A 72,089-nucleotide genomic window follows, 5' to 3' on the forward strand; every position below is an offset into this window, starting at 1 on the left:
ATGGATTACCTGCAAAAGCACGAAACTCTCTCAAAATTATTAGTTTATGTCTCATAAGTAAATAACTATATTATGTCAATCAATAGACCTATGTCAGTGCCACCAGAATGTAAAGTCCTTTTGTCATTGACAGGGACCATGTTGTCAGTATCAAAGACTGGTCAGTACATGGGTACTGAATCCCTGCTTCAGCCCTCAGCCCGATACAGTGGTCTTGAGAGTCCCAGAGTAAGCCCCCTTGTCCTGAGGAACCAATGCAGCAAGGCGGAACCTGCCTTTCCCAGGCCGAACAGAACCGTATGATGGAGAGACGTTGCCTCTACTGTGGAGGACCTGATAATTTCCGCTCCTCGTGTCCCGAGCTCGCGGGAAAAGCCCAGCCCCATCCAGGAGAGGGAGAGGGAGAACAATCCTTTGAATGGCCAGTGTCAGTATAAACCCCTCCTGTTCACTACAGAATGCAACTCCTATGTGTGCACGTGAATATTCATTACATATTTGTTACATAACATATCTCATCTGAATTCTGGTATTAATCAGTGCTCATTTTGGCGGTGAAATTATAACCAACAACAAACTGAAGCAGTTCAAAAAACAGAGATTCTCAAAGTTGATGGTCCAACTGGACTATTGATTGGGCTCATTCGAGTCTATAGCACTGGTATTTAATTTGATTTAAGTTTATGGTAGCCCTGAGAGCAATTAAGTGATGGGATACATTTCATACTTACACTCACACGCAAGAATGCACACACACACACACACACACACATAGTACAAGTACTATGCAAACTGCCACCATGTCTTCTACACCCAAGAAGCACCAGTCATGTTCTGAGCCGATGAAGGGTAAGCTGGTGACAGGAGATGGGCCCTGCCCACGGCAGCCAGCTGCAGTCTGATGGCTACCACAAGGCCTCCGCTGTTTTCGGGAAGTACCTGATGGTGAACGAGAACCGCAACAAGTTTCAGGGCTGGCTGCGAGACCAGGGCGGAGCCTATGCCAAACAGCAGGGTGACTGCTACCACGCGCTGAGGGAGTGGAGCAACAAAAACCTGCAACCCCATGCAGCCGATATTGCATACGTTACAACGGCCCCCTTCTGCTCAGGAGAATGTAATAATCCTGCAGGAATCCATGCAGGAAATAAATCATGGGTGCAGTTGAAAGTTTGTAACCGACAACTCATATGATATGGACCCAAAGCCTGCAAGTTCTCCTTGTTCAAAAAGAAAATGCTTTCTCAATTTAATTTGTAGTCAGGTACACTCAAAAAAGCTTGGTGCACACAGAAATGAATGTAAGCTACAGATTTACTCATAATTGACACATAACAATAAATGATTCAAAACAGGGAACAAGAAATTCAACAATCAGCAGAACCCAAACAAAACAAGAAATGAAAGTAAACTACAGATTTACTCATAATTAACACAAACAAAACAAGGAACAAGACTTTCACCAATCAGCAGGCTCTGAAAGTACCTTAACTGAAACTGCGGTGGCAGCCAATAAAAACATTCTCAACTCAAAACTGTCACGATCCTCTGTATGGAAAAACACGCCAGCTGTCAGTATGTCTCACTAGTATGTTTAGTATGTCTCACTTCCAAACCGTGACACTTGATTAATATGCAAACTCTGCAAATTATTTTGTTGCCGTTTTATGATATCCGCTCAGAAAAATGTGAACTTTATGTAAATAAAGTTTCAGGTGTTGCATAGCAACCCATTACTTGCTCACTTCAAGTTCCAATGACTTTCCGTTACGAAAAATGACCGGACTACTTGCGGAATGACATGAAAGATGTGAATTAGAAGTCAAGTCAAGTCAAATTTATTTATAAAGCACATTCAAAAACAGCTCACGCTGACCAAAGTGTTGTACAATTAAATCACAATAAAATAAAATATCAAAACAAATAGAAAAAAGAAACAAAAGAATTAGATCACAATTTTTTTTTATAAAAAACAAACAGAAAAACCGAAGCAACACACTGAACTAAGCCCCTATATACACATCAAAAGAACAGAAACACCTCTAACAGAAAGCAAATATACAAATTATCAACTAAAATCAGGGGGATCCAAATGCTCAGGAATAAAAGTAGGTTTTGAGCTTGGACTTGAAGGAGTCAATAGAGGGGGCTGATCTTATAGACAGGGAGATGCTGTTCCACAGTCTAGGGGCTGCAACAGCAAAAGCGCGGTCACCCCTGGATTTAAGTTGGGGGGACTGCCAGGAGCCCTAAGTTGGACGACCTGAGGGGCCTGATGGTAGAATAGGAGGTTAAGAGGTCTGTGATATAAGATGGAGCCTCCCCACTAAGGGCTTTAAAAACGAACAGGAGCACCTTAAAATCAACCCTGAACCACACTGGAAGCCAGTAGAGAGAGGCCAGGATAGGGCTAATATGGTCTCTTTTCCGGGTACCGGTCAGGAGACTTGCAGCAGCGTTTTGGACTAGTTGTAGGCGGGACAGGGACGAATGGCTAATTCCCGTATACAAGGAATTGCAGTAGTCTAGCCGGGAGGATATGAAGCCGTGGATGACCTTCTCAAGATCTTTGGGTGACAGGAAAGACTTGATTTTGGCAATGGTGCGGAGTTGGTAGAAGCTGGCTTTGACTACTGCATCGACCTGTTTGTCAAATTTACAAGCCAAATCGAATATTACACCAAGGTTTTTGACTTGAAGCACAAAACCCGTTGCCAGTCATGACGATCATAAATTTTTCGCAGCATTCAAATCAACAGAACTTTTTGGAACATCCGAGGAGCCTTATAACAAATATTTATATATTCTACAACTAGGTTATATCTTCAGGAAGGAAGAGAGAGTATATTACTCCTTTTTTAGCAGCACTACACTTGCTCCCCATATCTTTTAGAATTGATTTTATAGTCCTACTACTTGTATGTAAAGCTTTAAATGGTTTAGCATCGTTTTGTGTCGTCACGAGGCCTTAGGTCCTCTTCAGCAGGTTTTTTAAATGTTCCCGAAGTCCCCAAAAACAAAATGGGGAAAGCTGCTTTTATCCTCTATCGCCCAAGTCGCTCGTCTTTGTCACAATGGCTTGCCTCCCAACAGAAATGAATGGGATTTAGAATTTCACCTCCGTTGCGTTATTTTCTGGTTCCAACAGATGAGTTGCCCTAGGGCTTTCCCCTGACCTTTATGTCTCTTTCCCCTGATCTTCATGTCTCTTTCCCCTGACCTTCATGTCTCTTTCCCCCTAGTTTTAACAAACGGGGCACAAGGTTCCTGCCTTATCAGCTGCTATGTTGTAATTTTATTTTGCCTTCCTACACTTCTACATGCTAACTCTATTTCAGGACTGTCTGATGTTGACCCACTATTTTCTTGCCAGAGTTAAGACACGGATGACAGGAAGTTAATCTGGAGGCAACCCATCTTCAACTGTTTTGCTCTCTATCTCTAAAGGAGGTGGCCTATATCAAAAGACATGTTACAAGATATCAAGATTCAGCTTATGATAAATAATCTCCCTTACATAAGTGCAAAGCAGTCTCTTTTTATACATTATCTCCCATCTTTAACCTATCAAAATCAAACATAACTACCTGCAGATGCATAGCTATTTCCCCCACTGTGTAAAAGTCCGGAATAATTTAATTGTTTTAATCTTTAGGGGTTTCCCCTAAAATGGGCTGTCCTGCACCTCAACCTAAGTCTGGGGTGACAATTTTTTATTGTTTGACTTTCTTGTATATGTTCTGTCAATAGTCAATAACTTCCTCCCCATCCCTGCTCACCCACACAAGTATCATTATCACACTTCCCCACAGGAACCACCATCACCAAGGGCCAAATATGCCCATATTTGGGTCTGACATTTCCTGTCTATACGATCTTTTGACAGACTTTTCTAGAACTTGTCTTTATCTCATTGTTATGGTTCTATGTTCACAGGTCATTAACTTCATTGGGCGCATCTTCCTACGCTGGCTAGCATGGACCATGAGACTACCTGAAGTGAGACAATCTGACTGTGGAGGAAGTTGAAATAGGGTCACAATAACATGCCAAGTGTCTGATTAACTATTGCCCTTGTCTTCCCCTAGCTAATTCCATATAAAGTGCTGGCCCATTGCTTGTGCTGTACGGTATGTGCATGACCCTTACATTCCAGGCTTAATAGATCATTAAATGTAGATATTTGAGAACTAATACAGAAGTTAATTAAGAGCTGATATCTATACTCAACCCAATGTTTTTTTTTCATTCTTTCAGCTGCATAATCAGAGGGTGTTGATAACCTGAAAGCCAACCAGTCAAACACAGCAAAAAGCTTACTGAAAAGAGAAACACGGCAGGCTACACATTACATTCACACAGAATACATTTACAACAGACCACGAGATCCCGATGACAAGTGGCACCGCAGCTGAAGCGTCAGGCCTAGATGTCCTTCAGCCAGATCAGTTTAAAGGTGAAGTGTTTTATCAGGAGGATGTTAATCGCATTCAGGCAAGCTACTACAAGGGTGCCCCTCCTCAGTGGGTCAACTTCTACTTAGCAGAGAGGAGCGGAACGCCATTTGTAAAAAGAGACGGCTATGAAGAGTTGAAAAGACTTATTGACAAACACAAATGGAAAAGAAAGACCGTCACCAAGGTTAACCTGCTACACCAGCCTGGTAGTGGAGGGTCTACCTTGGCAATGCAAGTTCTGTGGGATCTGAGGAAAGATTTCCTGTGCGCAAAACTGAAAGACATAGTAGCTGACTTAAATGCCATTGCCAAAGATGTTATCAACCTGGCCATCATGCCAAATATCAATCAAAACAAAGAAAAGCCTGTTCTGCTATTACTTGATAATGCCGACAAGCTGAAAGAAAATGTTGTACAAACTCTACAGAAGAGGATTATTGATAAGATGAATGCAGTCAAAAGCCTGCCTGTCATTATTTTGAACTGTGTCCGAAAAGTTGAATTCACAAACCATAATGAAACCAGCACAAACCGTAATCAAGCCAACACAGTGCTCTTGAAAGCAAAGCTTCAAATGGGGGAAAGGGGGACATTTGATCAACATCACAGGAGTGTCACTAAGCAATTTGGAAATGAACACAATATGTTCCATGGTTTTAATATGATCCGTGGTGATTTCAGCTCAGAATACACAGCAGATGTATGCAATGTCATAGTGCCCCCCAAAACAAAACACAGGCCTCGCAGAGACCAGCTCTTTGCAATTCTCGCATTGGTCAATACGTACGCCCCTGGGTCAGACTTTCTCCTCGATCAGTGCGAGGAGTTTCTGCAAAACAGAAAACCTAGCACTCACAGACCACCAATGTTTGAGGGGCAGATGGGACGTTTCTCCGATCTCTTAGTTACGTACACCAACTTTGAGAACACCACGGACTATGTGCGTATAGCTCATCCAATGATTGCCACTAAATGTGTTCAGTTACTTAGAGACCATGGCCTAAGTATGGGTGAGGTGACTTTTCTGTTTCTGCAGAACTTCTGTGCAAATATAGCATCACCACGCCTGATGCAGACAACAAAGTCAATGCTCACCATGCGAGAAATGCAAGGTAAAAATGAGGAGAAAGAAAGATTTCCCAAACTGATCCAGCACATCTACGAAAGAGAGGGAAAACACATGTGCAGAAGACTGTTGATGGAGGCTTCCAAGGTCTTTCAAAAATGGCCGATCTTCCCACAAGCTCTAGCACGTTGCTATTACCTTATGGTTAATAAGTGGTTGCCAATATATGAGAAGGACTACATCAATGCTGAAAAATGGGCAAAAGAGGCCATCAAGAGACATCCTAATAATTCATTCATCATGGACACCCTGGGCCAAGTTCACAAACACCACTTGTTTCACTATGTGAAGAATGGAGAAAGAAAATGCCAATCTGAGGTATTGAGATTAGGACTTCTGGCTATCAACGCTTTTCAGGAGATAGAAATGGCTGTTGGAAAAGCTGAAGAAAGTAAGTTGGAGGAGGCTAAAGAAAGGAAGAATGGAGCCACTGCAAACATTTCTCCGATTTTCAACACAAGTGGAAAGTTGGGGTATCTGCAGGTTGCTGATATGCTTTTTGAGAGTCTTGTAAAGATCAACAGAGATTGGCGTGATGTCCTCACTTGTTCAAGAAAGATTCAAGAATCCTTGGCCTTTCAACTTCCGCCCGAATCCCGGAATCTCACTATCAATCTCAAAGCAGAGGTCAAGAAGAGGTTTGAGTTTTTTGAAAAATATCTCACCTACTCCAAACCTGATTCCATGAAGGATGACCCAATTTACATCAGAAAGTGCGCCAACGACTGTTATGCCAAATATGTGGAAACACCACCTAGAGTGACTGATTTACAAGAATTCTGGAGGAGAGCGGACACCTACCGCAACCCAGAGTTCTACCACCTTGCCTTGCTCCAGCCTGCTAAGGACCAAGACCTCATGGATGTGGTCATGAAGATGAGGGAGTCTTATGACAACATGTACGAGAAATACTTTCGCTCTCGTTACCTGGCGCCCCTCTACATGAGGTCTACAGAAGGCTGGCAAACCCTCAGTGAACTATCACTTCAACCCTGGGAGATCGAAAAGGGAACACGCAATGATGCAAAGAACACAGGAGATGAAGCAGGTCCTGATCAGAGGAACACAGAGGGAAGACTTCTCCATCTTGTGCGAGTCCAGGGCAGGATTATGAGACCTAATGTTTTGGCTTTTCTCGAAAAAACTGAGATTGAGGTAGAGCCTCACAACAAGGAGAATGTCCTGGAAGATGGTGATATATCCTTCTACTTAGGATTTAACATTAAAGGACCAGTGGCCTTCAACATTCAATATGAAGAAAACTATTCAACCAGTGCAGTTGTGGGAGTAAGTTTGAGTATTCTTTCTTTCTTTAACATGAATACATTTGACCAATTTGAACTGAATTTAAAGGAAAAACGATACACCAGAACTGAATGTTCAAATAAACATTTTACATCCACTCAATTCTGTTCTTATGATTTATCATAATCAGTTTTGCAGTTTGTAGCTATTTGGAAGAGTCATAAATTTGTGATTTAATGCAATTCAGGTCTCCCCATCTTGTGAATGTCTTGTGCCACTATTACGGGAAGAAGAAAATGGAGATTTGAAATACACGTAAGAAGACCTCATATTCTTTATTTATAAGTGCTGTTTGCAAATAAGTAAAATCAATCAACACAATTATAATGTCCACACTCATGACATATCCTGAAGACATGAGTAATAGTTTTCCCAGTATTCCAGTGATTGCTCTACTACACAGTAGGTTTTATTAATATATATTTCTATTCAGGGCCTCCACACTAAATGAGTCAATTAATATTTAATTAATTACTTCTGTTACACACCATTAAAATATTGGTGAATATTACATTTTTGTTACATCAGTATTGTGGCCTAAATTTGTAAATATATTTTTAACCAAACATTTCCAAATATCCTCACCATCAATACATTTTCATTACAGGTTGAGATGCCCCACTGCTGGTCTGTTCAAGTGCAAGTTCACTAGTCTGATGTTTAAGATGGAAACGGCAGGTGAGGTGGAGTATCACTCAGTACCATGGGAAAACAAGCTGGGAAATCTTGACTGTGGACCAGCAGGACCTCTTTATAACATTAGCTGCTTCCCTGGGACTCCTGTTCAGATACATTTACCACACTGTGAGGTTATTTCAGGTGAAGGACACAACATATCCTGCATATCTTGCTGATGAGGTCACTCTCCACCATAGGCATATCACAAAACAGCTAAAATGATTTCAGTGGTAACAGTCTTCTTGATGTATTCCTTTTACATTGTCTTACACAGATGGGAAGCTGGGTCAACTACGTGTTGCTCATATTACTGGTGATGGTCTGGAGGTCATTACTCCTAAAGAGATAACAAAGTCTCACGTGATTATCGACGTCACTGGCTTATCTCCGTTTGGACTTACTTTTCTTGACTACTTTTTGGGAAGGAACATCCGGGCCATGGTGCTACTTTTTCTTCAAACAAGCTCTAAGCCAGAACTTCAAGTCTTGCTGTTGCCAAGTAACACTGACACAGAGAAGGTTTGTCACAATTATGGAAATCAAAGTTCATTGATTGTCACTTTGTAGTCATAACAGTATTATTTGTATCTCTGTTAACATTGTTTTACCTGCTCTTGTATACACTTCACCAGGTTAAGAAACAGAGAGATAAAGAAATCCACATTGACAGAAATCCTAACTGTATAATCAACACATGCAGATATTACAGCCTTTTCACCAACCCACCTGGACTAACTGTGACACCTAATGTGAGTCAACAGAGAAGGCATTGAATCAAACTACTACAATTTCACCACTGAAATGGCCGTTTCTTGATAAAAAAGTCATCTGATATTGGTTCAATACCCGCCATTGTTTTAATAGGTGTTAGCTAATTCTGAATGGTTAGATTTCAAGATGTGCTGTTAAAAAGAGTGCAAGAGCTCTTTCTTTCATATTTTCTTGTCTGCAGACGGAGTTCTCTAAATGTGCATTCATTCATATTTGTTATGTCTTGTTATATATGGTCATTTATATGTTATATATGTCTTTGTAACAGAGGGCTCAGTATGTTGAGTGCAGTCCAAACTTCCTTCCAGCATTCACAGTCCTTTGCAGTACAGAGAAAGAACTGAAGCTAATCCTGAAGGATGAAAAGGATGAGACAAAGGATGTGTGGAATAGTCTGGTCAACATTGAAGGTTAGTGTTAAAATCAATCCACACTATGCAGAATAATAGATATATTTTGTATAATAAAATAAAAAATGTATCAAATTCTAACATTATGTAGATATTCCACTCATAATAATAGGCATATTTACTCCACATTAAGCCACAGAGAAAGATACCCCTGACGGGAGACAACACGTCTTAGAACCATGTGAGTTTTAATGACTTAATTATGTGACCCCTCTCTTGTGTTTGAGTCCCATTTTCAATGTCATTATTTTTTCAACCTGAATAGGCCTTTGATCATTTTTTGTGATTATTTAAAACACACAGACACAGACACAGACACAGACACAGACACAGACACAGACACAGACACAGACACAGACACAGACACAGACACAGACACAGACACAGACACAGACACAGACACAGACACAGACACAGACACAGACACAGACACAGACACAGACACAGACACAGACACAGACACAGCCTCCACATTTATATTATGTGGTGTTCGGCGCTGCTGGACCCAGAAGTGATTACAGTATGTAAGCTGGAGGTCAGGAAAAGATCATGATCACGATAAAAAATCATGATAAAAACATCATAAAACCATTATATTCAAGTACGAGAATCTGTTTTGCAGTTTCTGTCTAAAACTAGCTAACTAACTGACAGCAAGACCACAGCTGGCACTGATAAAGGCTAGGTAGCTAACTAGGTTAGGTAACTAACCGACACATTTCAGAGATGTACTCAGCAAATTCATGCTGTAAAAGCTCTTACATGTTCCCTGGGTTACCCAGTGAATAGCCTGTCAGCTTGACAAATGTGTTTATTGGCCCTTCATACAACCATCAACTTGAATTTGATGAAAAGCAAGCAAAGTTAAGCAGCAATTTACAAAAACGGCAAAAAGTTGTGTAATATCGTTTGTCAGTGTATTTGCCTAGATGTGTGCATGGTATGTGGACGTGATCGTGGTATACTATTTGTTCCTCAGCTGTCAGCAAAGACTTTTTTAAGAAACACAAGGGGGCTCTGGAAACACGACTACCAACTGTCCTGGGACCCATTCTGAACCAGCTGGAGCAGATGGAGGTTCTGAAATCCATCGAGAGGAAAGCTATTGAGAGCGAAACATCCGACTACAAAAGGAATGTGAGTCTCCTCGGGATTCTGGACAGAAGGGGGACTAAGGCTCAGGACATATTCCACCAGGTCCTCCAAACAGAAGACCCTTTATTGGTTGAAGATCTTGAGGAAAACAATTAAAAGTCTGACAAGAAAGAGAAATATGAAGTGCTACATGTATCTACAAAAAGCGATATTTAATATGACCTTCACTTTCTAAAAAGAGAGACTCAACTTCCTTACCAGGGCTGACAGAAAACCCAAAAACAAACAAGCACTGATAAAAGCTTGCTAACATGCTAACTAGTGTATATTGGCGATATAGCTGCACTGTCATGCTGTGAAAGCTTTTCTTACGTTTTTATGGGGTATTGTGGGCGTAACACTGAACTACATGAGCATATCCTGTATGGCTAGTGGGAATGACATGTGTTCATCTGTCCTTTACATGACCATATACAACATTAATTTGAGGATGATACCAAAACTAGTTTACTGGACTAACCCCTGCTTTTCTGGACTAAACACAGGGTGTACCCCAGCTTTTCTGGACTAAACACAGGGTGGTACCCCTACTTTTCTGGACTAAACACAGGGTGGTACCCCTACTTTTCTGGACTAAACACAGGGTGTTACCCCTGCTTTTCTGAACTAAATACAGGGTGGTACCCCTGCTTTTCTGGACTAAACACAGGGTGTACCCCTGCTTTTCTGGACTAAATTGAGAGGAGTTTACCACAATGGGCCCTAATTTCATTCATGGGCAAAGTCTGTCACACATGAAGTGAAGCTGTTGTGTGGGAGCATTGCGCTGACCCACCCATGTTCGTGCTTAGGATCTTGATCATGGTATTAAATTAGATAAATGATAAATGATTTTTCAAAGTTATTAAATTAGCTTTAGTACTTGTGTGGCGTACTTGGTAAAGGAATATGTAAATATATTAAGCACATACACCAAGCGAGTGCACATATGGCAATGTTCTCTGTTCTAAGTTCCTCCTCTCAGGTTGCCAGTCTGGTTAATGGTGACTTAACTAATATTTGGTTTTGGATAATGGAATTTGTATTACTTTTTATTTACATTGAAAATGGAAGATGAATATTTTGTGTAAATGCTTCCCTTGCGTCACATGTGGCCTTTTAAGCAGTACAGTAAAACAGCCTCCCACATGTAGAATACACATCATACGCCTGTAATTTGTGTCAGCACTGTTTTTGTAAGGGTAATTTTATTTAACCAACCGTAAATGCTGAATATGCAAAATAAATTGTATTTGTATTAAAAAGGTTTTGATATGTTTTTGAGATATTTGTGGAACTCAAACATGTGTAGCTGCGTCTATCGCTTGCGCTTTCTTAATCAGTCAAGAGCTGCATCTACGTATATTACTGATTTTACTCCAATATTTCACAATTAAATTGGTCAGTTGCAGCAGACTAATTTTTCTTCAAAATGAAGGCAAATCTAGGACATGTTTTATTTGCCCTTGAGGTGTGATGTGCCTCTAAAACAGCCATTGCCTCTAAATTGGGTGATTAAGAACACCTAAAATAACACATTATATGTGTGTGTTGCTGTGTGTGTGCTTGAATGCAAGTCTGTGTGTATCTGACTGCATGAGGTAAATGCTTCTCCTCTCTCACTAAGGCTTTTTATGCTGCTCTCTGTGTCCAACCATTTCTCCAGGACCATACATATAGTTCTACAGAATATCACTACACATGACCAGGTATACTGGCTCCAGGACCATACATATAGTTCTACAAAATATCACTACACATGACCAGGTATACTGGCGCTGGAGAATCCAGTTCAATCTGCTACATCCAGTAAAAACTCCAACCTACAGCTGTCATCAGTTTGCCACTTTGGGTTTGACAACTTGACATGTATGTAATATTTACTCTCCTTTACCAGTAGGGGGAGCTGTAGGAGTATGAATAAAGTTAATTTGGCACCATCTGAACTAAGGTCCAAAATGATGTATTCCCCAACAGAAAACTATGGCTTGTTGTTTAGAGTTCACTTCTAATGCTTCAGTATTCACAAGTATAGATCCCATTAGTCTTCATTAGTCTAGTAACACAGTATACTTGTCAAATACATGCAAGAATGCAAGTCTGTGTGTGTATCTGACTGCATGAGGTAAAAGCAGTCTCCTCTCTGACTAATGCTTTTCATGTTGCTCTTGTTAACCTCGTCTCCAGACCAACACAATACATATAATTCAACAGAATGTCAGTGACCAGGTAAACTGACGTACTGCTCCTTGGAGGTCTGCCACCTTGTGTTTGACATTGTAACATTTACTCTCCTTCACCATTAGGGGGAGCTGTAATAGTATGAATAAAGTCCACTTCATTTGGCAGGATTTGGCACCCTATGAAAATAAGCTGAAAATGAAAAACAACAAAACACAACAACTATGGATTGTGGTTTAGAGTTTAGTTAATGTTTCCATATAGGTGATATTTAAATCAGAAACAAAGATTCAGAAGTTGTGTTTTTGTGTATGGAAATGTGTCCACACACAGAGATCAACTGAAGAAGATCTGTCCAGGGTAATGAAAGGCATCCCTTTTAATCAGGTAATGAAACTCACAATTTTGTGTGTATTACTACCCGATTACTACCTGAATATTAAAACATCCCATTTAATCAGGTAATGAAACTCCCAATCTTGTGTGAATTGCTACCTGATTACTACCTGAATATTAAACAGCAGTCAGGTGTTTTGGTATGAAACTAGCTGGCTAGATGAAATAATTTTTCATAAAAACAAACCTATAAAAGTGGTAAATTCCTGCATACTATTGCTTTAAGTTATTCACATTAGGGGAATAAATGACTGGCCCTCACTGAAGGAGCCAACATAGCAAGACCTTGGGCTGCATAATTACGGCAAAAATCATTATCACAATTAGTTTGGTCATATATTGAAATCATGATTATTTAACACGATTACTTATTCAGTGTTTCCCTTAGGATTTTTTTCAGCGGTTGTGCACAGGGACATGAGTCAGCCATGCTGAACCCTCAGTGCTTTTATTTAATAGAATACTTTATTAGCAGCAGTATAATCATTATATATATATATATATATATTATATATATATATATATATATATATATTATATATATATATATATTATAGGCATATTATTATAATATTATATTATATTAACCTTTATTTTGTTCTTTTTATAAATAGTACATGAACTAATACATAGACAAGTGTTATATCAAAATCATCTTTAGTTCATTTGTGTACAGAGTTCTAGGCACTGAGAGTCTTTTTTTCCATATCCAGTTGAAAAGTACTGTATGATGACATAGCCATCCACTGATTAATGATGCTCTGCCACTTCTGCTGGTTAAGGTTATGGCGGGTAATGTTACTTATACTAGGCCTATAGGATTACCAACATTGACTTATTATGACAGCAAATTTGTTTTGCAATTTTGTTTTGTTATGGAAGATTATTTATTTTACAACCTACTTTTGGTACAAGTTGGTTAATTAGTGTTTCTATTGTATGTCTGTCTCACATTAACTACTGCTTACCCACCTGGTCTACTGCCAACTCCACTACCCTTAAACCAGTCATGTCTCTTTACAAACAGGCTCTCAAAATACTTGACAAAAAACCTAAATCACACCATCACTGTTCAGTCCTCCATAAGTACAGACTTTTAAGTTGGGACAACCTGATCACATTTAAGAACTGCTGTTTAATGTTCAAAATCCGGTTTAACCTGGCCCCCCCACCACTATGCAGCCTAGTCACGTTAAGAACAGCAGCAACCAGTGCTACTCGAGGGGCAGCAATATTCCTTTAAAAAAAAGTGTATTTGGACAGTCGGTTTTCTCAGTTAGGTCAGCCCGGGAATGGAACCATCTCCCTCAGAACATTAGAGAATCAACCTCATTTAACTGTTTTAAAAGTAATCTCAAAACATGGTTGATAAATAACCAAAAATGTGATCACTAGTGGGTAAGCAGTAGAACTTGTATAGCAGTAGAACTTGTATATTAGGATTGTATTTTATTTTATTGTATCTTATTTTATTTTATTTTTTTGATTTATTGTCAATGTTATGTTTGATATACGTTAATGCCTTTTTTAGGTTGTATAGCCTTTTTTACTCTGGCAGGGGGACTGCCAATGGAAACTAGCCTTTTGGCTATAATTGGGTGCATTTACATTTTAATGTTCATGAATGTACACTGTCCCTCTTGATCAAATAAACAAATTGATTGATTGATTGATTGATTGATTGATTTCCATTTCATTTATATACATCTTGGGTTAGTTTGTGTTTTGTCTGGCATGTATTACAGTATGCATTCAGGGGTAACTATAGGGAATTTAATGGCTTGTGGTAGCTTGGTTAGTGAGGCTGAAGCATTTTAAACCATCTTACACTTTGAGTTGGAAACTGAGGTCCACTTTATTTGACTGTTGTCTTTGAGCTGCGTGAGAGACCAGACATACTCTCTCAACTCACTGGCGCCTGAGAGTCTTTAAACAAGGATGTCATTGGTAAATCCCATATTTGCCTAAGGTTGCCATTCAACTTATTTGCAAGGAAAACATCACAAACTTCCTGTTGTGCCTCTTCTTCAAGTCTTTGACACATCGGTCTGGACTGAATCCACACAGCATTAAATCAAGTAGGATTTGCTTTTTATTAATTATTCAGAGGGTTTTTTTCAGCAGTGGTGCGGTTGTGCACAGGGACATGAGTCAGCCATGCTGAACCCTCAGTACTTTTATTTAATAGAATACTTTATTAGCAGCAGTATTATTATCAATGTAAATAATGTTTATATTATTATAGGCCTAGTATTATAATATTATATTATATTAACCTTTATTTTGTTACAAGTTACAACCTACTTTTGGTAGAAGTTGGTTAATTAGTGTTTCGGTTGTAGGTCTGTCCCATGTCATTTAAATACATCTTGGGTTAGTTTGTGTTTTGTCTGGCATATATTACAGCATGCATTCAGGGGTAACTATAGGGGATTCGGATGGGTTGGGGTAGCTTGCTTAGTGAGGCTGAAGCATTTTAAAACCATCTTACACTTTGAGTTGGAAACTGAGGTCCACTTTATTTGCCTGCTGTCTGAGCTGTGTGAGAGACCAGACATACTCTCTCAACTCACGGGCGCCTGATAGTCTTTAAACAAGGATGTCATTGGTAAATCCCATATTTGCCTAAGGCTTCCTGTTCTGCCTCTTCTTCAGCTCTTTGACACATCGAACTAGACTGAATCAACACAGGATTAAATCAGGTAAGATTCTCTTTGATTCATTATTCAGAGGGGAGATATCTGTCTTCAAAAGCAACTTTTAGTGATTTTCATGTGTTCATTTCAAAATGTTAAAAGAAGGTCAAGGTCATATATCAAGAAAATGACAACAGTGCAAGAACAGCTTTGACGGTAAGGACCTTAACCTATGTGTTGTTTTGCTGATGCCTGTGTTGAACACTGGATGCTAGCCTGGTGGTTAATAAGGAACCACAGCCCTGTAAGGTTGCAGGCTGCACTTGGTGCTCTCTATTTGTGTCCTGCATATGGGTTCCACCCATGGAGAAATGTATCACTGCCAGTTCACTCATCGTGATGCCTTTCTGCACCCAAAAAATATTTTAGTGAGTTTAGTGTTTAGAAATTAACCGGTTTTATTAGTCTTGTTTCAATAATAATAAAGAAGCATGTTATGTGTGTTGCTTTGGCACTCCAAGACATCCACGAATGTATCTGAGAATAATGGAACTAATTTGCAAAAGTAGGGTGCAGTCTAAAGAGGATCCTTTTCAGTCGATGCAGAACACTGTATGTAGACAGGATCAATTAGTTATTTCATTTCATTATCATTTTGAACCGAAACTGCAATTGTCTCTTTCAGAATATTTGCTACAGTAGATCAACACTGCCATTAAAAGCTAAGGCATTGGCAGTTCAAGATCCAAGAGTGTCACACACCATAGCTGCAACCTTGCCATTAATAGTGAGTGTTTATTTCCTTTGTGAATCTATACCTACAAGAAAGTTGACTTTTGAACTAAGTAATCTGTAAACCTCTCTATTGCACTCTCTCTCTATCTCTCTCTATCTCTGTGCACATGGAAATTTTCTGTATGCAAAACCTGTGAGTGTGTGTGCCTGTGAGTGTGTGTGCCTGTGAGTGTGTGTGCCTGTGAGAGTGTGTGCCTGTGAGTGTGTTTGTCTGTGTGTGTGTGTCTGTGTATGTGTGTGTGTGCATTTGTGTGTATGTGTGCTCCAGTGTACATGGACATTTATTGTTTGTAAATATGAGTTCAGTGTGTGTGAATACATGAGTCCAGTGAACCTTCAGACACTAAAGCAGAGTTTAATTTGCATTAACAGCCACTGATGAGATTACATGTACAGTATACTGTCCTTATTTATCTAATCAGTTTAATTTGCATTCACAGCCACTGAACAGATTGCATGTACAGTATACTGTGCTTATTTATCTAGTCAGGAAGTGACCTTTGTCATCTTTATTGGGTGGTACAAGAGGTAGAGGAGTCGGAAGGTTGCTAGTTTGAGCCCGACTCCTGACTCCTCCTCGCCAATTGCTAAAGCAAGACACTGAACCCCCAACCACTGCCCAATGTGCAGGTTGGCAACTTAGATAGTAGCCTCTGCCATTGGTGTATGAATGGGTAGATGTCTGAGGCATTCATCTGAGCAGTGCTGTGAGAGATCTACGAGTAGAAAAGCGCTATATAAATGTCCATTTCCCTGGCATTAGCCATGTAACAGGCGTTATAATAAGCAGGAGAGAGTTAGTAAGTTGCCACACTGGTGATTTCTCCGACACTAAGGACACAATTTGAAAACTGAAGTAGCTATATAGCCTCTTCAGCTATCCCCATGCCCCATTGATGCAGACTCTAGGTATGCCAATGGGAATCATTAATTAAGTAAACAGTCTGCTCACACTCGGAGTGTAACCCCCTCCTGTCTGGTCTCATAACAGTCACAACACACTGTGGAGTTGCCTTCCTTCAAATGATTTTGCACTGAAATATATAATACAATGAATACAAAATAGGTACAACATTTTCTGCGTTTGCAGTCATTGTGAGATAAAAACTGTAATGTATGACAACATGCCCTGCTGTCCCCTATACAAGATATTTTCTCCATGTTTTACTGTAGCAGCCGCAGACATGAGCGAAGAGACCTGAAGTACAGGTAGACTGAACAGTGTTCTAGAGGAATACAAACAGAGCCTTAATGATGTCTCACAGCTCATCGGGACCTCCCAACACAACACAAGGTCACAAACCTTTACCTGTAACTTCTGCATTTCAGCAAGAAGTTGATAATGTAAAAACACGTTTGTTGTAATAATAATTTGGTACATTTGATACAGTGCTGAATTCTCTGAAAACTGTTCTTAAAAAAGTGTCACATAATCTGCAGTTTCTACAAAGTAGATTGACGTGACATAATCCTTATCGTCAGACTGACAGCAAACTGCATAGTCACTACTGTGCAGAACAGTCACACAGTGAATTTCAGGTGGAATACAGTCAAATCAGATTGCTATTATTTGTTATTTCTACATTACCAATTTTATAATTAAATCTCTCATAACAAAAGTCTTAATAAGTAACAATCATTAAATAATCAATAAGTTTCACTCTGTTGTGGAGAATGGATCAATGTATACAACAATATCACATTATTAAACCTGTCTGATTAATGTTTCTGCTCAGTGATCAGGAAACAGGAGAGGTGATTGCACATCTCTTGAAAAAGGCAGAGGAAATACAGCATCTGCTAGAGGATGGTGTTGATATCACAAATCTTCTCATACCCTTGGAATCAGTGTTACGTCGCATCAGGGAGATACTATTGAAGAATAGAGCTGATCTGGTGCAATCTTTAGGTAATAATCTTCAGCATACATTTATTCATCTTTATTGTGTCTTATCATAGGTCAGTGTTTTCTGTAATGTCGTTGTATAACAGCTTTGCTTATGAATAAATATCTAAATTGTTGAGCCGACAGGGTTTTTCCTTTCCTCTACGAGACGCTTTATGAAATGATGTAACAAAATATACACCAATTGGTGGTCTGATGAGAACTGGCTGACATGCTTTGTCACACAGATTTCAGTGAATTTACTGTGCACCCAGTGGAGCTGTCATCCGGAGAGAGGGAAGGACTGAAGAGACGACTGAAGATGCGTGAGTGGAATCAAGAAGTCAATCTCTATGAATTAATTCAGCCAAATAGTCTGAAGACACATTGTGGTCACACTTTATTGTATGGCCTTGGGTAAATTGTAGTTTATGAAAATGCAAACTGTTAAATACATTAAGCCTAACCATGAACCAATTCATTAATTATTCTCTGGATTTGACCAGTATTGCTGCTTCGTAAAACCGCCTTAATTCAAAATAAGGTGGAACCAAGTTTGACTTGAGTGATTTTCCACTATGAGGCTAAAGTAACAGCTATATTTACTTTAGTTACATTTTGTTGTCTGTGTTCTTCTCATAGATGAATCTGAACTGGAGGGGTCATTGTCAGGCATACGTGAGTCCAAACATCACATATTAATAATATTTACAGTACATGTGTACTGTAAACAGTAATGACACAAACATATGCCAGTGAGCAGTGGCGGCTCCTGAAAAAAATCTCAGGGGGGGCAATTTTTTGATAATGATTACGGCAACCCATTCAGTGGGTACATTAAGCAAGACAATTGTATCAATTTGTTGTTAGCTGATTGACTCATACAGAAATACCTTTTTGTCCACTAGATGGCAGCACACAACAGAAATATTTCCCCTCTAGCTACATAGAGTAGCTAGTTACAGGTGGAAAGCTATGGAAGAAAGTTGCATCCAGGAGCCTTCATAAGCCTGCATGTGGCTCCACAATAAATGATCCCACTTTTTCATTATTCACATGTCTCAAATGTTGTATGATGTAACATAACTTAACAGGACACATGATATGTCCAGTAACAACATAAAGAAGGGGGCAACATATAAGTCAAAACCAACAATATTTATTGACTGTTCTTGAAAGTATTGGCTTACAAAAGCAAAATAAGTCATCACATAGAAAATAAGTAAGTTATGATTTTCTTTCGTTCCAATTCTTGGATGTAGGATCCCCCCCCCCCCCCTTTGTAGAAACCTGTTGAATGGATACATTTGGCCTAGGAAGTCCTAATTGTTTTGCTGTCAATTTATTTTCATTAGTGCGCCTAGTAAAAGGAGTTTCTTTCAAAGAGCGAATCGAGTTGTTGCACTGAACGTTAGCCATCTTGACAGAATATGCCTTGACCAAAGCCGCATAATGTACTTAAGTGCAATTTATGGTCGCCCGTTTCGGAAACACGGAGACACAGAGAGCCCTTTCCGACGTTGCAAACCCTCTCCGAGCACCTCTCCGTGGCCTGACGTGCACCTCCCACATTTTTTAACTATCAACTATCCATCAATCCGTCGATACATCGCTGTTTACCTTGTGGGTGGTAGTATGCCAACATTAGATAGCTGGCTCAGACACCTCGCAAATCCCCTCAGACGTATTTTTCAGTTACAATAATTGCACAGTATCTATTTCTCTTACATTTTTTTTAAATCTAAGCAAAGCATTTTTTTTGCTTTGCAACAACCACAACTGTCGGAGAACTATAAATGAAAACGAGTCCGTTGGGGTAACTGCGTGACCATGGAGTAACAGAATCATAGAAGTATATTTCGGCCTTTATACGCTTTTACGTCCTATTACGTATGACGAAAGCATGGTGGGGCGAGCTCTTCCAGAAGACATAGAGAATGCATTGAGAGCCCTGTTTTGTGAAAAAAATTGATTTAACATGAGAGTCAATGAGAGAGGTCTAGGGCGATTTCCATTTCGCCCAAAATCGCCTCAAAATGGGGCGGGGCCATTTGAAGCACAACTATAGCCAGATCAGATGGTCTAGTGGTAGAATGGGATAGAAAACAAATATATCTCCTTCTCCCGTTTGGCAGTGCGTCGCCCAAATCGCCCTTATGGACAAACCACCCCTGCCAGTGAGACTAATAGCTGATGTTGACATCTATATATGGTGATTGTATTCTATTCTGGCTTGACGGTTTTTCTGTAGGTAAAAAAGAAGAGCTGCAACCTTTTACATCATTGACACATCTTGATCTCCATGACAGTGAGTGGATCTGATCAAATACATTGTGATTATCTATCTCAGGAATGTTTTATTGATCACAGTTTCCCTTTTAAATCTAATTCCAGGCCCCATCGCATGTATTACAACCTGTGCAGATGTGGGAGTAAGTTTGAGGATTCTATCTTTAAAATGAATACATATGACCAATTTCAACTGAATTTAAAGAATAACAATAAACCAGAACTGAATGTTCAAATAAAGATTCTGCTCGCATGATTGATCATAATCAGATGTCCAGTTCGTAGCTATCTGTCATAAATGTGTGGTTTAATGCAATTCAGGTGTCCCCATCTTGTGAATGTCTTAAGCCACTATTACTGGAAGAAGAAAATGGAGATTTGAAATACACGTAAGAAGACCTCATATATTCTTTATTTACAAGTGCTGTTTGCACATAAGTAAAATCAATCAACACAATTATAATGTCCACACTCATGACATGATTAATAGTTTCCCCCAATATTCCAGTGATTGCTCTACTACGCAGTAGGTTTTATTAATATATATTTCTAATCAGGCCCTCAAAACTAAATGAATTAATGAATATTTTATTAATTACGTATGTTACAGACCATTCAAATATTGGTGAATATTACATTTTTGTAATATCAGTATTGTGGCCAAAATGTGTTAAATATATTTTTTAACCAAACATTACCAAATATCCTCACCATCAATGCATTTACATTACAGGTTGAGGTGCCGTTCTGCTGGTCTGTTCAAGTGCAAGTTCACCAGTCTGATGTTTAAGATGGAGAGGGCAGGTGAGGTGGAGTATCACTCAGTACCATGGGAAAACAAGCTGGAAAATCGTTACTGTGAACCTGCAGGACCCCTTTACAACATCAACTGCATCACTGGGACTCTTGTTCAGATACATTTACCACACTGTGAGGTTATTTCAGGTGAATGACACAACATATCCTGCACATCTTGCTGATGAGGTCACCTTCCACCATATCACAAAACAGTTCAACTGATTTCAGTGGTAACAGTATTTTTTGTGGATTCCTTTCTCATTGTCTTACACAGATGGGAAGCTGGAGGATCTGCGTGTTGCTCATACTACTGGTGATGGTCTGGAGATCATTAAACCCACAGAGATAACAGAGTCTCACGTAGTTATCGACGTCAGTGGCTTATCTCAGTTTGGACTTGTTTTTGTTTTTTTTCGTTCTTTTTCTCGTTCAGTTTTCGCTCTGTTCCATTTTATTACTGACATTTTTTACACTTACATTTGGGGACGGAACATCCGGGCCATGGTGCTGCTTTTTCTTCAAACAAGTCCTGAGCCAGAACTTCAAGTCTTGCTGTTGTCAAGTAACACTGACATAGAAATGGTTTGTCACAATTATGGAAATCAAAGTTCATTGACTGTCACTTTGTAGTCATAACAGTATTATTTGTGTCTCTGCATTGTTTTACCTGCTCTTTTATAAACCTCATCAGGTTAAGAAAAAGAGAGGAAAAATGATCCATCCTCATAAAGAGATCTGCATTGAGAGAAATCCTTACTGTGAAATCAACCCAAGCAAATATTACAGCCTTGTCACAGAGCCACCTGGACTAAATGTGACACCGAATGTGAGTCAATAGAGAATGCATTGAATCAAACTACTACAATTTGACCACTGATATGGACGTTTTTTTGATAAAAATGTTTACAGGTAGTCAACTAATGTTGCTTCCATACCCTCCATTGTTTTGAGAGGTGTTAACTAATTCTGAATAGTTAGATTTCAAGAAGTGAGATTACAAAAAGTACCAGAGCCCTTTCGTTCATATTTTCCTATCTGCTCACAGAGTTCTCCAAATTTGCATTTATTAATATTATATTATGTTATATATGGTCATTTATAAGTTATATATTTCTTTGTTACAGAGAGCTCAGTATGTTGAGTGCAATCCAAGCTTCTCTTCAGCATTCATAGTACATTGCAATACGGTAAAAGGGCTGAAGCTAATCCTGACGGATGGATCAAAGGAACTGTGGAGCAGCCTGGTCAACATTGAAGGTTAGGGTTGAAATCAATCCGCACTATGCATAATAATATATATATAAATATATATTGTAATGTAACAGTGAGGTTACTAATATTTTGCCACCACCTTGTTTTAAACCGGTATGGTCCGGCTGTTGTCCCAACAAGACCAGCACTCAGAGAAGTTGCAGTACAATAGAGCCTGTTTATTATTTACCATAGAATAATTCATAAAATAATAGATTGAGGTCAATCGGCACAAATTCGGGTCTGTTATCAGAATTATTGCACTAAGCCACTTAGCTTAACCACACACAGTATTGCAAACACCCAAAAGTCCAACAGGGTAATTATAAATAAGTACACATTTGCTAATCTACTTCAATAGACACTGCAAACTAGTTATTGTATATCACTGCAAACAATAATTCATCAGGGCTCATAGGTTAGTCAACACATTCTAAAACATTTCCCCAAAACCCACCCACAATTTCCAACACTCAATCTTAATGGTTATCCCTGCCTGTATTTTCCACACCAAGTTTGTCTTGAGTGATTATCCATTATGAGGCTAAAGTAACAGCAATATTTACTTTAGTTACATTTAGTTGCCTATGTTCTTCCCATAGATGCATCTGAGCTGGACGGGTCATTGTCAGGCATACGTGAGTCCAAACATCACATATTAATACATTTTTTTATCAAGCTCTGTGTGTAACTGGAACATTTCATAACTGAGATTGTCCATTGTTATTCCTTTGGCCATTTGACTTTGTATGAAGACATGAAATGTGTATGACAGATTGTTAGTAGGCTATAGGGAGACAGACTGTATGAAGTTTTGGTATGTGCTGGATAGGCCTACTCATTGTACCTCTTTGTGGTTAGATGTTGCAGCTGCAGCTGGTTCAAGTAAACCCAGTTCTGAGAGCCGGACAACATTTGTGCTGGAGGGAGGTAAGGAACCTTTACACTGTGTAGCCTGTAACAACAGTGCTGGATAGGTCAGCTCATTGTACCTCTCTGGTTAGATGCTGCAGCTGTCTTGAGTGATTTTTCACAATAAGGCTAAAGTAACAGCAACATTTATTTAAGCTATATTTAGTTTCCTGTGTTTTTCCCATATATGAATTTGATCTTGAGAGAGCATTTTCAGACTTATGTGAGTCCAAACATCACATATTAATAATATTTGCATGTATATTGTAAACGATAATGACACAAACATAAGCAAGTGAGACTAATAGCTGATGTTGACATCTATGTATGGTAATTGTATTCTATTCTGGCTTAACGGTTTTTCTGTAGGTAAAAAAGAAGAGCTGCGACTTTCTACATCATTGACAGATCTTGATCTCCATGACAGTGAGTGGATCTGATCAAATACATTGTGATTATCTACTTCAGGATGTTTTTTTATTGATCACAGTTTCCTTTTTAAATCTGATTCCAGGCCCCATCGCTTGTATTACAGCCCCTGCAGATGTGGGAGTAAGTTTGAGTATTCTATCTTTAAAATGAATACATGTGACCAATTTGAAGTTTGAGTTTAAAGGAATAACAATACACCAGAACTGGATGTTCAAATAAAGATTCTACTCTTAAAATTGATCATAATCAGATGTAAAGTTTGTAGCTATTTGTAAGAGTCATTAATGTGTGGTTTAATGCAATTCAGGTCTCCCCATCTTATGAATGTCTTGAGCCACTATTACGGGAAGAAGAAAATGGAGATTTGAAATACACGTAAGAAGAGCTCATATATTCTTAATTTACAAGTGCTGTTTGCACATAAGTAAAATCAATCAACACAATTATAATGTTCACACTCATAACATATCCTGAAGACATGAGTAAAAGGTTTCCCAGTATTCTTGTGATTGCTCTACTACACAGTAGGTTTTATTAATATATATATTTATATTCAGGCCCTCCAAACTGAATGAATGAATGAATATTGTATTTCTGTTACAGACCATTCAAATATTGTTGAATATTAAATTTTTGTTATATCAGTATCGTGGCCAAAATTGGTAAATATATTTTTAACCAAACATTACCAAATATCCTCACCATCAATGCATTTCCATTACAGATTAATATGCCCCACTGCTGGTCTGTTCAAGTGCAAGTTCACCAGTCTGATGTTTAAGATGGAGAGGGCAGGTGAGGTGGAGTATCACTCAGTACCATGGGAAAACAAGCTGGAAAATCTTGACTGTGAACCAGCAGGACCCCTTTACAACATCAGCTGCTTCTATGGGACTCCTGTTCAGATACATTTACCACACTGTGAGGTTATTTCAGGTGAATGACACAACATATCCTGCACATCTTGCTGATGAGGTCTCCTTCCACCATAAGCATGTCACAAAACAGTTCAACTGATTTCAGTGGTAACAGTATTTTTGTGGATTCCTTTCTCCTTGTCTTACACAGATGGGAAGCTGGGGCATCTGCGTGTTGCTCATATTACTGGTGATGGTCTGGAGATCATTAAACCCACAGAGATAACAGAGTATCATTTGGTTATCGACATCATTGGCTTGTCTCAGTTTGGAATTATTACTTCTTTTACTGACTACTTTTTGGGAAGGAATATCTGGGCCATGGTTATGCTTTTTCTTCAAACAAGCTCTAAGCCAGAACTTCAAGTCTTGCTGTTGCCAAGTAACACTGACACAGAGAAGGTTTGTCACAATTATGGAAATCAAAATTCATTGACTGTAACTTTGTAGTCATAACAGTATTATTTGTATCTCTCTTAACATTGTTTTACCTGCTCTTGTATATACTTCATCAGCTTAAGAAACAGAGAGATGAAGAGATCTACATTGAGAGAAATCCTAACTGTATAATCAACACATGCAGATATTACAGCCTTGTCACAGACCCACCTGGACTAACTGTGACGCCTAATGTGAGTCAACAGAGAAGGCATTGAATCAAACTACTACAATTCCACCATTGAAATGGCCGTTTGTTGATAAAAATGTCATCTGATATTGATTCAATACCCACCATTGTTTTGAGAGGTGTTAACTAATTCTGAATGGTTAGATTTCAAGATGTGATGTTAAAAAGAGTACAAGAGCTCTTTCTTTCATATTTTCTTGTCTGCAGACAGAGTTCTCTAAATGTGCATTCATTCATATTTGTTATGTCTTGTTATATATGGTCATTTATATGTTATATATGTCTTTGTAACAGAGGGCTCAGTATGTTGAGTGCAGTCCAAACTTCTCTCCAGCATTCACAGTACTTTGCAGTACAGAGAAAGAACTGAAGCTAATCCTGAAGGATGAAAAGGATGAGACAAAGGATGTGTGGAACAGTGTGGTCAACATTGAAGGTAAGGGTTAAAATCAATCCACACAATGCAGAATAATATATATACACACAGCCTCCACATTTATATTATGTGGCGTTCGGCTCTGCTGGACCCAGAAGTGTGTATGTATGTACAGTATGTAAGCTGTAGGTCAGAAAAAGATCATGATGATCTTGATGTTTTCGATGTTTCTTGATATTTTGCAGTTTCTTTCTAAAACTAGCTAACTAACAAACAACAAGACCACTGATAGGTGAAAATTCACCCTAGTTACCTCAGGACTCCGGAGCTGCATATAAGTATATTTATTAGACAAACAACAATTGCAATCGGGCTCACTCCCAGCACAAGGCTGAAAGTGAAGCAATGATAAACACATCGCACAAGGTTTATATAGACAGAAGTTGAGCGTTCAACCGGGATAACCACGTGGTGGATTTCTGACGCTCGAGGCAAGGATGGAAGTTTTGCCAGGTCGGAAGAAGCACAGTTCGACCCTTCTTATCACTTCTGGTCTAAACATGCTCTTGTACATATGCAGACTAAGTGGCACCTAATATTCTAAGTTATACACACGCAGAAACACAGAAAGCCATGTTCCTGCTTACATAAGTACATGATTCATATAAGGAATATATTAATTAGTGCTGTCAGTTTAACGCGTTATTAACGGCGTTAACGCAAACCCAGATTAACGTTCTTTTTGGCCTTGCAAACTGTGTAGTAGGCTAACGTTACGGTTTGAGTGAATGGTGAGCGCGATACGGCGAAATGGATGATAAAAAGCTTCTGAATGGAAAGTTTACTTTTAAAAGTTGTGTTGTGCAAAAGAAGCGAGCTTCACTGTTGTCTGAAAATGTCAACAGGCAGCTGGCTGAAAGCAAAGAAGTAGTAGGCTTACCTTTTATTGGTAACTTAACTGTTATGGTTCATTGTTTCTGAAATAAGAGGCCTGACTGCTATGTTCCCAGCAAACTTGAAAAAAAGAAAATATTAAGCCATGGTTTAACTGCACTATAGGCTGAGTCCTTTAGTTTACCTGAAATGTGCACTTTATAATTTTATTTTCTACCGCCCTGTTTGGCAATGTTGGTTTTCAATAAAATAAAACATTTGCATAAAGCAAGCCAATCCACTTTTCCATGTTGATAAGGGCATTAAAATTAAAATAAAATGATGGAAAAAAATTATGAACGAAGGGACATTTAGAATAGATACAAATTTGCGATTAATCGCGATTAATTTTGAATTAACTATGACATAAATGCGATTAATCGCGATTAAATATTTTAATCGTTTGACAGCACTAATATTAATACAAGGCACTTGATTCATATATTCTTAAGTAATTAACAGTGTTTGGAAATTATCTCTATCAACCACAGCTTGCACTGATAAAGGCTAGGTAGCTAACTAGGTTAGGTAACAGACACGTTTCAGAGATGTACTCAGCAAATTCATGCTGTAAAAAGTCACATCAGATTGCTATTATCTGTTATGTTTCTACATTGCCAATTTTATTATGAAATCGATCATAACAAATGTCTAAATAAGTAACAATAAAAAATCAATAAATCTCACTGTTGTGGAAAATGGATTAATTCATGAAACAATATGACATAATTAAACCTCAATTTTTGTGCCCAGTGATCAGAAAACAAGAAAGGTGTTTACGCATCTCTTGAAAAAGGCAGATGAAATACAGCATCTGCAAAAGGATGGTGTTAATATGTCAAATCTTTTCACACTCCTGGAATGGGGGTTACCTCTCATGAGGGATCCCACGGTATTCGTACCCGGGTCTCCTTTGTTGTAGGCGGGATGCCTACTACTATGCTACGTGGAGGAGTTAGAGACTCTGTTGCAGAGACAAGGGGAAGTTCAGTAGAGCTAAGTTAAAGTCAAAAAGGTCTTTACTTAAGTCAGACAGAAGCATCTAAAAAACAGGGCAAAAAACCCAGGATACTTCCAGGCAAGGACATTTAGTCCAGGCAGTAAATTGTTACAACAAAGGGTATCCGAAAAACAGGTAACAAAGAACTTAGAAAGAACTCAAGGGTTCAACTCAGGCAAGTCTTCACAGGGATTCAAATCAAGACTGTGCACTGACACAGAAAATCAGGAGGCTTACATAGGGAGGCTAACAAGGCTGTAATAATAATATGTATAGGACAATGAACATAATGAAACAATAAGGACAAGAAACAAACATGTGCCTGGCAAACAGGAACACTAAGGGTCCCACATGGACAATAGGGGTATTACAAGAATCCAAGAATCCTGACACTATCAAAGAATAGAGCTGAACCGATGCTAATAATCGTAATAATCTTCAGCAAAACAAATTTCATCTTTATTGTGTCTTATCATAGGTCAGTGTTTTCTGTAATGGCGTATAACAGCTTTGCTTATACATAACGATCTTAATTGTTGAGCCGGCAGGGTTTTTCCTTTTCTCTACGAGACGCTTTACGAAATGATGTAACAAAATATACAACCATTGGTGGTTTGATGAAAACTGGCTGATATGCTTTGTCACACAGCTTTACTTAAATCTACTGTGCACCCAGTGGAGCTGTCATCCAGACAGAGGAGAAGACGGAACAGGCGACAGAAGGGACGTGAGTCACACTTTATTGTATGGCCTTGGATATATTGTAGTTTAGGTAAATGCAAACTGTTAAATACATTAACCCTAACCATGAATCAATTAATTAATGATTCACTGGATTTGGCCAGTATTGCTGCTTAGCAAAACCACCTTAATTTAAAATAAGGTGTAACAATATGCAACATTTAAAAAATAATGAAAAATGATCTCAACAGAGAAAGCTACCCCCGATGGTAGACAACACGTCTCGGAACCATGTGAGTTTTAATCACTTAATTGTGTGACCCCTCTCTTGTGTTTGAGTCCCATTTTCAATGCTCAGTCTGAATAGGCCTTTGTTCATTTTTTGTGAAGAATATGTTTAAAAACAAACACACACACACACACACACACACACACACACACACACACACACACACACAAAGTCTCCATATTTATATTCTGTGGCGTTAGGCTCTGCTGGATCCCAGAAGTGATTACAGTATGTAAGCTGTAGGTGAGGTAAGAAAAGAATATTGATCATGATAAAAAATCATGATAATCAGGTAAATAAATAAATACTATCATCTTATGGTATGTTTTGTCATGTTATGTTTTGCAACACCATTATATATAAGTACGGGAATCTGTTTTGCAGTTTCTGTCTAAAACTAGCTAACTAACACAGCTGGCACTGATAAAGGCTAGGTAGCTAACTAGGTCAGGTAACTAACTGACACATTTCAGAGATGAACTCAGCAAATATATGCTGTAAAAGCTCTTACATGTTCCCTGGGTTACACAGTGAATAGCCTGTCAGCTTGACAATTATTGTTCCTTCATATGACCGTAAACTTGAAGAAGAAGCCTAGGAATAACAATACAGGGCATTTCATGGACTGTAATAAACCATTTTCTTAAAGGGCCTTACACCAGGATTTTGTGTATTTTGATATTCACACAGAAGTGTGAACTGTGACCTGTTTATTTCATTACCTACCTCTCTTGTTTGAAATAATGGCATCCATTATTTGAGGGAAGCCAATGCTAGCTGTTTCCATCTGAGATACCTTGTAAAACTGAAATATTTGTAAATAAATTATACATAGATTTCTGTTCAACTTGGATTCAGTGATCAAGCAGAAACGTTTAGAAAAGGTAAGACAGCGACGATGATGAAAACGACAATTGGCGTAGGACAAATTTTGATCAGCTTTTTTTTTTTCTTTATGGGCTCTTTGTAGCCTGACGTCATATTCATAATTCTAGTCAGAATATGAGTCTGATACTGCTCCATTGGGCTGTGATTATGGGGCGTGTTTCAACCGCACCAGGCAAAAAAATGCCTCTTCGCTCAATTGGATAGACCTACAACCAATCAGAGCAACGTAGTATGTGACCAGGGCCAGCTGATAAATTCAACTTTTACCGAATCCCGTTGGAAGGACGGCAAAAACATCTTTTCGATCGACAAATGCCTTGATCTGTTCCTCTTTCAAAATGAATGCGCTGTCGAATCTACACATCTCAGCTCTCCAGCGGCAGCCATGTTTGTTGAAAACGAATTCAACCCAAGCGCTCTTTGGTGACTTGGTTGATTACGTTACTGTTGATCATCTGTCCATAGTCGTATAAAGTCTGCCCGAAAAATTTTGATTGGTACCAACAGCTTTGGTAAGGGCATAGTTCCTTCCCAACGGAGCAATGCCAGACCGAACTTCCAGACCTCAAATGTTGTGGGCGGGGCTAAGTTCGGCTGGCACCCAGGCTAGGCTTTTTGCCTTTATTCAGATAGGACAGTGAAGGTTTTTGGACAGGAAATGAGATGGAGAGAAGAGGTGGGGAGTGGGATCGGGAAATGACCGTGGTTCGGAGTCGAACCCGTGTCCCCGTGGGCGTTCAAGCCCGTATATGGTGAAAGGAATTATGTCTATATCCCAAATGTATTGGAGACTCAGTCAGATAGTGATGAATAACCAAGGTTTATTCTTTCAATGATGCGCACCAGAGGAGGAGAGAGAGTTAGATTTCACTGAGTGTAGTTCCACCTAAATCTCTTTCACTGACTGTCTCTTGGGAAATCACAGTCTTTTAACTCTTGGAAAGCAAGGTGGATACCTAAATGCTAATTATTATCTGCATCTAGTCAGGGAGGAAGCTTTGAGGGCTTTCTCACACCTCATGTAGGCCAGGAACAGAATACACATGAAAAGTTTTTACAATTCCTCACGAAATCCAAATAACACTAAAATGACCACTAGGAATGAGATATATTGAATTATTGACTATGGAATATATTTATTAAACTAACTCTCAAATGCCGGTCCCTTCATTGGTCAGGGCTGCTGCTTGTGCCACAGTGCCCCCCTTTCCAGCTCTATTCTATATGCAGATGTAAAAACATATATCTCCTACAAATTGGTAAATACAAACTTCCAATGCTCTCAATTTTCAGCGTGAAACCATATGTAAAAGAAAGAGCATTATTTTTCAGTTCAAGTAGATCACTTCCTGAAAAAAGTTCTAAGGGATGGGCTTCACATGTTTCAGTTTCCAATTGTGTATAGGAATAGCCTATATGCTGGTGTAATTATGGTTGCCTCTTTTTTGATCCATTATTGATAATGCAACCCTTACATGTACATACTTGCCATTTGACTTGGTATGACATGAAATGTGTATGACAAATTGTTAGTAGGCTATAGGGAGACAGACTGTATGAAGTTTTGGTATGTGCTGGATAGGCCTACTCATTGTACCTCTTTGTGGTTAGATGCTGCAGCTGCAGCTGGTTCAAGTCAAGCCCATTCTGAGAGCCGGACCAAATATATGATCGGAGGTAAGAAACCTTTACAGTGTGTAGCTTGTAACAACAGTGATTTAATAAGTTATTACACTTGAAGGTGTTTGACTAAAGTCTATATTCTCATGTTTTGATATCTACAGCCAGTTAGAGTGGCTCTGAAGAAGCAAACTCACATAATATCCTCCTCTCTTCAAACACAATGCTTTCTCTATTCCCCACTTCCACCTCCACCAAGTATTCATCTTGTACCTCCACTTCACCCTCCCTTGTTGTGTAGATCAGCACTTCATCGACAGGCATCGCATTCGGCTGATCGAGAGTATCTCCACGGTGGCACCCATCCTGGATCGTCTGAAGTCGAAGAATGTCATCACCCATGAGAACTACAGTCACATCCGCAGAAAGTCCACCAGTACCAAGAAAATGAGGAAGCTCTTTGAACTAGGCAGTATTCGCTCGACTACAACAGGCAAAGACTGCCTATATGATGTGCTTATGGAGCTGGAGCCCATCATCATGAAGGAGCTGAAGGAAAGGTCGTAATGCCAAGGATTGTTCGTCTATGTCACTATTAGTCAAAGTCCACCCCGTGAACAGGTGTGTGATGGCCCACCAAAACATGTGCTTGACTAGGAGTTCTCAATCCCGCCTTTAGGATCCCCCTGTTTTCCATGTGATCCCTTTATCCCTGCTTCAAGGACACCTGATTGAAGTCAGTGTAATTACAATGCTATTGATTAGCTCAATCAGGTGTGTTCAGCTAATCAAGAGTGACACTGATGATTTCAGTAAGGTATACAGAGCAGGTAAACATGGAAGACATGCAGTACAGAGTGACCAGTGCACAGACAGACTCTCCTTTAACAAAGACCAAACTTCTGTGATGACATTCCCACCCAATAAATGTGCCAGATTGTTTGGTGGGGCTCTACCTCTAGGTGTCAGCCATCTCACACATAACTAGTCATGAATATGTCAGTACTGTTGGTGTGAACACTAGCAGCATCTAGATCCACCAGAGCCCTCACACAAGATAATGACCAAGTGTGGCTTCAGACAGTGATTTGCATGATGGGGAAGATTTGTCTCAAGTATATTTTTTATCATTCCATGTTCCATATCAAGCTCTGTGTGTAACTGAAACATATCATAATCGTCTGCCCATAAATTAATGTATAATGAATTTTTTTTTCAACTTCTTTGATGGGATTATAGGTATTACATTCAGTTAAATCTGGAAATTGAACATTCCAAGGTAAATCAAATTAGTACACCTTGTTTTTTTGCCAACTCCCAAAGAGGGGTGTTTGGGAATTAAAAAAAGGAATTTACTGTAAATATTTAAGGCAAAACAACCTGTGCCCTGAAAAACAGATGAACAACACAGTATGTCCATAATATTACTATTGATGTAAACAATGATACTCTCTCCAACGTTTGGCCATATCATTTTATAATTTCATCATGAGAGAAAGAACACTTACCTGGTGTGAGGTTAAGTGTATGCTGTATTTAGATGCGTGAATACAGATTTTGTGCCTAATGTTGTGCCTAGTTATTGTGCCTAGATATTGTGCCTAGAAAGTTGCCTAGTTTGTGCCTGGAAATTGTGCCTAGTTTGTGCCTAGTTTGTGCATACTGTTTGTGTTTTGATTTATGTTTGTTTATTTTGTGTGCGCATATTTTGGGGATGATACCGGAGAGTCCTCCTTTTAAATAAATATGAATATTTTTGTATATAAAAAGCCACCATCTCCTGCACCCTTCTTCCTGACTACACCACCCACTCCAGTCGCCCACATCCCAAAACGTGGGTTGACCACCTCGGTCCCTCACAGGCCTCACTCATGACTTCTGTTCCTCCTCAAAAACAGAGAGAGGCATCATGTGTCCAACAGAGGGCCCCATAGAAAAGAATAATAATCAAATCAAAATTGAGAACCTGATATTTTGATATTTAACATCACGGTGACAAATACTGATAAGTGTCAGATCACTCAAATAGGTGAGACTATTCTTATCTTAACATTGTGAAAATAGATATTTCACTTTCAGGATTCTGATACATACTTAACGTTTTGAAAAACTGATCAAGGTCATACTCCATCACCGGATGGTATTCAATAAAAAATATAGACCCTCTTGGATATGATATAATATATCATTTAAGCAGCTTGGACAGTAAGTGGCATAATCAGAACACAAATGAACACTGAACACCTATGCATCTATATCACCAAAGCTGTAATGGTGTATTATTAGATCCAGATATAAATGGGGTGATGAAAAAGTGTACAGAACTGTGATCCTTCAGAACTGTGATCCTTCAGAACTGTGAACCTTCAGAACTGTGATCCTTCAGAACTGTGAGCCTTCAGAACTGTGAACCTTCAGAACTGTGATCCTTCACAACTGTGATCCTTCAGAACTGTGATCCTTCAGAACTGTGAGCGATGGACTCAGCAACCAATGATTGTTCTGGATACACGGCTGTTCTCACTGACCTAACAAGTAGCAACAGCCTCAACCTTACTGTGTCTATTAGCATTCAATAAACACACAGTCACTTGATTTGTGTTTTGGTCCTTTCAGATTGTAGCAGTGTGGCGCCTGTGTTAATGAACGAATGTAAATGTTCCTGTTATATTTAGGTATGAGCAAGGTTTTCTTTTCCATATTAGAATAGAGGCTCTGATGTTCACAGTCAAATAAGCATTAATTACAAGCTTGTTGCTACCCCAGTGTAACCCCTTTTCCCCTAGTGATATTAAATACACAAGAGTTACACTCTAATTAAACAGAACAGAAAATCCTCAGTTCCCAGCTGTTGTTGGTGAGTGGGCTGGACTTCCTGTCTACCACCTCTTCTACGATTTTCAGTAATAGAATTATACACGGTAAGTATTGTATGTATCAACTAAGTAATAACAAACTAATAAGTACAACGGGCATAAATCAAACAAAACAGCGCGGTGCCTCCACTAAGGAAATGCTGTACCAGTGTACCTGGCAGGAAATATGCAAATCCTCAGATACAATTACAATGGGAGCAGTAATGGAAAAGAGTAGCTCCTAATACCAGTGCTTTCAGTCAAACAATAGTGATTTATAGGCACACTGATGAAATGTTTAACAAATAGGTAACATGTATTACAGTGCATGAAATGCCCTGTATTGTTATTCCTACTTTTCTTATTCTTTTAACTTCTTATTATTCTTACGACCAATTTCTGCGATTAATTCAGCTCAAACCGTTTAGCGTAGAAACTTTGTTCAAACTTTGTCCCTCAGGTCTTGTAAAGGTCCATAGACTTACATTGGGCCATTGTGACATCATAATAGGGTCATTAAACTGCTTTGCACCTGTGCTTCAATTAAATTAAATTTTATTGATATAGCGCCATAACAATACAATTGTCTCTAGGCGCTTCACTGACGCCTGCACCAATTCCAAGGCTCCTCTTCTCTCTGTCCCTCTCAATTCAACTGTATTGAAATGGCTTGTTGTTTAGAATTCACTCCTAATGCTTCAGTATTCAAAAGCTCTATAGATCCCATTACTCTTCTAAGAACACCCAAAATAACACAGAATACTTGTCAAATACATGCAAGAATGCAAGTCTGTGTGTATCCGACTGCATGAGGTAAAAGCAGTTGCTAAAGAAAGGAAGTTACAAAGATGGGAAGGAACAAGATTTTGCATAAACTCCACAATAGTTTGGCAGCAACATGCTGCACTGTGTTATAATAGAATGCATTTTGTATTTTGTAAAGATAAAACAATTGAAATATAGAACAAAAAATAAAACAGCCAAAATAGAATAGCTGTACATACATGAATATAAATATTAAGCTTTATTTACCCACAATGCTGTTCAGAGGTCCCTGTTCCATCCACGTAGCAATGCCATGGACAACTTCCACGTGTTTAATTGTCCCAATGCCAAACCACTGGCATACATAGACCCCATCATCAGAGGTCACATAACCACTAGCTCTCTCTTCATGGACAGTAATTATGTGTTAGAGTGGGCTGGTGAACCTTACTCTATCTGTGGGTTAGGGTTCAGGACTATAGTTGTCTAAAAGGTCTAAATTATTGTGTCTGCAAGATAGTGATGAAGAATATGAAGTATATGAAGAGCCATCATTGTTTACAGAGGAAGAATATGTAAACAAATATGATGATTTTATCTAACACCCTGATCATTTCTTTTTTGAAAATGATTGATAAGTATTTCTTGTCATCTGTGAAACAAATCTGTCCTGTAAAAAGTTTTAGCCATCAAAACAGATCTCAAAAACCTTTAGTATGTGTAAGCCCCATTACATTACTGTATGTATGTTTAAAGACGCTTGAGCTTTGTTTATAACTGATCAGAAATATCATCCCTTTAAGTGCCTGCCCTTTGTTTATAACTGTTCAGATAATCATCCCTTTAAGTGCCTGCCCACAGACCAGTGTGTCTTCAGGACAAGATGGAGGCCAAATCCTGTCCTGGTGAAACTCCTGATGAAAAGAATACTACACTTCTTCCCTGGAATCCAGGAGAAGTATAAGTGCCCTGTCTCTTGGATCTTCTACAGGTGTTTTTTTTGTTGTCCTATGTGATCTCCTATTTGACGTGCTCACCTTCTCCAGGTGAGGAGTGTTCTGGAGGGGGCGGAGGGTGTCATCTTGGAGTCCTACGGCACTGGGGACATCCCAGGGTCTGACTGGTTAAGAAAAGCTCTCAGTGAGGCCAAGAGCAGGAAGGGGCTGATGCTGAACTGCACCCAGGTCTACAGAGGCAGCACCAGGTCCAAATACGTCATGTCTCACTCAAATGCTCAATCCGGTTTCTTCTTACTTGCAGACTTAACGCGCATTATCTGGTGAAATACACATGGTCACCCGATTGACTGACAGTGGTACAGGAGGTAGAGAAGTCGTTTAGTAATCAGAAGGTTGCTAGTTCGATTCCCTGTCGAAGCGTCCTTGAGCAAGACACTGAACCCCTAATTGCTCCTGATGTGCAGTGTGCCATCAGTGTAAATGTAAAATGTGTATACATTGTAAGTCGCTTTGGATAAAAGCGTCTGCTAAATGACTAAATGTAAATGTCTATTTGGGTCCTCTTGAGGCCTTCCTAAAGAATGTAGGAGAGCTGTGTTCAGACCTCACCAGCCTTAATGTTGCAGTTACCCATAATTCATTGATCTGGATGTTATTCCTGAGCAATTGAGAAAAACTGTAAAATGCTCCTTATTGGCTTCCTCTGACATATCCTCTGAGTCAGGCTCTTTGGTTCACTTCCTGTCTTTCTCACAGATCTTAAAGGAGGCGGGCTTTGTGAACGGATATGACATCACGCTTGAGGCAGCTCTGGCCAAAATTATTTGGACACTCAAGATTATCCAGGACCATGAGAAGAGAATTGAGGTTTGTTTACTTTTGCTTGAACTGAATTTGAGACTAAAATGTAGTGTTTAGTGAAGTGAGTTGTTGTGATGTAGCGCTTGCAGGACAATTAACTGCATTTTAGGAAACGTTATGGACACTGTTTTTCCTGAGTGGTGTAAACTGCATAATAGAAAGTTGTTCTTGCAGAATTGATATCAAACATTAGCATGGATACCAGACCGAACTTAGCCCCGCCCACAACATTTGAAGTCGGGAAGTTCGGTCTGGCATTACTCCATTGGGGAGAAATTATTTTCGGACAGAAACTGCCGGACCAATCAAATTGTCAAGGCGGGCTTTATACGATGATGGACAGATCATCGACAGTAAGGTAATCAAGCACGTCACCAACACATGAGTTGAATTCGCTTTCAACAAACATGGCTGCCGCTGGAGAGCTGAAATGTATAGATTCGAGTCCATTTAGACATTGACAGTGCATTCATTTTGAAAGAGGAACAGAGAAACGCGATCAAGGCATTTGTCAATCGAAAAGATGTTTTTGCCTTCCTTCCTACGGGATCCGGTAAAAGTTTAATTTATCAGCTGGCCCTGGTCACATACTACGTTGTTCTGATTGGTTGTAGGTAACCAATTGAGCGAAGAGGCATTTTTTCTCCTGGTTCGGTTGAAACACGCCCCATAATCACAGCCCAATGGAGCGATATCAGACTCATATTCTGACTAGAATTATGAGTAAGACATCGTCAGGCTAATCAAACATGACATCATTGATGAATGTCAATATTGCATCATAGAGACACTGTTCATTATGGGTACCCTCAGTTATCTATGTGATCTGCATGCCACTGTTTGTATGATCACTGGGACAGATGCAAGTAAACATCCTGTTCCGCAATAAAGTAAATAAATATGAATATAAATACTGTTAAAGAGTAAAATAGGTAAAGTTATGAATTTAATAAATATGATGATTGCGTTCCGTAGGAATAAAGTCTCTGAGTAGAGATGTGGTTGGTTTTAACAGATATCAGATTGAACTTCTGTGAACCAACCATCTCTCTGTCTTTCTTTATACATCTTCTACATGTTCTTCACTCTATTTCTATCTGTTTGTACTCCTACACACTCACATGCCTCTATTCTGTGTCCTCTGTTTAGTTGGTGTGGATAAAGGAGCTGAGAATGAACCTTGTTATCAACTGCTAGCAGAAACTCCCAAGAGAACACTACTAAATGAGCATCGGGTTGATGAATGATGGGCTGTCTGACTCCAGCGGGGCAATAAAGAAAATCTTTCATTACATCAGCTGATGTATGTTTCGAACATTTAAAAATGCCCTCACAGTGAAATTAGGCAAAAGTACATGTGAGGCTGGGGTACATTGAAAAACCACTAAAGCCACCACCAAGGGTAGCCTACAATACAAATCAAGTTGAATTTGTAAGATCGCAGTGGTGAAATAATAATAAAAAAAATGAAACAAGAAAAACATAGTGTGTCATAGGCTACTACACTATTAGATCTAGATTTCCATGACCTAATTCACTCACATGATTTGTAAGGCGCGATTCAGTGTGTAAAATGGGTCCAGATTCTACATCTGCAAGGTTTATGGAGAATCACATTTGCCAAAGTCTGGTTGGGCTGATTCCCTTCACTGTGATCCAATGATAAAGTGCCACAACCCAAGTGTATTACAACTGATGAGAGCGAGGAGACACAATGTATTATGTTGATGCAAGAAAAAAAAGAAATAAATGACTTACGTGACTATATAACTACCCAGGCTAAATAGCCCTTACACCTATAATTTGCCTTTGGCGCACTGAAGACCAAGTCTGTCAAGTGAGGGTCTCTCTCTATCTCTCTCTCTTTGTTCAATTAAGGTCAAATACACTTGCTTTATTTACATGACCATAAGAAACAGGATAGCCAAAGCTCACTCGGGGAACAACATACTTGCATAGGCTATGTAAGAATATGCATGTCACATATGCAATCTTAATATCTAGGTAGAAGTATCTCTATTCTGTTAAAGAACTGATAATGTTGTGTCATTATTAATAGTAGGTCTATTCTATTAAATAACTGATAATGTTGTGCCATTATTTTTAGTAACTCTATTCTGTTAAAGAACTGATAATGTTTGTCATTCTAATTATGTTCTGTTCTGTTTTCTTGCTCTCAAAAATGGTGAGTATATCTAGAATTACACCAAAGCAGTTGTGGGTCAAAGGTTAACACCTGCTTCAATTGCTGCTCTTTTTCAGTAAATATTGCTTTAGATAGCAAACAACACACTGGGTCATTAAAGGCAAAGTCCATGATTCTGGCAAAAGGTTGTTGATATTTCAGCTCAACAGCCAATCATATACACCACCTTCTTCTGTACTCATGAACCCATGTTGTTGATCTATTTGAATAGTGTAGGGCTCGTCGAAGCTACTTTGTATGTTTTCCATGTCCATAGTCAGGACTGTGCAGGGACACAGGAGTTTTGTTTTGATTAAACAAACTGGGTGGACAGCTAAACGAAAGTGAGAAGTACTTCACTGAATTTGACAAAGGTGTAGTGGATTATAATCAATCTCTGAGGATGTCCTCGGGTGTAGCATGGACCTACAGCAGAGGGAAGGAGCAGGAGATACTGCTGTGAGGGCGCCCTCTGGTGGAGGATATGTGTAAAAGACAGAACAAAAAAAAGAGAGTAAAGTTACCACCAGCAGAAGAGACTACTAGAGGGGGAGTATTTTAAGAAATCTGCATTAGTAATTCTCAGCAGGACTATGAAAACAGCAACATCACTAAATCAGTCAATAGCCCAGTCTGTGAGAGAAACAGAGATCATGTCTAGCCTGATAAATGAAAAGTATATTTTTGGATAACCTGCCCATTCAATATATATACCTATAAAGATGCATCTAATTTTATAATAGAAAATATATTTATTTTTTAATTCTGTGTCTTAGTTGTCTGGGAAATATTTGCGGTGATATTTCTTTTTTCTTTATCTCAGGTGTGTCAGATCTCCTCAATATGGTGGACAGGTGCTAGAATGACACTTTTCTATGACCCTCATTCTCAATCTTATGTGACTCTAGACTTTAATACTCCAATACTGAATCGTGTTGCCGGTGTTGGTTGAATTAGATTGTTCATATCTCTTTAAGAGAAGTTGCCATAATGAAAACCACTGAAAACTAGTGAAGTAGTGATTTGGTCGACGTTGGCACATCTGGTGAAAATAACAGACTGTGATGTTCTTTAACAGACTGTTTAACTGTTCACCAACGTAAAGTAGGTTTACCATAATCGCTTAGGATTTAACATCGTTTGTATGTGTTGCAAATATCTTCTTTTGGATTCTTATAAGACATCTGCTTATAAGACAGTCTGCTTGTGACGCTGCAATTATCCGTAAACACAGAGGTTGACATCAAAGTGCCACTTTTGAATCTAACAGGATGTGGCCCACGACGTAGGCTACAGAGGGAGTTGATGATGTGGGCATCTAAATGAAAAAAAAAAACTCGAGAATATCCTACTTTTATCTGCTTCATCAAGTTGCAGGTAGGCTATGTTTCGTATTATTCTTCTGTTTAGCGGCTGATACTTTAAATAGACTATGCCAAAAATGTCAAAATTCCATTTTATATTATTTTCTCAATATCAACGCCCAGTTCAACTAAACATGATGGTAGTCCGAGAGCGGACTAAGCACCATACCTGCCAAGTCTCCCGTTTTCCCGGGTTTATCCCGTATTTCTGAACCATCTCCAGCCCCCCTCCCGTTTTGTAATTTCTCCCGGTAATCCCCCGTATTTTACGAGGTCCAAACGTATTTTATTAATAATCGAATCAAAATGTTTGTCCAATGAGCTAAAGCTGTCAGATCATGTATGAAATGCAATCATGTCTTACACAATAAATACAATATACCATTTTCAACCCATTTGTCAATCTGGTAACCTACATCCTATTGCACATGTAGTGAGATGAATTCACCATGCTCACGTCACTGCACTCGTTCAGCACACCTGAGTAATTAGTGGCCATTGCTTGGGTGTGGCTATAAAAGCCTGGAAGTGTGCAATATCTGGAGATTGTGAATCGCTACCTCCTGTGCAGAGTGGCTTCCTGTTTCTTCCGCGGTAGGTTGCCTTCGCCTCTAAGCCAGTTGCGTGGAATTTATATCACACTGTGGACTAACTTCGTCCTTTATTGTAGCCTGGTGTTGTGATCATCTCCTCCTTCGCTGACCTCGAGAACGGTGGTTCACTCTAGTTCCAGTGAGGACGCACGTTCCCGCGGCAGCCTGTGTCTCCGAGTAACGTGGGTATTTTATTTAAATCTCCCTATTGCCATTATTCTACCTCCGTTAGGTTTTTAATTATGATTTGTGTTCTGCAGACACAACCCGGCCTGGTGGAGGGCTGGAGTCACCACACGAGCTGCTGTCTTGTCTTGTCGTTGTTTTGGTTTATACGAGTTGTTTTGCGGTCCGTGTTTTATTTCAGTACCTGGTCATAGTCGTGCACAGCACGCGTTTATTCCTGTGTTCTGTTTATATCGTTTGCATGTGTATAGTTCTTTTAGTACTTCAGGTATCCTGTGAGAGGGGAATCTAACTTGCCTGTAGTTTCCCTGTATATGTGTGTTTGCCCTACAGCTGGGGTCGACTGGTGTTTTCATATTTCCTTTATCCCCTTTTGTTTGTATGAGCAGGCATTGTGCTATCCTGGAGGGGGGCTAGTCACCTGGTGGTGGAGTCCCGTCAGTGCATATTCACGCGTGATCATTGGTTGCTGTGTGGTTGCTGTGTCACTCTGGTCACTTTTCGTGTGCCGTGTTTGCCTTCACAAGGGTGGTGTGAGTCCTGAAGCACACTTCCCAGTTAGCCTGCTGCCCCTCTAAGGTAAGTCTCTGCCTGCTATAGTTTGTTTCCATTTAATTCCCTTCCCTAGCGTGTTTGTCAGCCCTGAATCTCAGGGTGCTGATTGTTTAAGCCCTTTTATTCATTATTAAATAAATGCCTTTTCTACTTTGACTAACCTCTCAGTCTGTCTAGGTCCATCTCTCCCTCTATAAGCATACACCTCATAATTACATATCTTTATAATAAATAACATATTGTGGAATTCACGACTCTTGTGTGGTGTGTTTCGAACCTGTTCTTAAGGGCTGATGTGCCTATTGGGACATTTAGTTTAAATATTCTCTGGGTGCAATTCCCAGGGTGGCGTAGTTGGCTACTTAAACAGGGCTGTGGGGTTCCCCCTTATAGCGCCTGTTACACACAGTTGATCTTTATGCGCAGGCTATTTATACGCAGGCTTTATGCGAAGTTGAAATTGAAAATGGCAGAAGTCGACGCCGGTGTACCACAGAAGAAAGTGAAATATTTTTGAAAATTTAAGTTTCCATACATATCGAACATTCATCAATATAATAGTCATGCTCTTTGCAAAGCTTGTCGTATCGATATCAACATAGGGCACGGCGGTAAGAATGACGTCCGTCAACCTGTCAAGTCTCAAAAACATATCAGCAAGGAGTTACCTCAGGAACAGAGAGTGGACAGATTCTGGGGCCTGGTAAGGAAAGATGAGCACTTCAGACAGCAGAGGACTTTCAGTATGGTTAAAAAAATAGTTACAGAGAATAGGACAAGTTTGAACAACAGCGCTTTGTGCTCTCTTGTCTTGCAAAATAAACTATACTAAGCCTCCTTTAAATTACACCCCATCTAAGAAAACACTTAGGGCAGCCAAGTCAGCCTGCCACATATACAATACGACAAAACAGTAGTTAACTTTTAACTGCTATTCTGTATAAATCCATATAGGATTTCTTTGAGATTGTATGCCTGGTAAAATCTTTGTTTCGAATCTCATAGTTTCTCCTCAATTCTGTATCACTGACTCTTTGTGCCCCCCTCTCTTACACACAGACACAAATATACACTGACTCAAGCACACATACACGCGCGCGCGCGTACACACACACTACTACTGGCCATTGTTTAAAATTATAATGCATATCCTGAGACCTGTGCGAGGCTTACATCAACTGTTTCTGTGATGTTCATATGAATGATTTTGTTGTAATACAAAAAGTCATGAATAAATTATAAGGTATTGCAATAGCAAGTTCTTAGAATAATAAATAAGTGATTGTGAATAAATTCATTGTGAATACATACAAATAATAAATTCGTTTTGGTCAATAAATATAGTTATTGTGTATGTGTACTGAAGACTACATTATACATACGTTGTCTATAAATACTTGTGTAATGTTTTCTATCTGTAAACATGGAGCAGTTCAGTGTGTGAAGCAGGAGAGGTCACTGACTGATGTTAGACCAAAAGACAAAAGTGAAACTAATTCTGATTGGCCAGGGCAGCCACTGCCACACACACCCAAAATGATAGGAGGAGCAGGGGCCATTAAAACATCTTGATCAGCACATACACACCAAGATGCTTCATGAACCACCTCCATTGCTGAACGGGACGACAGCAATGAACTTCTTATCTACACATCCAGCCTCCTGACTCTTGTTTATAAGTTTGAGACTCAGGGGTATAGGCCACAGAGGGAGTTGATGATGTGGGCATCTAAATAAAACAAACTTAGGAATATCCTACTTTATTCTGCTTCACCAAGTTGCAGGTAGGCTATGTTTCGCATTCTTCTTCTGTTTAGCGGCTGGTACTTTAAATAGACTATGCCAAAAATTTAGAAATTCCATTTTATATTATTTTCTCAATATCAACGCCCAGTTCAACTAAATATGATGGTAGTCCGAGAGCGGAATAAGCACCGCGTGAAAAAAAGGTGTATCCAGGAGTTTTAGGACAAAGTAAATACCCGTCAAAACCTGCTTGGCCTTTTAAATGATAATAACAGTAAATGGTCTGAGAGGTGTTTTACATTTAGGTTAACATTACCTCAAGAGGAATTGGTGTTGGGACTTGTAAAGCAATGCTCTTAAGCTTTGTTTCGTGTGTTTAATGCAGTATTTGGGAAGAGAGCTCATCTTAACATTGGGTCTGTCTCAGCAACGCTTATGAATCTTTGGCTGAGCAGTCCGGAAGGAAAATGTCAGTCATGAATGTCCGTCGCCACACAGACATTCTAAAGTGTGTTCAGAAGGTGTCGCAACCACTGTCTGCACTTCGGAGCGTTAACTACTTACCAAGTCTATGCACGATGTGATAGGCTAGTGCGAAGTGAAGTGTGAACTGTGTGAGTTAATGTGCTTTGTAATTTCAAGGGGAATTGTATCGTTTCACTCTAGCATTTTTTCTCTTGCTTAGATTAGGTGGATTTCAGTTGTTATCTGCGCTATTGAGAAGAATGGTGGTGAACCAATGCTTGGTCCATATGATAAATTAAATAATCAATAGGCCTACCCCTTCGTGTTTAAACAGCGTTGAGATATTAATGATTTGAAATGACGTGGTGGCTTCCCTGTACAGCACATTTAGCGAGCTGGGGCATCATAAACGAACACGTTTAGGTAGCGTGTTTTATGCAACTTCATTATTGGTTCATGAATGCCAAAGCTCCGTCAATACGAACAATACGTCCAAAGATGTAAAGTGTCCAAACTCTGTCCGCCGTACACTATGCAGTATTTCGTGAGGCTATGAATAATTACATAGGACTCTGGCGTGCTCCCCTCTACAATACAACTTTGTGTGATTGATGCATGATATATGTGTAACAGAATAGGAAAAAATATTCTTGAAGAGTCAAAAAGTGTTTGTTCACAGTATTTGTATTTATTCAATACATTGTGGTGTTCAAAAACTGACCACTGAGATGAATCTTTTAAAGTGCTGAGTGCCACAAAGCATAACATTTGTGGACTTAAAATGTACAAATTAAATCACAGGTCACATACATAATAAATAATAAACAGATGCATTAATGTTTTCAAAGCATAAAGAAAACCAAACACATTTGGTTAACATTTAACGGCTCAAAAAGTACAGAATTTCTAAAGTGATTCAGTCTATTGGGGACTTGTGTGCAGTGTCTTCATCTGTGTACGTGTGCAGCAGTCTACCTGTATTCAAGCAAACTCCACCTTCACCCTCTGCAGAAGCTCAAGAGACAAAAGCACCTCTGTCATCATGGTCACCAAGCCCCCACTGCCCCTAGGCCTGTTCATCTCCTGCTGGGACACATAACAACATAGCGACAATACCGTTATCAGCGTTCAAAAATCTTTCTGAGTCAGCTTCAACTTCTGATAAACACCGTTGTGTTTTCCATGACACTAACACTGTTGACACTGGCGTTGTCTGCTGCATATCCAGACATGTATTTCATATCTAGACCAGACATATCTAGTTTAGCCAGCAGCGGGTTTGTTATAGCCTCTGAAGTTTCGTTGCTGTCACTGTAAAAATCCAACAGGGCATGTTGTACACCTTCTTCAAAGTGCAAATATCTCAGTAAAATTGGTAAACCCAAGGCGGGCAGTTGCCCAGGGCCTCAGCCACCAGTAATTAAAATAAATAACTTGTCATTGCAAACGAATGACAATTCATAATAAGCATTAAAACACAATTCTTTAATTCTATTCTTTATAACTAAATTTGATTTTAAATCCATCATGAAACCTATGATTCCAGATCATGTGACCAGAGGTGGTGCGTTCCATTGGGCAATGGCGGGATTTGCCATCAGGAGGGCCTCGCCGTACTTCCAAGTTTTTTTTATAAATTTGTTTAAGAATTTAAATAAATCAATTGTCATTTCAAACAAATGATAATTCATAATAAGCATGAAAACACGATTATTTTATTTTCTGTATCAGCCTAAAATGTATTTTAAATCCATCATGGAAAAAATATTCCAGGTCACGTGACGTTTCTGTCACAGACAATTTGTCTTGTGGTCGCAAAGTTAAGCATGAAACAAATTCTAAGTGGCAGTGAGAAAAGAAAGAGGAAAAGGAAGGATGAGAAGTTCAGAGAGAAATTACCTAAGGTAACACAATATTTCCAATCAAGAATTTGTCCGTGGAAGTGGACATTTCTGATAATGTTTCAAGTTCATCTGATAATGAGTGCTGATGAGCCAAGTTTAGCTAATGCTAGCAGCAGCAGACAAACAGCTACAACAGCACCAACTAACCCTGCCTGCCTTGTTTCTACAAAGGGGGAGCCATCATGTACCACAGCTCATAGTCATATGTAGATGTCTATGCCACAGCTGCCCATATCCTGGACAATGACACCTGCACTGACGACGCGCATGATACTCCCAGTGTCATCATCACTGCTCAAACACAGCTGGATGATAGCTGGATGTCACCAATGCGAGTAACAGCAATGGCATTCAGAGATCAGTGAAGACCCAGCAATATGGCGTGACAAATTAACAGATAGAGAGAGAATGATTTGGAACTTTCAGTTGAAAACATTCATTAGAAGTATAAAGAATTCTTAGCCCAGGGCCTCCAATTTACTAAAGCCGCCCCTGGGTAAACCTTACACAGCTCAGCAGCCGAGATTTTGTAATCCAACGGCGACGTACCTTCTCGAAAACATTTTTTGAGTGAAGAGATATCTGCGGCACCTCTGTTACTTTTATGCTTCTCTGTTCCCGCATGTCTTTCCATGGCAGTTTCACCCTGACTGCTTATGTCAACATCACAGTGACAGAGAGTTCAGAAGCCATGAAAGGAGTCTTGACTGCTTTTTTAAATAAAAACATGTTCTTTTGTCCATTCTGGGTTGAACGACGTCTGACGTTTTGGCATGTTTTCTTCTATGTGTTAACTTTCTGTCAATGTAGTGTTAAATTAAACTGTAGTTGCGTGTTGGTTTCAGAGGATCAGAGTAAGAGACCGCCAAATGAAGCACTTAGTTGAACAAGTTGAGTTTTACTGGTATATAGTCACACAATTACAGTCTGGCTGCGTTCACACGAGAGCTCTGTCACCCAAGACTGGAGAATGCATTCTAGCTTATACATAGAGAAATTAGTCTTTTAAGTCCAGCTTCACTGAGGTTACTTCCTGGGGGCCTTCAGGTATACGCCTCTCTGGGACTTTATGTTCTAGTAATGGCAATTATGTTTCTGTTCTGTTCTGTTCTGTTCTGTGAGCCTCTGTCCTCCCTTCTGCAGATGGCCATTATCTGTAGGCCACTGACTTGACCTTGTACCCGGCCATTGTATCTTAGGCCTCTCTGTCTGCAAAACACATGGCAGGGGGAGACGAGAATCCTCTCCCACACTACAGTATACTTATTTCCAACTGCATATATTTGTTAATAGAAATAAGCTGTTTAATAATTTCGTACTGAACTGAATTTATCTTACAGTAGCCAACAGCGTAGATAAGACATAGCCAGCACATGGAGCCGTGTTTACGTTTTTAACCTATAATATAGGGTTAGAACCTAACCTAAGCCTATCAGATATTTATTTGAGACCGCTTTTAGCCAATCATTTGTTAGACTGCGTTCCAGCAAAATATTCTAGAGCTCTTTAGACCCAGTGCAACTCCAAAAAGGAGGACAAATACACGTCCGGATTGATGCTGCGTTGGACGCCGGACAGGGCATTGAAAATCTGGACTGTCCGGCCTAAATCCGGACGTCTGGTCACCCTAAACAGTGCACAACTGGCAGGTGACAGCTGCAACACGCTCCGTGTTAAAAAGGCCTCATAGTGGGGCGGATAACCTGAACAATTGTGCATTTTGTGATAAAAGCGTGAACATTGGTACACATAGCCTATAGCCAAAGACAGTCCAAAATGATTTAGATAATTAGTAGTTTTCAGATCAATTTTCTTATTATTATGGAATATAATATGATGTTGATGATCTTGTTGGTTAAATTTAGTCATCATACATAGTTTTTGGAATTTTATACTTAAAAAACATATTTAAAATGAATAACAATTAAAGGTGGTAGCCATGATTAGCAAGGAATTTGTAATAGCAATAAAGTTACGTATATTGCATATGATTTGGATAACTTCAATATTGAATCATACATTTTGTGACGCAGAATTAAAATAAGTAATGTAACATTAGTCCAGAATCTTTTTTTGTTCTCACAAATCAAGGCCATTTACCTACAGATATCAAGTTACATGTTGGTGTCACCTCCAAGTTAAAATTCATCTGAGATGTATGACTTGACTGTTGCAACAAACCCCGTGTTCATATTTGTCATATGTTCTAATTAGGCTTCCAAGTAAATATATACAATTTACGTTAAATTTAGATTAAATTCCATATCTAAAATTAAGAAAAACTCTTTAAATATTTTTCCCCCTAGTGATACCCTGTTCTACATAAATAGTTAACGTGCTAACGCCAGTTCGAAATGGTAGGTTGCTGTTGGTATGAGACTGTACTTGGTAGGAAGATACCACAGATATGTGCTATATTTTCGCTAATGCACTGTAAACTATATAATTTTTTTCAAAACTTGTTGTCCTTTACTGAAAAATGAAAGGCTATTTTATCTCCTCCGTAACAGTCATTTTCTGAATGCCTCTATGAAGGGGTAGAATTATATGTTTCAGAAACTTTCTGAAAATGTTCTCAGAGTAGACGGCAATAAGACTGAGTTGTTCACCTTCCTCTCAGATGCTTTGCTCAGATGGCTTGATGTTGTGCTGGAGGATGAACAGCTTGTTGTCACAGATGATGTAGCAGTCACGCAGACCCGTAGCTGATCTGTCCTAAATTTCTCCATGCACCCTGCATGTTATTACCCGCATGTTATTACATGTGGCTCATGCAGCACAGCATGGTCACCAGAGACCTATGATCTGTTGATACCGATGTTTTGGTTTTGGCGGTGGCAGCAGCTCAAGGTCTAAAGCCAGCGGATGAGCTTTGGTTGGCATTTGGTACTGGAAAAAGTGAAATGAAATCTCAGGTGGACTTGGGCCTGAGAAGGCACGTGCTCTTCCTGTGTTTCATGCATTGACTGGCTGTGACACAGTATCAAGCTTTTCTGAGGAAAAACTGGCTCCCTGAGATAAGGATCCTTGTCTGCCCTGCTCTGAGAATTCTTTATAGAGTAGTTGGAGATCTTGTCCCCTAGATAAGGATCCAATTCTTTGATGGCAAAAGCATGACCAAACCTGCCCAGCCCTAAGCAGACTTGCAGAATGTCATATTTTAACCTACTTATGACTGTATTGTTGAATAATGTGTGTATTGCTGGTACTGGAACATGGACACGTCTTACACTTTCAGTTGGAAACTGAGGTCTACTTTATTTGCCTGTTGTCTTTGAGCTGCCTGAGAGTCACCTGATAGGCTTTAAAGAAGGATGTCATTCCAAGAATGTCAATATGAATGTCGGCGACAGTGGTACAGGAGGTAGATAAGTCGTTTAGTAATCAGGAGGTTGCTAGTTCGATTCCCTGTCAAAGTGTCCTTGAGCAAGACACTGAACCCCTAATTGCTCCTGATGTGCAGTGTGCCATCAGTGTAAATGTAAAATGTTTATACATTGTAAGTCGCACATATGTAAGTCGCTTTGGATAAAAGCATCTGCTAAATGACTAAATGTAAATGAATGTCATATTGCCTCAGTACTTGTATTCTGTGCAATGACAATAAAGTTGAATCTAATCTAATCTAATCTAATATTTGCCTAAGGTTGCTATTCAACTAATTTGCAAGGAAAACATCACAGACTTCCTGTTCTGCCTCTTCTTCAGCTCTTTGAAACATCGAACTGGACTGAATCCACACAGGATTAAATCAAGTAGGATCTGCTTTTATTAATTATTCAGAGTGGAGGGGAGATTTCTGTCCTCAAAAGCAACGTTTAGTGATCAACATGTGTTCATTTCAAAATGTTTAAAGAGGGTGATAGGGAAATATGAAATTCTGACTTTAATCAAGTATAAGAGTCACCTGATAGACTTTAAAGAAGGATGTCCTTGGTCTGTCCCATATTTGCCTAAGGTTGCTATTCAAGTTTAACTTATTTGCAAGGAAAACATCACAGACTTCATGTTCTGCCTCTTCTTCAGCTCTTTGACACATCGAACAGGACTGAATCCACACAGGATTAAATCAAGTAGGATCTGCTTTTATTAATTATTCAGAGGGGAGATTTCTGTCTTCCAAAGCAACATTTAATGATTTCCATGTGTTAAATGAATGTCAAGGATATGTATCAAGAAAATGACAACAGTATGAGAGCAGCTTCGACTGTAAGTGGACAGGAAACTAATTTTCAAAGCTAGTGCAGTGCAGTTGTGCAGAAGAAGTCTAAAGAGGATCCTTTTCAGTCAATGGTAAAAGGGGTTACAAAGATAAAACATCGCGTGATACTGTTCAAGAACACTGTAAGAAGAAAAAATCAATTAGTTATTTCATTTTATTATCATTTTGAACCAAAACTGAACAATTGTCTCTCAGAATATTTACAGTAGGTCAACACTGTCATTCAAAGCCAGGACACTGGCAGTTCAAGATCCAAGAAAGTCACGCACCGTAGCTGCAAGCTTTAAGCTTTAAGCTCATACAGTTTTGTATCATAAGGACACCTTAGCAAGTGGCTAAATAGTGTAACTCAGTGAACAGAAGATAACAGTGAACTCACATTTTGCATACTGGAAATTTGCATTATGCAAAATGTTGTCCTCTGCTTATAGAGAGGCTTAGCAGGTTTTCTTTTCATTGCGACTGCTGAATGTTGTCCTTTGCCTACTTAGAGGCTTAGCAGGTGTTTCTAGAGACTGCTGACTGATGTCCTCTGCTTATAGAGAGGCTTAGCAGGTTTTCTAAACATCATTGAAGAGTTAATAAAAGCATATAACTTTGAACCCTCACTCTATTGCTGATCTTTTTGGCCAAAACCACATTTTGACGCTAACCCGAGGCTCGGTCCGTCTCAGAGAGGCCAAGCTCTGCTGAGGTGAATGCTTGCTCAATCCGGAACTGCTTCTAGGGGTGACTGGCTGATGCCACAGAAAAGGAAAATGTGGGATATTTTTATGTTAAGATGGACACGGATTAGCTTATCAGTAGAGTCTCACTTTAGGAAGAGTAGACTTAACAGGAAGCAGACATAGACCATTACACAGGCGCCAATTAACACCAGATGAGGAAGGGGTCAGATGTTCTCAGAGAAGCCTCAGGCACACAAGGGGTCAGAGGGTTTCAGGATACACACACACCCACAAGGATCTCAGGGAATCTCAGGGAAACACGCACATGGGGGTAATTAGGTAAGTTAAGGAAATGGGAAATAGATAAATCTGATTGGTTTTGGCAAACAGCCAGAACAGGACACACCCCATAAATCAGGCCTTAAAATAGGATGCAGAACGTTCATACAGAGAGATCGAGCTAATCCATGGACCATCTCCTTATTGTAGCTTATTGATTACAATAAAACTCCAGATTTCTACAACCAGTCTCCAGTCTTCTGATAGAAAAGAAACAGAGCAATCTGCCACAACAAAACTGCCCTCCCTGTCTCGTCGGAAAGTTAAGAGTGCCAGATCCTCACTCCGTCCTTGAAGACCCAGCTCCTGAGCCTCACTGTGAAGGAGAATTGTGCACTCGGATCTGTCATCCAGGATGGGGTACATCTCCATTATCGTATTGCCATTGTACAGGCACACCTTCACCATTTTTAGCAGCACACAACTACTCCTCATGTTGTCACCGGCTGACTGGCTTTGGGGGCTGACTTCTCTGCTCTGGGGTTCACCTCGTGCAGCACCTCCATATGTGTCTGATTGAACTTCTGCCATCTGGCCTTCAGGTAGCACTGCGCTGCTTGGTCTTCCACAGCTCCAGCACTGTTTCCCTGACTTGATCCAGCTCACGTTCTGTTCCTTTGACAGCTGTTTGAATGCTGTGCACTGGTTGAAGTATTGCTGGATGTTGTCACAGAAAGGGCAGTATTTCTTGGGCTGCTCTGACTTCCGTGGCTCAACTTCCTTAACAGGGGGGTCACGTCCAAGCAGGACAGTGGTGGAGCATGTCGCTGGGCTCTGCTTCAGGACTTCATTGATGTGCTACAGGGCCAGCTTGTGTGGCTGACCATACAGCTCTGTGGGGGAAGCCATGGTCTTGGTGTATGGGTAACGGCTGTTGCTGTAGGAGTCTGCTAACAGGAGAGCATCTTCCAGCTTGAGATGGTCGACAACAACAACAACAACAACAACAAAGAGAGCACTTGAGCAATTGTCAAATTCCTTCCTCAGTGTTTTGCTGAATTAGGCCCACGGCACCTCAAAAAGGCTCAACAGTGGTGTCTGGTGTCCCACGTTCACGATTAGTTAGGACAGGGGTTTTCAACCAGGGGTCCGTGGCCCCCTGGTGGTCCGCGACAGCATTGCAGGGGTCCGCGACATGAGCCTATGTTGATCAGTTCACCATTGACTTTTTTTATTTTTATAAATATACCTGGGCCCGTCGACATATTTATGTCTGAATAGCCAAGTCGCATTGCCCAAAATACTGATGTAGACCCATATTCAGCGAAGGAATTACACTGACAAGTATTATAGGCAGAATATGTGTGCAGGGGGAGGGGGCGTGGCAGCGGTTACAAACATGAAAAAGAAGGGTTTGGGAATCACTGGCACATAAGTGGGCCGCGGATTACTTTCTGGTCAGAATGGTAGTCCCTGGGACAAAACCAGTTGAAACCCCCTGAGTTAGGACACCAATCAGACAACAACAAATACACCGAAGCATTACTGAGAGAGTTCCTCACAACAACCATGACAGAATGCCCATCTAACAGGGTTTTTCAGGTTTACATAGGCCCATGTGCTTGAGGCTGTAAGTATGCCATCTTCAGCACTTACGCCCAATTGATTAAGGTGCCCCTCAATATGCCATCTTCAGCCATACTTGTGCCCAATTGATTAGGGTGCCCCTAAGTATGCCATCTTCAGCCATGCTTGTGCCCTGTTCATGAAGGTGCTGTATGTAGGGGATACGTATTTCCTATGGGATCCGTATTGAAGTGGGTACTTTACTACGTTTGATTGGCTAATACCAGAACCTTTACTTTTTCGTTGAGAAATTGTGTCGATAGCCTGATTTTTAAACAATCTTTTTTTTTTTTTATACGGCTCAATACTCAACTGACTTGTTAACCGAACTTTTACGAAGCTATACGACCAAACACACAACTAGCGTGCTAATCAAACTTTTATACCGTGTCAAATAAGCTATTAATAGTTACAAGCTAGTGTAAATAAACAAATTGCCGCATTGGCTTGACTTCACATCGGGTTAAATGTCTGTTGCTCATGTCACGAAGTGACTGCACTAACTGTCCGTAACACTATGCGTAATGCAAAATATACAAAACAATGTAGCACACCAATGCAATAGCCTAGATTTACTAAGCCCCTGAACACCTCCTGGTATGCATCATGCTATATGTTATTGAAATGAGTTCAGAAAATGAAAAATGGTGTTTGTTTTTTTTTAACAAGAAGCAGACCACTGAAGCATGTTGACTTTTTCAACGACTATTTCAGAAATGGTTGCATTTACGGGCTGTGTGTGTGTGCGTGCGTGCGTGCGTGCCTGTGACAGTGCTAGCTTTAGCTAACCAAAAACCGTATAGTATATAGCTAGGTAGTTAGCTAACGTATGTGACACAATGTGGAAAAACTAAACATTGATGCATCCTCACGGAAAAACAATTGAAATAGCATGGGGAGATATCAACCTCTGTTTCACAGCATTTGCGAGAATGAACCGTATTTAGGCGCGCAACCTTAGTGTTTTATTTTCCCTCAGGTAACGTCAGGCACTGCCCACAACCATTTGATAGCGGGCTAACCAAACACCGTATAGTACATAGCTAGGTCAATTAGCTCACGTAAAATACTGTTATTTAAGATAACCAATTATCTAATTTTTCAAAAAAAACATTGATTGTGTGTGTCTGTGTGTCTGTGAGAGTGCTAGATTGAACTAACCAAAACACCGTATAGCTAGCTTGAGCTAACCAAGCACCGTATAGCTAGCTAGCTAGCTAGGTCAATTAGCTTGCGTAAGATACTAAAATTTAAGCTAACCAATGACCTAATTTTCACACAAAAAACATCAATTACGTGTGTTTGTGATGTGTAACATATATCCTTTATCAGTCATTCAAGTTATTTACGTTTACATTTATTTACCGCTATTACCGGCGATTACACTGACACAAGTGTAATTCAATTGCTATTAATGTTGAACTTGAACTTCAACAACGTGACAAAACATTAAAAGTAAGGCAATCTACATGGTTCCTCAAGAATAAAACAAAGGTCCTCGTCATTTTCTGTTCAGGTCAGATGACAAGTTTTAACCAACCAGAGACAGGAGTAAAGTACCCACTTCCGGTTTCAATATGGATCCCATAGGCAATACGTATGCCCTACCTACAGGTGCCTCTAAGTATGCCCTCTTCAGCTATCCCCAAACCCATTGATGCAGGCTCTAGGTATGCCAATGGGAATAATTAATGAAGTAAACAATGCGCTCACACTCCCTAGTAACCTGTGTGTCTGGTCTTATAACAGTCACAACAATACACAGTGAAGTTGCCTTCCTTCAAATTATTTGGCACTGAAATATTACATAACAATAAAATCGGTACAAAATTGGTACAACATTTTCTCCATTAAGGTGTATCATTTGTCATTGTGATAAAACAACTGGAATGTATGACAACATGCCCTGATGTGACGCTACACAAGATATTTTCTCCTCATGTTTTATTGTAGCAGCCGCAGACATGATTGAAGAGACCTGGAGTGCAGAAAGACTGAACAGTGTTCTAGAGGAATACAAACAGAGCCTCAATGATGTCTCACAGCTCATCAGGACCTCACAACACAACACAAGGTCATACATCTTTACCTGTAACCTCTGCAATTCAACAAGTAGCTGATAATGTGATAACATGTTAATTTTTATTATAATTTGGAGACTGCTGTCTGTGTTAAAGGGTCAGATTTGATACAGTACTAAATTCCCTGAAAACCAGGGACGTGCGGTCATATGAGGCAGGTTTTTACTTTCTTGAAAAGTAAAAAAAAATAAAATTATAAAATAAAATAAATATTCATATTTCTCTACTAATCTGTGGTATAGGTGTAATTTCTGCATGATTCCAATCATTTCGAGCATTTTTATAATCAAAATCGCTGAATTCGCTGAATTTGCGCATGTCTTATTCAAATAGACGGGAGAAAACAAGGGACGTGCCGTCAGGTGAGGCACTGTCATGGCAAAAGGTGTCCGGGTGCTAAAAGGGGTCCGGGTGATGTAATATTGGCTTTCGAACGACTCTTAAGTGACAGTTGCTATACCAACGCTAGCATTACGTCACCCGGACACTTTTTTGGAAGTGACAGACTTGCGCTGCATTAAATACCTCAATAACGCAATTTACCCCAGAGCTTCTCCCATTATACTTGTCTACCTGAGACCAGCTTGCCTGTATTTGACCTGCAATAAACCAATCAAAACAACCATGTGCTTGATGTTTGACTGTGTTAGGAAAGTTGTTGACTCGCTAGTTTGTTATAGTATCAAAGTAATGAAATTTCAGGTTTGCGCTAGGATCTTGTTAGCGATTAGTAATTCCTTTGTTGTGTTGCTCTAAGAAAGTCCTTAATGTGTTGTGATTATTAGACATATCTGACGGCCCCCACAATTACATTTTCACAAAACAGGGAATTGTTGCACAACAGAGTAATTGATAGTCGCTAACGAGATGCTAGCGGCGAAACCTGTTGACATTTGCTACAGGATACCTGCAAGGCAGGTGTAGCTAAAACTACAGCTTAGTCTATTAATATTGTGCTTAAAAGGACACTATGTAACCCGGACACTTTTTGGCTATCAGTCAGATAGTCTCAAGAGTTGTTCGAAAGCCATCAGCTGCTTTTTAGTCGCTTAATATTGGCTGCCAGTCTCTTGTAAGTAAGCACATAGGTTTAGCCACTAGCATCTCGTTAGCGATTAGCAATTCCCCCGTTGTGCAACAATCTTAAGCGACTAAAAAGTAGCTGATGTCTTTTGAACGACTCTTGACACTCACTGACTGATAGCCAAAAGGCGTCTGGGTTACGTAGTGTCCGTTTAGGCACGATATTAAGCGATTAAAAAGTAGCTGATGGCTTTCGAACGACTCTTGAGACTCACTGACTGATAGCCAAAAGGGGTCCGGGTTACGTACTGTCCAGGTTACGTAATGCTAGCGTTGGTATAGCAACTGTCACTCAAGAGTCGTTCGAAAGCCATTATGACGTCGCCCGGACCCCTTCTGGTGCCCGGACACCTTTTACCATGACAGCACCATGTATTGTCTATGGGAGCTAGTGAGGCAGTGCCTCACCTAGGATTGCACAATCGCTCCAAACTGGGTTTTGCGCATGCATGCGCATGCGTAGAACCTTTGAGCTGAGCTCAAAACGCACACAGTACCTCTGCCTCAATGAAGGGGGCGTGCGAGAACGCACCTGTCGGGGTTATGCTGGGGAACGTTGCTCTTCTTCTACACTTACGCGACTACTTGACTGCGAAAATGGAAGATTGTATTGCTAAGCTGAAGCAGTTCTTAAAACTGGACTTTCAGTCCAAACGTGAAATGATTAATAATGGGAGACCAATGCCGGAGCTAAAAGGTATGCTTCAAGCGACGGGACAGAAGATAACTCGATCGACTTCTCACATTCAAAGCCAAATTGCTTTGAACATGTTTGGAACCTCAAGAATAAATTGGGTTTTGAACTTACAGCGGCAGCTCTGTTGATTTCCCATTATTTCTCTTGTTTTATGTCTATGCAGGGGTGCAAACTCGTCACCTTTCGGCGAAATTCGCCGTTTTTGATCCAAAATAGGTCATTTGTGTGATTCGTGTAGATCTGCAATAAAAAAAATTTTTTTGGGGGGCGGGGGGGTCCTCCAAGTAATTTGCGAACTTAAGCTGTCATGAATATTTTTTTCAAGCTTGTTCGTTTGGCCAACCCATGTTTCGGGTGAAAGCGTTGATTTCGAGCGGCCTTTTTAAGATGGCATGTACGCTAAAGTGTGACGTTGGTACGCTGCAATAACGTTATGCTATCTAACGTAGGCTAACGTGCTAAAGTCAGACAGTTGGCTGACAGACGCCTCGCAAATCACATCAATCATTTTTGCTGGTTACAATAACGGTGTTATCGGATAGTACAGTGTCTTTTTCTCGGTAACTTTTGACAAATCTAAGCGTGAAAACGCCGACAAATGTACATTTACATTTAAGACATGGCCGTCAGCCGAGTTTGGTCCGGAGTTTAGCTGCTAAAATTATCTTCTGTCCTGTCGTTTGAAGCAAACCTTTTAGCTCTGGCATTGGTCTCCCATTATGTATTTATCACTTCACTGGATTGGAAGTCCATTTTCCAGGCTCTCGCACAGCCCCTTTATTGAGGCAGAGGTTAGGTTTGCCTCCCCTATGTGCTTTTTCACTGTGGTTTTATGACAGATCAGCAAGACTAAATAGCTTCTTCACATACGTGAAATACATTACATTACCTATTCTATGGATACAAACGACATAATAAAAGTGTCTACAAATATTTCAGTGATGACAAACAATGGGAAAGCTAAAGGCATGCGCTCAACCCAGTGTGTGAGGGATTGCACAATCTGAGATGAGGCACAGCTCGTTGCTGCCTCACCTCGCGCGTCGCCTCTCTGTTTGAACAGGACATGGTCAAATTCAGCGATTTTGATTATATAAATGATTAATTTATAAATGATCATACAAATCTTTAATTTAAAGCATAGATCAGTAGATACATATTAATATTTATTTTATTTGATCATTATTTGTTTTTTACTTTTCATGAGGCTCTGCCTCCCCTGACCACAGTTCCCTATATGTATGTAATCTGAAGCACTGACCCGTTTTCTACTGCTGGGCGCTTCACTGCAACTTAACAAACTTACCACTCTCCTACTTCAGTTTGTTTTCAGAATGAGAGAATTTTAGGAGGAGGATGCCATTACTGTGGCTCAACTAGAGGCAGGAGTCCGGTGCAAATGGGCCTTGTCCTGACAACCTAGACTCAAAGAGTAATGTAAAGGGAAAATAATATGGGTTCCCACTGTCACAGTTTTTCAAGAACACGGAGAAGCTAGGCCATGCCTGATGCAGCCTCTGTTGATTTTCTGTTCCAATAGTTGGCCCTTTTATTTGCTTAATACCTGATGGAGATCTGTGACGTAATGTGCTTTGGTGAAGTAGACTGGAGTGGGTGGTCGGGAGGGTATCGGGCTGGGTGGTTGGGTTGGCCTGTGCTCGTGCAACATTCAACACAGGAATGTTTATGATGAAACTGTTACCAGAGCACAAAATTGTTTACAACAACACAAAGTTTTTCATAGATCTAGCCTCATCATTTTGTTGTCAAAGTGCACCAGATTGATGCATTGAACTTTAAAATGTGCAAAATGTTCTTGTATATAAAATATATTCCCCGGGGAGCATGCCCCGGACCCTCCTAGGGGGTTCGCATCGTTGTCACCTTTTTCATCCCTGATGAGTTTGCACCCCTGTCTATGTGAAGCCATTTAACATCACACAAGTGGTTGTGATCACTTTGAACCCAAGACTGCTTTTTATTGGTGAGCTGATTTTGAGAAATTAAACTTAAATTGTAGGTAAGTTGTGTTTCCTGGTTGCAATGGTTATCCTGTTGCTACGTTAGCTAATTAGCTAGCTAATGACACTTAATAACCTTACGAGTTAATCGGAAGAGTTCAATTTGCATGAAATGATAGCTGGTTATCTAGCTGATGTTATAGTGTCCTCGATTTAACTCTTAAAATTATAATGGGAAAAGGTAGAAACCCTCAGGGTGCTTGTGCAACTTCGTAAGAAAGAGTTTATATTCACAAGTTCATATTCATGAGTGCATAATATTTACACATGAATTCATCACAAGCTAGCAGCTGCCTACTGTATGCACATTACCTATGTGTGTGTAAAGAATGCTGATATGAAAAACAACCAGTAATCAATGTGAAAGCTGCCAATTAAATGGTGATCTTAGATACTCTATTGGGTTTATGTATTTGTAAATTTGACTCTAAAAGAGTCAGTGCCTCACCAGCCACGAACCTCACCGCATGTCACTGCTGAAAACTGTTCTTAAAGAGGTGCAACATAATCTGCAGTTTCTACAAAGTAGATTGACGTGACATAATCCTTATCGTCAGACTGACAGCGAACTGCATAGTCACTTCTATGTAGAACAGTCACACTGTAAATGTCAGGTAGAATACAGTCAGATCAGCATGCTGTTATTTGTTATTTCTACATTGCCAATTTTATAATTAAATCTCTCATAACAAAAGTCTTAATAAGTATTAATTAATACATAATCAATAAGTCTCACTCTGTTGTGGAGAATGGATCAATGAATGCAACAATATGACATTAATAAACCTCTCTGATTCATTTTTCTTCTCAGTGATCAGGAAACAGGAGAGGTGATTGCAAATCTCTTGAAAAAGGCAGATGAAATACAGAATCTGCTAGAGGATGGTGTTGATATCACAAATTTTCGCACACTCTTGGAATCAGGGTTGCATTTTATCAGGGAGATACTATCAAAGAATAGAGCTGATCCGGTGCAATCTTTAGGTAATAATCTTCAGCATCTATTCATCTTGATTGTGTCTTATCATAGGTCACATTTCTGTAATGGCATATAACAGCTTTGCTTATAAATAAATATCTGAATTGTTGAGCCGACAGGGTTTTTCCTTTTCTCTACAAGAAGTCACATTTATGAATGATGTAACAAAATATACAACAATTGGTGGTCTGATGGGAACTGGCTGACATGCTTTGTCACACAGCTTTCAGTGAATCTACTGTGCACCCAGTGGAGCTGTCATCCGTAGAGAGGAGAGGACTGAAGAGGCGACTGAAGAGGCGTGAGTGGAATCAAGACGCCAGTAGTTAGGAATAACTCACAACCGAGAGTAAGTATGTAGTTGGTACTTTACTGTACACGGAGCAAACCGGGCGAACGCACCGGAGACATGCAGGTACAATACAGAGATGGAAGACACACGGCGCATGCGCCAATACAGTTAACAATAACATGCCAGCAGACTGGCGTGACCACCTTTCTTCTTCCCACCGCTTACCTGTGTGAGAGAGCATGTCAACAGATCACTACATTACAGACCACAATAACTCAAACTGTAACACACAATTATCGAAAATGACCACCCATACAGGCAAACTAGCTAAATGTTATATGGGCAGGACTCAAAACGAGCTGTGTTAAACCTACACCAGCTATACACGTGAGAATGAGAACAGTATGGCATTACACATACAAGGAGCAGTGAAGTAAGGTTCATGAAAAGGGATACGCAAAAAGTCCATCACAAGTCCATGACATAGTCACTCAGACGAGAGGGCTGGCGACGCTGCCTGGTGGAACGCCTTGGTGAGAGGGGCGCAACGTCAGGGTCAGCTTGTGTAGACTCAGGAGCCTCCTGCAACTCACAGGATAGGGCTGTGGAGTAGTGGTGTTGACCCATCGGAGTGGGCACTGATGCTATTTCGGGGGGGATGGCGGGAGGGGGTATCTGGGGGAATACCACCTGGGGCATAGCTGGAGCCATCATGTCGTCGTCATCTGATGCGTCGTCGAAGCTGGAGACACGGCTGGCATCGGGGCAGGTGGCTGGGACTTTGTAGCAGTCACTTGTCTTGACACGATAGGTGAGGTCTCTAAGCTGTGAACCTGCAAATTTGCGCAAACCACACCAGAGGCCCTCGACAGAAACAACGAGGTATCGGTCGCGGCTGCATGATTTGTTGCGATCCACGTGAAGGTAGACAAGGTCACCAACCTCGATTGAAGTGGGGAGTAGGGTCTTCCCCCTAGGAGCTTTAGATTTCTCACTATAAGGGTGATTCTGTACCCGCTTGTCATGCTGCAGCCGTATAAGCTCCTCATCAGCCAGAGGCAACCGAGTGCAGGTGAACTGGTCTCTCTGTGTCCACATCTCTCGGGCGGACAGGCCGCGTGACCGGATTCTGGAGTTCAGGCAAGCAGTTGCTATGGCTAGGAGCCTCGCTGATACTGGACCACCACGTGGCTGCTGCCTGAGCAGTTCCTCCTCCAACTCCTGCACGGCCTTTTCTGCGACAGGGTTTTTATTGGGGTTCTTGGCTCGCCCTAGCTCTAATGAAATCCTGTGTTGAACGAGAAGCGAATCAGCTACCAGGGCCTTAAAGGCAGGGGCCGGATCTGTCCGGATCACGGCAAAGGGGCCATCTAGGGGGCGTAGTTCCACACATAATCTGATGAGTCCATCCCGCAAAGTCTGGTGACACTCATCTTCCACAAGCATGGCCACAGTAAAGGATGTCACACACTCTCGTACCACCAGTACTAATTGGCGTGCACGTTTCATGACATCAGCAGCAAAGGTGATGCCGACGGCAGCTGGGGGGTCGGATGAGGACTGCTCTACAATGGCCTGGGGTGTATGTCTGAGGGCCGCACACGAATGACAGCCATCAGTGACACGGCTGACGGCCTTGTCAAGGTCAAGGGCAAAAAAGTATCTCCCTACAATCTTTCTCAGCTGGTGCGCTGTGGGATGGCTAAGCTGCAAGTGCAAAGCAGTTAACAGACCGTCCAAAACCTGCCTAGGAACGATAATGCACTCAAGTGAAGGGGAGAGGGGCTCGTCACGTCTCACGATGAGCATACCCTCACTGGTTATGGATGCTATGTTGAGATATCTCTTGACGTCCTTGATGTTGGTAAGCTTCTTAGATGGCCGTGTTCCTTGAGTAAGATGTGCATGGGTGCGACGCAAATCCGGACACTCAGACTGCAGAGATCTCCATGCCGTTCTGCTCGTGAATGGAAGTCTAGCGCGACCAGCCAGGATGTCCTCACTAGACAGTAGGCGCACAACTGAAGCCTGTGTGTGTTGCACAAAAATGCACACCTGGCATGCCATGTCAGTACAGTCAGGGGGGTTGCGACTGGCAAAATCAGACGGGAGAATGGCAGCGCCCGCTACATGTCGGATTGATACTTGGAATCTGCTTGCCGTAGAGAGGAATGTAGACACTCTGGGACTCGCAGAGAACTCACCCCTGCACAACTTCTCATAGGCTTGTACGCATGGCTTGCTGTCTGTCAGGACACATGCTCTGTGTGAAGACTGGATTATGTACGGGCCAAAGTGTTTGACAGCCGCTGCGATAGCGAGGGCCTCCACCTCGCAGGGCAGCCACGTCAACTGGTGGTTACGCAATTTGGCGCTGAAGAAGCCAGCAAGAGCAAGTTTGTTGTTGCGCATGACATACAGGGTAGCGGCTACGCCAGGTCTTCTCACAGCGCCATCAGAGACAATCCATAACTGGTCATCTGGACGCGGCAGAGTGACGGAACGGCTCGAGGAGAGTGACTCTTTCACCTTATTGAAGGAGCAGTGTAGTTCGTCAGTCCATGTGATCTTCTCCTGTGATGCCTTCCCGGCTATGGCATCGTCCAGAGGGGCAAGGAGGGCAGAGCAGTGTTGAATTACACGGGCCATTACTTTGATGGCACCGATGAAGGACTTCATGCCTCCCACCGTTGTCGGGGGCTCACAAGCAGCTAGTGTGGACACTCGATGGGGACTAGGCTGAAGTTTACCCTGGGACCACACCCACCCCAATACGGTCGTGGAGCGAGGGTTAATGACAGTCTTAGATGCTGACAGGCGTAAATTGCAGCGGCTGAGCGCATGTAGAACCGAAGACCAGTTTTTCAACAGCTCTTCTGGGGAGTTGCCGCCACAGTATAAATCGTCAGCAAGCTTTGCCACGACACCTGCTTGAAGTAGATCTCCTAGCACGCGGCACATGAGTTCTTCAAGAGCCGTCTCTGATCCAGGCATGCCCATGGCTGAGCGTGTATAGACACGGACTCCACGAAAAGGGGTGACGACGCCACAGTATTTCATGGATTTGTGTGCTAGTGGTATCTGGTAGAAGGCATTGGTTAGGTCAGTTGCTATCAGGTGTCGCCATTGGGCTATTTGTCGTATGGTGCTATCGACGTCAGGCATCAGAGAGGGCTGGGGTTTGGAATATCGGCCAACGTCCGTGAAGGCAGTCACCAGACGATACCCGCCACTCTGTTTCCTCACTAAGAACGAAGGGTTGAGATACTCCACCGACACATCCACATCCTCTGGACGATGGAAGACCCCGAGATTCTCTAGCTCATCAAACTTTTGTTGTAACTCAGTAAGTTTGTCCCTGCCATACAGAGGTAAGCGGCCCTTGCGTTGGGGCGGTTCAACAGGACCCATGTTAACTTTGGCTTCAAAAGGGCCTAGGGCACCATTGTAACCAGGGATAGCAGGGTTGAATACCTCATCATGTTGGTCCAGTAATGTACGGAACCTATGCTTGATGGCAGGAGAGAGCAAGTTGTCCGGATCCAATTGGACGCTCTGGGAGTGCTTAGGTCCAGTAGCTGGTGACAAAAGGTGTCTGACTATTGGCATGCTGGTGTAAGGAGCAGGTACTGGGTGAGGAGTGGTAGGGGATGAGAGGGGATCCACTTGGCAAAAGTGTTGGTGGCGCTTCAGGATGTGAGGCTCATTAGAGAGGTTAGGGATACGGATCCTCCCTGCGACGCTGGATACGACCCCAGGGCGAGGCCAGGTCTGTGCCACATCACACCTGCGTACACGTTGTGCATCCAGACGGGGCTCCATGACATATGCAGAGTCAGATGGAGCATCAGGTGGGAGACAAATCTCTACAAATTCACCCGGCCATACTGTGGTGGACGTGGGAGGAGCACGCAATACAATGGTGCGACGGACGGTATTGATGTCATGATGGCTACCAGTAGAGCCATAGGGAAATGCTGTCCCATCGCCCAAGGTGACAAGTCTTTTAGCAGGTCGCACAGAAATGTCATTTGTGGACATAAAGGGGGTGCCTGCTAGTACGTCAACATCCAAGTTCTCCACTACCAGGCCTTCAAACTGAAATGACTTTGAGTCGCGACAGAATGTGAGGCGGGTCTCGCCAACCACCTTCATGGGAGAGGAACCATCAGCCTGGTGGGCTGACTGGGAGCTGGGGGTGATGTGGACATCAAGCCGGCGAGCAGCTGATAGTCTAATCATGTTGCACGTGGCACCGCTGTCAAGGATGATGCGTGCATGGTGGTGTTTGCAGAAAGTGTCAATGTATGGAGATTGACGGACTTGAACAGAGCGAGCAGTGTGAGGCTGTGTGGGCTCTGGGAATTCATGGGGAGGTGGCTCATCAGGGAATTCATGGCACACAAGTGCGTCATCATCAGGGTCTCCGTCAAGCACAGAAACAATTTGCCTAGCCTTAAGCATGAATTTTCGATCCTGCTCAGGTAAGTATTTGCATGTGCTGAGGAAGTGTGTGTTGCTCAGGCGTCCTGCTTGTTTGCAAAGGGGACATGATTTCTCGTGGGAGCCAGTTCTTATTGGCATTCTAGCAGAGGGACCATATGAGGGCCTGCGTGGCAATGGGCTACTATATGCCCGGCTAGTGGCAGCAGCACGCATGATTTTAGCATTGTCGGCAGAGCGGATTTCGTTGAGGAGAGAGTCAAGGGCTTGAGAAATCTCTGATTTAATAGAGGCCAGTGTGCGTGTGCGTAACTCAGTGCCATAGCGCTGTTTGATGAGTTTGGGTAACTCAGGGTGTATTAGACGTAACCATGTCACAACTATGAAGTTCTCGAGGGAGGGGGATAGCTCCTCGTCCTCAGACACAACTTCGCTGTGGTGAGTCAATACATTGGCTTTGAGAAGGCTATCCTCTGTGAAGGCCATAAGGCGCTGATATAGATCTTCAGGTCGCTCATCAGTTTCCAGGTGTATATCCACAAAATCAATTAACTGAGCGCCAGTTGTCTGAAACCCATAATGCAGGCGAATGGCTTGCCAGATAATGTCTATGGATATAGAATTTTTGACAATAGTGTTGCGTGAGATCACGGGACAATAGTTGGCAATTTGACCTAGCATCAGTTCCAAATGACTCACTTTCTGTTGAGCAGTCCGTCTACGAGCTGCAGGCAAGTTATCGCCGTCATCTCTGAATCCTCTTAGAACGTTATTTTTACTCTTTTTAGTCCACGTCGCCCCCTCGACGAGAAACGGGGCAAACAATGGATCCAAAGACAGTGTGTAAAGTAAGTTCTGCTTCCAGTTTTCAAAAGAATTCAAAGTCTCTTGTTTGGACAAGCACCACTGTTTCGGTGCGCGGTTAACGTTAGCTGCCATTATGCAGATGGATAGATAAGTTAGCCAACTACCTTCTCAGTTAGTGACTCGTGCGTCCGAGTTATGATGGGAATGGTTGACGTGAGGTTGGGTTCGGTGACCTTGCGCTGCCACCACGCCAGTAGTTAGGAATAACTCACAACCGAGAGTAAGTATGTAGTTGGTACTTTACTGTACACGGAGCAAACCGGGCGAACGCACCGGAGACATGCAGGTACAATACAGAGATGGAAGACACACGGCGCATGCGCCAATACAGTTAACAATAACATGCCAGCAGACTGGCGGTATGTTTTCCTAGCTATTTGGGGACATTGATTATGGCTGCTTTGAGCCAACTGTGTTTTGCCTATAACACCCCTGATTTTAATATATTGGAATGGTCCAGTTGAAGGTGCGTGTCAAGGCTTATTTAGACGTGCTTTTTCTCTGTGTCGGGGGAGTTGCCATTGAGAAGAGACGTACGTCTTTGGAACTCTCTGTGGTCCCATTTGCTATTACTTATGTGAGCACTTGGTATAGACTATCATGTCCATTTATTTTTGTATTGACCAGTGTTTTCTGTGGTATAAGTATTGTATTATTTTACCGCCTTACGGACCTTTTTGGGGGGAATAAAGAATCCCATCTTTATCAACGACTACATCTCCTGAGTCCTCTTATGAGTTTCCATCTAGCTCTAACCGCAAAGCTATCCCTACCTTTAACATTTTAATACAAAGAAATTATTTTTTACATTGGTAAATTGCTTTGGTAAATGACCATATGAGAAGGTGAAATCCCCCCCTTCTCACCGTGGCCCAAAAGGGAGAAAAGGGTAAATGTCTGTTTTTGGGTAGTTGTCGCATCTCCCTGTGAAAATAAATAGCCTAGATATTTTTGATAAGAAAGCCACCGTCTCCTGCTGTTTCCCATCTGCAACCCCATTCCAACCAAGCATACATCCCTAGATCGTGGGGTGACCGACTCGGACTCTCACATACGATTCGAACTTACTAATCTTGTTATGTACTATGTTATAAGTATCAGCAAATAATTAAAAGCTCCAGTAATTTGGACAGAGTGGTGGTAAAGTGTTGATGAAGAATCACATATGAGTTTTATATTCACAAAATAATGTTGCCAGCTCAACAGTACTCCTTATCTGTGCTTCCCATAGTGTGGTCACCACAGTACTGCCACCTTGTGTTTCCACATGCTTACACTGGTGTGACACTTGTCCAGTCTGTGTTATCTCAGAGCGGAGATTATTTACTGTGTCTTGTTACAAACTAAAGGCGCTGGGGCCCGTTCGTCGTAAGGGCTGAAGCTAAGTTAATCAATTGTCCTTTTAGCCCGTTAACATTAGCGAGCTGATTGAGAACAGGAAATATCGGCTTGTCAACGGCTGATCCAAATCATGTGGTTAATTTCAACCAGGCTAAACCAGGCAGGAAAGGTCGATCACCAAAACAATGATTTTCTAACGGTATAATGGTTCTAAACGCAATTTTTTTCTCCGCTGGCGAGCAGGAGATGAACATGAACGCTTATGAAGAATACAAGAGCATAATCATGGCAAAAATCAAAACTGCCAACGCCGTAAGAGCAAGACAAGAAAAGGTGTGTGAGGATATTTATTGGTTGATATATATGTATGAATACGTGACGGCAAGTGTGATCTGGTACAGAGGATAATGCTGCCAGTTAGTAACTGCAAGATTGCTAGTTTGATTCCCTTCACCTCCTACCTCGGTGTAGTTTTACATTTCCTTGTAAGTCGCTTTGAATAAAAGCGTCTGTTAAATGACTTAATGTAAATATATGTAACCTTGTAGAAAATACATGGTTAAGTTTCCTTTGGGTTTTTCTGTCTGTTTACCAGACAGACAATGTATTTGTTTTTTGCTTATTTTCTGATAAGGTAAAATGTTCATTTAACAAAGGATCGTAATTTATACTATTCTTATGTTTAAATAGCTGTAGCCTACTGTTTGCGTGAAAAGGCCAATTTACGTTTTAAAGGCCACAACGCCCACAAGCAACAACATCAGGTCTGAAACAGGAACAATTCATGTTTGGGGTTTTTCAAATAGATATATGCCGGCTTAGTTTATCACTTTATGGGCCCATAATTTAAATGTTTGATGTAATCTGAGCTTGTGTATGATTTGTATGAGGTTATAGGTAACCAGTTCAGTTTGGTTAAACAAGCAGGATAACTGCTATCATTTGATAAGGTATCTGATTTAAATTCATGACAGTGCATTCTACTTTTATTTTTATATTCAGTGTTATCTATTTTATTTTATTTTATTGTATACCAGTTGAATTCATTTTCAATACAAGTACCTAAACTATACCTTAAGGGTGGAGATTCATGTTTCTATGCATTATTTTGTACTAAGTGGTTTATTACAGTGAAGTTAGTCTAGGTTGCAAGAAGGTGAATTGCAGTCAGTAAAGGTATAATATTCACAGCATAATTTACGTTATTGAATTCATATAAGATAGTAAGAACTCAGGGCGTCACTGACAGTACCACATATATGGGCTGGGGGCGCTACATATATTAATAACAAATGCAATAAATTGAAGCAGTGAAAAGAAATTGTGTATATTTCTCTCTTCTTATCATGAGTCCACCGTATCATTTTCTACAATAAGTATATGCTATGGTGTACTAATAACACTGTCATATAATTATGAGTGCTTTGTTCTCCGCATCGCCGACACTACAAAAATGCGCTCATACAAGAACTCATCATGATGGAATAATGGATCTTGGCGATCGCAAAGTACTCTCTCCCTACGCTAATCTAACTATCTAATATGGCTCCTTGGTCAATGGGATCCCTCCTTTTTCCGGGGGTGTGGCAAGCTTATCCAGCTACACTTAAGCTAGCCTGCGCTGGAGCAGGTTAGTGCTAATTGATATGTTACTATCGTGATTTATTGAAAGGTGCTTCCACGAACCAAAAGGAGGGGTGTTTTTTTTAATCTTAGCCTGAAAATTTGCTTGATAAAACGCTTATCGAGCTACGACGAAAAGGCCCTGGTCTGCTTGTGTAGGTACAATTTGTACCATTCTTACACGAGCACCAAAACTTGTAGGTACCTTACTTTGTGAGTAGGCGCCAGATAAATGTGGGTGCAATTGTGTGTTAATAGTGATACCGTCTTCACGAGGGCCACCAAGACACATTAGTACTATCCTGACAACAGCACCAACATGTTGGCAATCTCACCAGATTGGACAGGCATCAACCATTTAACACAAAGGCAGATACATTAAGTTGAACACCTAGTGTCACACAAAGTGTAGTGTCCTCCACAGTGGTCAAAATAATAATCAACCACAAATCAGTCTCAATGTATATCAGTCTCATAAAATATAACTATCAATTTAATAATTAACTTCATAACTACAACCAAAGTTACCTTAATAATAGCAAGGTTGAAGGTCTTTGGAGTTCTGAATAGAAGAGGTTGGCAGCATTCATTTTTGTGTAACATTAAATACATCAGTGTATATAATTAAAGCGTTTATTAACACAATGATCAGACTTAAAAAACACACAATATATAATCTAATTAAATGTAAATAACTGTTGAATTAAAGGGGAGTGTGTGCTTTGGTGTGTGCTGTCGGGTGCGCACCAGAAAGAATGCGTGTGTGTGTTCCTTTATTCGATCACCGTAGTTCCATGTGCATGTGTGTGCACTTTCGCAAACATACATGTTATATGAACAGAGATCGAGCCTATGTACAGCGCCATGTTTGAGTGTTCCCTTCGCGTAAATGGTTATTAAGGCATGCAAGATCTTTTGTCTCGAAAAATAACCCTAGGATGGTGTGGCGAAGCCAACTACCAAATGACAATATATCAACAGTTATGTTCGGTGAACAAAACAAATAAAATACATGTACAAATGGCAACCATATAACAGTTGTATGTTTATCCAGGTAGTGAGTATGATAGAATAGCTAAATGCCCAGTTATGACGGAGTTTCTAGTCCTTAGGGAAAAGGGGTTGTGCTGGCGGATTCGATGTCGATGAGGCACAGAGAAGGGATGATAAAGATGTCCGTAGATAAAGAAAGTTGTCTTAGCTGTGATGTTGCGGTGTATCTCGGAGGACTTGGTTGCTCCGTCCCTTCCGTTTGGTCCATTCACAGTTTTGTACTAGTTGTCGTTAGCTAGCAGTCCTTATGTTAGCTGCTCGCGCTAAACTTGCTTAGTCTCCATTAGCAGTCTTTACCTGGCTAACGAGAAATGTGAGAGCGAGGCTCTGCTCTCTCTGAGCGGCAAAGAGACGAGGATGTCTGTTCCCGGGGAATGGCGGTGGGAAAACAGGTGTCTCTCTGGGAGAGAACAAAGACAGGTGGACCGGTGGAGAGAGAGAGAGAGTTAGAGTCTGCCCAGAACAGGGTTCGTGGTTAGAATGACATCAGGTTACAGTTAAAAGAGAGGCTGACTGTTTATGCAGGTTCTAGATGAAACCATACGCAAACAAACACAGTGGATGAATTCCAGGTGTACCCTCACTTGACACAGCGCCATAACCTTTTATGGTCACGCTTGAGGTGTGCTTGACTCCTTTTCTCCAAAACATGATTTAGTATTGCTGCCGAGAAGAACACCATCTAAACCACTGGAAGGTATGCAGCAAATTAGAGTATAATGACCGTTTAACTGCATCACCAGTATTCATTTGATGTGTGGTTTAACAGCTGGAAGCAGTGACAGAGCACAGTGAAATAACCGATATGACATGACCGTTATACATATATCCATTTGTTAATTAAAATTGATGGGTCTGGTTTGTGCTTGTGTTTATTACTAATCAAAAGGCCAGAAAAACTACATAACATTAACTACGTAAACATAAGTTGTTATCAAAAGACACCCTCTGCATTATGGAACAGTATTTTCCTTCAGGAAAAGACGGTACTTGTGAGCACAGCCGAAATGCAAACTTTTGACCCTCAGGTCTTCATCAGGCACTACGGTAACATTAGTAAACCACACAGACATCTGGTCTTTTCCATGTGTTGCAGTGATCCCCCTCCACGAGTTCTGTGCCATCTGGGAATCCCTGTGCTCCTGCATTGATGGGTCATAGAGATGCCTGTGAATCCCTGTGCTCCTGCATTGATGGGTCATAGAGATGCCTGTGAATCCCTGTGCTCCTGCATTGATGGGTCATAGAGATGCCTGTGAATCCCTGTGCTCCTGCATTGATGGGTCACAGAGATGCCTGTAGAGGCAAACGCGGATAAGAATAAGCTTCAGGTGAGGGACCAACTAGGGGGGGGGCAATAAAAGGCTAGAGGTCTATTTTATGCAAATACTGAGCGACACGGCGACAACCAATGGGAGTGAAGGCAGAATGACACGTTGCTGAAACAAATGAGCAACTGTTAAGTTCTGTAACCTGGTAACCACAAGCCAGGAATCCCCATTGGTCTATCTCCTGTGTCGCTCATGTGACCATAAAGTTACAGGCCAGCTCCAGAACACACACACCACACTCACACCGAACACTCTTGAGTTCAGTTTGCAGTTATGTACATCCCTTTGGGATGGTGGTAGAGTGTGTATATATGTTTGCCCGTGTGTGTGTGTGTGTGTGTGTGTTTGTGTGTGTGTGTGTGTGTGTGGTAGGTGACTATGTTGATGCCGTGGTACAGGAGCTGGGAGTGAGTTTGAGAGTGAGTGTGTATACACGTGTGCAGGGCTCTCAAGTGTCACGCATTGAGAGTGACAGTCACTCATTTCGGTCTTTAGTCACGCCCTCCCGCCACACATTGTATTTCTCACGCAGGAAAAAAATATTTATAATAAATTTAATATGCCGCAGCACCCAACCAAAATTCCTCTGGCCGCCCCACTCTCACTATGGAACCGGCAGTCAAGCGCGTCTCCCCTGGAGTTCTTAGTCGAGCCTGCCACTTATCAGCCAATCAAAAAAACTAAAGGGTCTATACAATAGCCAATCGGAAAATAGCACCATTGTATCTGGGTAAGATTTAATGCAACAACCAATGGGAAAAAAAGCATATCCTGTAATTTTTCGTGATTCTGCTACGTCTTCCGAAAGTTTTGTTCACCAACAAAGCAAACCGCTGAAGCTCGAGCATCACTTTGAGCACAGTCATGATCTCCTGTTTTAATGTTACAACAAATTCACAACTTGTTTCACACAAACAATGACAACTTGACTGCTGTTGAAAAATGTTTCTCAGATAATTAGCATCAGTTTTTCACGAGTCTCTTAAGCAACAGTTTTACAGCCTGTTCACTGACAACACCTGCTCAGAACAAGTATTCATAGATGTAGCCGGTGTGTATCGGTGAAACTCACTCCTTGGGATGTCAGAGGTGGCAGGATCGAACCCAGTGCGGGACGTTGAAAAGTCCGATTGCCTCTGACTTTTAAAATAATGTCATATTTTATTATTATATCCTGGCCATGGATGCATTAATCATTGCTGCCTTTCAAAGATGTCAGGTAAAAAGCAATTCATTAATTAATTTTGACCCCCTAACGGGGGGGGGGGGGGGGGGAGAATGTCACTCTTGCCTGTCTTCAAAACTTGAGAGCCCTGCGTGTGTGTGTGTGTGTGTGTGTTTCAGTCATTAATCTTGACACCACAGTACATAAGCTGGTTGTGTGTGTGCTTGTATTTCAGTAATGCCCTCCGGGCATGTCTACAGAAATCTGATAAGAGGACTGACAGATGAGCTGTATAAGGAGGTTGTTTGTCTGAATAAAACATGTGTGTAGGAGTGTGTGTGTGTGCACTCATGCTACGTTTCCATTATGACGTTATTCGTCCCGCTCTCATTGGGAATGAATGGAGACGAAGTCCCGTCTGTCGCGCAACGAACCGTGTCCGCCTCCCTTCTAAAGTTGTCGAACCTTTAACTCTATGCAAATGCAGACCAGGCGGTAACCAATCAGTTTGACGTGTGTGAGAATTGACAGCTGAAGTTGTGCAGATGGGCGGGAGTAATTAAAAAAATCAAAGCAAGATGGCGGAGTCTCGGGATTCTGTTACTGGGAAATATTTTATGTGAATAAAGGTGAATACAGGTGTTCACACGACTTTTATATGTCTACATCGACTCGGTTTGTTGTTTATATACTACACGAACACTGTCAGGGCAAACAGAATATTGTAGGTCTTATCTGAAGCTCGCGACCATTCTTGTTAGCTTGCTGCTAACACTTTAATTGAAGATCAATGTAGAAGCTAGCTGCTAATAAGTTACATATAACAAGATGCTGGGGTCTTGGGAGTCTGTTACTGGAAATATTTGTATGTGAATAAAGGTGTTTACACGACTTTTATATGTCTACATCGACTCGGTTTGTTTTTTATATACTACATGAACGCTGTCAGGGCAAACAGAAATTTGTAGGTCTTAACTTAAGCTTTCGAAAATTATTGTTAGCTTGCTGCTAACACTTTAATTGAAGATCAATGTAGAAGCTAGCTGCTAATAAGTTACATATAACAAGATGCCGGGGTCTCGGGAGTCTGTT

At 40.8% G+C, this 72,089-nt stretch overlaps 3 long non-coding RNA genes across 3 annotated transcripts; all 3 read left to right on the forward strand.

The window, feature by feature from the left end:
• Nucleotides 1-7,089: 7,089 nt before the first annotated feature.
• On the forward strand, nt 7,090-24,612 carry LOC122133705. The gene is made up of 3 exons (XR_006152936.1): nt 7,090-7,143; nt 7,496-7,707; nt 24,525-24,612. It is a non-coding gene; the product is annotated as an uncharacterized LOC122133705 (long non-coding RNA).
• A 3,346-nt stretch (nt 24,613-27,958) lies between these two features.
• On the forward strand, nt 27,959-30,847 carry LOC116224542. The gene is made up of 3 exons (XR_004165627.1): nt 27,959-28,037; nt 28,243-28,284; nt 30,780-30,847. It is a non-coding gene; the product is annotated as an uncharacterized LOC116224542 (long non-coding RNA).
• Nucleotides 30,848-40,264: 9,417 nt separating this feature from the next.
• LOC116224544 lies at nt 40,265-41,090 on the forward strand. Its single transcript, XR_004165630.2, has 3 exons — nt 40,265-40,371; nt 40,448-40,552; nt 40,946-41,090. It is a non-coding gene; the product is annotated as an uncharacterized LOC116224544 (long non-coding RNA).
• The last annotated feature ends 30,999 nt before the right edge of the window (nt 41,091-72,089 follow it).

The sequence above is a fragment of the Clupea harengus genome, chromosome 18 (genome assembly GCF_900700415.2).
Source record: "Clupea harengus chromosome 18, Ch_v2.0.2, whole genome shotgun sequence".
In the NCBI taxonomy this organism is placed as follows: Eukaryota; Metazoa; Chordata; class Actinopteri; order Clupeiformes; family Clupeidae; genus Clupea; species Clupea harengus.